The sequence below is a fragment of the Mytilus galloprovincialis genome, chromosome 1, assembly GCF_965363235.1.
Source record: "Mytilus galloprovincialis chromosome 1, xbMytGall1.hap1.1, whole genome shotgun sequence".
Lineage (NCBI taxonomy): Eukaryota > Metazoa > Mollusca > Bivalvia > Mytilida > Mytilidae > Mytilus > Mytilus galloprovincialis.
This window is the reverse complement of record NC_134838.1, coordinates 126,825,217-126,886,164: the sequence shown is the minus strand read 5'-3', so window position 1 is coordinate 126,886,164 and position 60,948 is coordinate 126,825,217. Positions and strand designations below refer to the sequence as shown.

At 34.0% G+C, this 60,948-nt stretch overlaps 4 protein-coding genes and 1 long non-coding RNA gene across 7 annotated transcripts; 3 read left to right on the top strand and 2 right to left on the bottom strand.

The window, feature by feature from the left end:
- Window positions 1-488: 488 nt before the first annotated feature.
- Window positions 489-8,299, top strand: LOC143058171 (uncharacterized). 2 transcript variants are annotated; one of them, XM_076231638.1, is made up of 4 exons: window positions 489-625; window positions 1,069-1,595; window positions 4,113-4,264; window positions 7,430-8,299. In XM_076231638.1, the coding sequence occupies exons 1-4, from the start codon at window positions 582-584 to the stop codon at window positions 7,760-7,762; spliced, it is 1,056 nt and encodes a 351-aa protein (XP_076087753.1). In that variant the 5' UTR covers window positions 489-581; the 3' UTR covers window positions 7,763-8,299. The 2 variants fall into 2 exon arrangements, with proteins under 2 accessions (XP_076087753.1, XP_076087758.1); XM_076231643.1 differs by having other exon boundaries at window positions 495-621.
- Window positions 8,300-10,727: 2,428 nt separating this feature from the next.
- LOC143058113 (uncharacterized) lies at window positions 10,728-20,984 on the bottom strand. Its single transcript, XM_076231578.1, has 4 exons — window positions 20,896-20,984; window positions 15,351-17,582; window positions 13,004-13,155; window positions 10,728-11,500 (listed from the first exon to the last, which is right to left on the bottom strand). Exons 1-4 carry the CDS (start codon window positions 20,915-20,917, stop codon window positions 11,285-11,287), a joined length of 2,622 nt encoding a protein of 873 aa, XP_076087693.1. The 5' UTR covers window positions 20,918-20,984; the 3' UTR covers window positions 10,728-11,284.
- Window positions 20,869-30,827, top strand: LOC143058124 (uncharacterized). Of its 2 annotated transcripts, XM_076231588.1 has the most exons (5): window positions 20,869-21,007; window positions 22,777-22,856; window positions 24,936-25,611; window positions 27,196-27,350; window positions 29,640-30,827. In XM_076231588.1, exons 3-5 carry the CDS (start codon window positions 24,951-24,953, stop codon window positions 29,856-29,858), a joined length of 1,035 nt encoding a protein of 344 aa, XP_076087703.1. In that variant the 5' UTR covers window positions 20,869-21,007; window positions 22,777-22,856; window positions 24,936-24,950; the 3' UTR covers window positions 29,859-30,827. The 2 variants fall into 2 exon arrangements, with proteins under 2 accessions (XP_076087703.1, XP_076087711.1); XM_076231596.1 differs by lacking the exon at window positions 22,777-22,856.
- Window positions 30,828-33,432: 2,605 nt separating this feature from the next.
- Window positions 33,433-45,474, top strand: LOC143058102 (protein irg-1-like). The gene is made up of 4 exons (XM_076231568.1): window positions 33,433-33,589; window positions 37,873-38,218; window positions 38,566-38,717; window positions 45,117-45,474. The coding sequence occupies exons 2-4, from the start codon at window positions 37,873-37,875 to the stop codon at window positions 45,339-45,341; spliced, it is 723 nt and encodes a 240-aa protein (XP_076087683.1). The 5' UTR covers window positions 33,433-33,589; the 3' UTR covers window positions 45,342-45,474.
- Window positions 45,475-48,784: 3,310 nt separating this feature from the next.
- LOC143058094 (uncharacterized) lies at window positions 48,785-50,829 on the bottom strand. Its single transcript, XR_012972938.1, has 2 exons — window positions 50,712-50,829; window positions 48,785-50,588 (listed from the first exon to the last, which is right to left on the bottom strand). It is a non-coding gene; the product is annotated as an uncharacterized LOC143058094 (long non-coding RNA).
- Window positions 50,830-60,948: the final 10,119 nt, after the last annotated feature.

Sequence of the window (60,948 nt, the reverse complement as noted above, 5' to 3'; positions counted from 1 at the left end):
AAGTAAACCATTAAATAGTATTTATGTCCGCAACAATTTCAAACTATTATGGAAGACAAAATAATCAACGACAACCAATGAATTACAAGCTCTTTGCATTGGATAGGCACATTCAAAATAGGTTGAATTGAGGTTCAACATGTTTGTATGCGCTGTACCCTCTTAATCGTAGACCGGAATATAGCTGTACAATAATGAAACAACTGTACCCTATAGCGACAACGGCTTGCCCGCCTCATAATTTATTACTTTTGAAATTCATTTGTCATTTGTCTTTAAATTTATTGACCTAGTTTAATACGCTCACAAACAAAATGTAATGAACTTTTTAAAGTTTCTTTTATCCTTTTATACATTTCGCGGTATATAATTGAATTTCTATAAATATCTTTCATATTCATGAATATTAAAAAAAAAATAGTTCAAGAACTATTTATAGTAAATGATATTGAGTAAAGAGGTTTAACCAAGCTGATATTCATATTCATTTGTAGTTTCGTTTTCGGTTGACAACAGTTGTGAAGTAATGACAGTAGTATAAAAGAATGGTGTCATAAAATCAATATATACATTTTCGAGAAATGCGAATGCTCTTGGTACAACGTATGATTTTCTGCACATGTTTGTAAGTTTTTCACTGAATTCAAATGAGGAGATTGACAAGGATCATGGTAATGAGAGGACTTGAAGCCAGGGGAAATGGGGGAGGAGTGCGAGTGAAATAGGGATATTCTGGGGAAATTTTTAGAACGATTCTCGTCTGGTAGTTGGGGAAGGGAAGTATAATTGGGAGTAGAGGGGAAGGGAGTTGGGGTAAAGAAGTAGTATCGGGGATCTCATATCCCCTCTGAAACTCAAGGTTACCTTAAATTTAAATTCTATTTATACTCGAATGCAATTAATTTATCTTTTAAACTATCATGAATGTAAGAAGAAAATTTGTGGACAGTCACAACAACGACTTTTAACATTTTCTGGAAACCAAACCTGTTTATTTGAAAAAAAGATTACGTGAAGTCATAAAGAGACATCGAGATTATTTACGAATACAAAATTATACTTTTCCAGAGCAAAGAAAAACAGGATGAGTGGAAACGCTAATAATCGTCGGTATCAGGGCGAAGGAGCGGGCCAAGCTTCAGGGAATTCTTCCCGTCACGTGACAAACAGAGGAACAAATAACAGACAAAGACGAGCTAACAGACCCAGCAAATTTGAAGATGTTTCTTTTAATCAAAGAGACGAATACGAGTATGGAAACACTAGTTATCCGTATCAGGACGAAGGAGCACATCAAGGATATGGGACTTCTTCCGCAAGTGAAGAATATAATTACACGCCATACTGGAGATCAAATGACAGATATTGGCAATCTAACAAAACCAGAAAATACAACGAGTTTCGTCCAAATCAAAGAGGTGTACATGGGAATGCAAACAAAAGTAAAAACTCTTCTCTACGACAAAAAGCAATGCAGGAATTTGAATTCTTTTGGGGATCAGACTTTCCTTACAGTCAGTTTTACCCATGTAAATTTACTGTCGATGACATAACTTTCAATTGTACTGAACAGTTTATGATGTACAGCAAAGCAAGTAAGTCATGCAACAGTAATTAGTGTAGTATTGGGTGAATTTGTCTTGAAAACAGGTATTTGTTTTTATTTTGGGTTTTCAATTAATTGTTGAACATTGATTTAAAAGAAAATTTGATGTAATATCACATTTGGAACTATTTAACACCGAGAATGTAATACTATTCGTGGTCTCGTGGTAAGTACGGATATACATTTATCTTACTATCTATTTATATTTCTTGGAATATCAGACACGTTTAGACCATGAGTATTTAGTATATGGCGTTAGTGGGAGTGTTTTATTTTGATATTGGGGTAGTAGCAGTGTTGCGTGCCTTTTAAGAATACTACCATATGGTAAATTATGTAAATGTCCAAAAAAGAGAATATTTAAATGTAAAAAGAAAAGGCGCAAGCCAGGGCCGACCTTGCAAGGGCTGTATATAACGTTGAAGAAATCTGAAACACATGCAAGTTAACAAGGTGTGGTTATTGTTAGTAGGTTCTTAAGGACGTTTGCTTGTCATGTTTTGGAATTTTGTCAGATTTTCAAAATCCTATGGATTTATCCATTTGAATGCCTTATAAACTTTTACCCATGGACCCATTTTTCTTTTTGGGGAAGACGGCTTCAAGCCGTCAATCCCCAATGGGGTTGACCAGAGTGACATTCCCTCACATCATTCATTTTGTTTTTATAGTGTGGAAAACCCCCCAACATATCTTACTAAGAATGATGAGACGGGGAGACACAAATGAATAAATTGACTTTAAACACTTTTTTACACATTTCCCTTCTGTTTCTCTCGAAATTATCGTATATCGAGCTCTCCTTTATACTATTTACGTTTCTTTTACAATCCGGAAAAATCAGTATGACGAGATATTCTAAATATGTCCAATCTACATTATATTTTATAGTGACGTCATTGTTGGAATGCCACACTACGCATAAGCAGGGATATCCTTCACTGGTTATTTACACCATTCTCAAAGATTGTGCACTTATTAAAAAATAGTATTTGTTGAATTTAAACATAATGATGTTTGCTGTAGATGATTTAAACATCAACATGCAATACTTTAATTTGTAGGTCAACAACTTTCAAAGTAAACAGGAAGTCCGAGGGGCTACATGAGATCGGGGAGAGAAACGATCTTTTCCGTTTTTTCTGTAAAACTCTGTTTTGAGAATCTTCCTCCAATTCAGGAGCACCTCAATTTATGAGCTAATTATCCACTAAAATAAACACTTAAAATGTGACATTTAGTATATGATGAGTAGTCTTTCATTAAAACTATATTTTGTGTACCAACATAATCATTGTAATAGTTACAAAAAAATTACAAATGTTGCATTTTGTAGTTTAAACCTATTTATTCATGAAATTTTACAAATATTTCAAAATGTAGGATTTGGAAACAATCTTCACACAGTTTAAATCAATCATATTGTTATTTTTATTAGTACCTGTATTCCTGTGATGAGAGATATAACTGGGAACTTTATCAATGAAAAATTAAAACTGAATAGATTTTTCAGTCCTAACTTTCTTAAGAAAAAAATTAAAAATTTTAAGAGTACTGTCACAAAAAATGGAAAATGGCCCTAGCCTACAGTTCAGTCGTACACTAATAAGATTTCAAAAATAATTGTAGTTGTTGTTAAATGACAGAATTCAACTAGTTGAATTTTAGATAATTTAAAACTATCAACTTTAATTGAATGTTTAGATTTAAAAGATGCAGATCTCTTCCATTGGTCTAAATTGAATCCTAAACTAAAGAAACGAAATTACATTAAACAACAATTGATTCCAATAGTGTCAACCTTCCACATGTTCTAGCTGTTCTTTTTTTCATTCTTTATATGAAGACTATCAAAAGATAACCCCCCCCCAAAAAAAATGAAATAGAAACAAGGGCCGACTTTCCCCTCAGAGCTATTCAGCTCTTTGATTTATAAATCTTTTACATGTATAATTATAAGCCATTTGTAAAAGTCTTATGAAATCTTATTTTTCAATAGCTTTTGAGAACTTAAACTGGTCAATGATAAAGCTATGAAAAAGTCAAGAGAGAACATTTTCCCGCCAATCCTTACTACTAAGGACACTGCTGTAATAAATATAAGACTAAAGTGTAGCCAGGCAACGAAATTTTTCAATATTAATTCCTTGTTATTTCAGTATAGATTATCGTAAGATATTTGCAGCAAGACACACTGTGGTCCCTTTAGGCGAGTAAGCGCAGCGAATGAGATAGAAAGCTTCACATTGTGTCGAGCTGCTGATATTTTACGACATCTATACGAAGAAAACCCGACTATCTGTTTACCGTTCGAATACTAGTCTTTTCACCTTCCTTAGAAGTTTTACCTCCTATACTTCAAATGCGTTGTTTTTCTTTCATAACCAGTGATGTTCAAATAACAGACTAAGTGGTCATGACCATGTTGTGAATACACACATTTTGAATGTTTGCAGAAAAGCCCTCATGGAAGTATTTCACATTTTCTTTTTCTTCTCATTTTCAGTGTTGTTTAAGGACAAAGAGGTTGCAGAAAATGTACTTAAGGAAACGGATCCTCTTAGACATAAAAAATTAGGGCGACAGGTTAAATATTTCAACCAAAAAACCTGGGATGCACATTGTTCGGCAATCGTTGAGCGAGGAAATAAAGCAAAGGTAATTAGTCGTCTGCTACTTAACGTATAAAACGTCTTTAGTGACATATAGTTTGCAGTTGGTAAACGTCTGTAATAAAATATTTCATTGATATTCAGAACAATAGCAAACTTGTTTTAAAGCGGAAGAATAATTTCCTCCTCCTCCTTTTGTTAGTACGTCGATTGTTGTATGTTTAACGTCCAGTGGCATATATTACATGCATATCCAGGACACTAACACATTTATACAATAGGTATGTTATGCATGGTATGTCGACCAAGAAAAATGGTTGTGGAATGCGATAGGAAAATTATGGTATTTAAGATAGGGACACAAAACGCGTTTAACGTCCTCATTCCATCCGGTCGTGACTGCGTATTTATAAATCCCGCTTAGCAAGACGGACACCCTCTTTTACAGCAGCAGTAAAAAAAGTTCAGAGATAACCATGTTTCTATACCATCTACGTGATTCTAAATTTCAAGGAGTGAACAATATTTCATCCGGATAAATTTCAGGGGTACTCAAATACACATGCTATAACGGAACTTGTGTAGGAGTTAATATTACCTCATTACAAGCGTTTACATATGTTGAACCTCAAACTAGATTCGTTGATAAAAGATATGTGGAAAAGATTTAAATATTTTTTTCTATGTTCCGATCCCTCCCACAGAAAGAGGGAAAAACCAACTCGCTCGCGCAATCAATCAATATCAATACAAAATTAAAATGAGATGCATATCTTCATTTGGTTAAATGTAATTCTGTATATATATATTTGTTATATTCTCTGTTATTATAAAAACGTTTGTAGATGTAGATAAAAAAAAATCTATAGAAAAGGTTTAGTTAAATATATTATATATACTGACAAACAGCATGTTTTATTTCTTTCGAAAGAAAATGAATATATTAATTGAATGTTTACCATAAATGAAACTTTTGTGCACCTTTTTAGCTCACCTGGCCCAGAGGGCCAAGTGAGATTTCCTCATCACTTGGCGTCCGTCGTCCGTCGTCGTCGTCGTCGTCGTCGTCGTTAACTTTTACAAAAATCTTCTCCTCTGAAACTACTGGGCCAAATTTAACTAAACTTGGCCACAATCATCATTTGAGTATCTAGTTTTAAAAAGGTGCCCGATGACCCGGCCAATCGCTAAAAATATAACATAGGGGTAAAATGTAGATTTTGGCTTATAACTCTAAAACCAAAGCATTTAGAGCAAATCTGACAAGGAGTTCACTTGTTTGTCAAGTTAATAACTATCTACCCTGAAATTTTCAGATGAATTGGACAACTGGTTGTTGGGTTGCTGCTCCCAAATTGGTAATTTTTAAGGAAATTTTGCCGTTTTTATACGACCGCAAAAATTTTAATTTTTTGGTCGTATATTGCTATCACGTTGGCGTCGTCGTCCTGCGTCGTCGTCGTCGTCGTCGTCGTCCGAATACTTTTAGTTTTCGCACTCTAACTTTAGTAAAAGTGAATAGAAATCAATGAAATTTTAACACAAGGTTTATGACCACAAAAGGAAGGTTGGGATTGATTTTGGGAGTTTTGGTCCCAACATTTTAGGAATTAGGGGCCAAAAAGGGCCCAAATAAGCATTTTCTTGGTTTTCGCACTATAACTTTAGTTTAAGTGAATAGAAATCTATGAAATTTTGACACAAGGTTTATGACCACAAAAGGACGGTTGGGATTGATTTTGGGAGTTTTGGTTCCAACAGTTTAGGAATTAAGGGCCAAAAAAGGGCCCAAATAAGCATTATTCTTGGTTTTCGCACAATAACTTTAGTATAAGTAAATAGAAATCAATGAAATTTAAACACAAGGTTTATGACCACAAAAGGAAGGTTGGGATTGATTTTGGGAGTTTTGGTACCAACAGTTTAGGAATAAGGGGCCCAAAGGGTCCAAAATTGAACTTTATGTGATTTCATCAAAAATTGAATCCTTGGGGTTCTTTGATATGCTGAATTTAAAAATGTACTTATATTTTTAATTATTGGCCTAGTTTTCAAGTTGGTCCAAATGGGGGTCCAAAATTAAACTTTGTTTGATTTCATCAAAAAATGAATAAATGGGTTCTTTGATATGCCAAATCTAACTGTGTATGTAGATTCTTAATTTTTGGTCCAGTTTTCAAATTGGTCTACATTAAGGTCCAAAGGGTCCAAAATTAAACTAAGTTTGATTTTAACAAAAAATAAATTCTTGGGCTTATTTGATATGCTTTATCTAAACATGTACTTTGATTTTTGATTATGGGCCCAGTTTTCAAGTTGGTCCAAATCAGGATTCCATATCAAGTATTGTGCAATAGCAAGAAATTTTCAATTGCACAGTATTGCACAATAACTCCATTAGAAATTTGAATTGATATCAGTTTTGGAAAAAGGGAAACAGGGATGTGAAAAAAAAATTTAAATTTTTCTCATTTCAGATTTCATAAATAAAAAGAAAATTTCTTCAAACATTTTTTTGAGAGGATTAATATTCAACAGCATAGTGAATTGCTCAAAGGCAAAAAAAAATTTTTAAGTTCATTAGACCACATTCATTCTGTGTCAGAAACCTATGCTGTGTCAACTATTTAATTTTAGATTTAAATAAGTTTGAAGAAGAAATCTTTAATTGATTTGTAAAATCTTGACATTTGTTTTGTGTAAAAAAACCCATGTAATGTCAAAAATTTGATCACAATCCAAATTCAGAGCTGTATCACGCTTGAATGTTTTGTCCATACTTGTCCCAACTGTTCAGGGTTCGACCTCTGCGGTCGTATAAAGCTGCGCCCTGCGGAGCACCTGGTTGGTTATTATTTTGAATACTGTTCTAGATAGAGATAAACTTTAAACAGCAATAATGTAAAGTAAGATCTAAAAAAAAGTCAACATAACCAAAATGGTCAGTTGACCCTGAACGAGTTATTGCCCTTTATAGTCAATTTTTAACAATTTTCATTAATTTTGTAAATGTTTGTAAATTTTTACAAAATAATTTCCTCTGTATCTAAAAGGCCAAGTTTATTATAGACAGAGAAAATTGTAAGTAGCAAGAATGTTCAGTTAAGTAAGATCTACAAACACAGTTTTTGTCATGAATCCACATGTGTCCTTCATAGACCAAGGTGAGCGACACAGGCTCTTTAAAGCCTCTAGTTTGTTTGTGTTTCAGTTCTCTCAGAATGCAGAACTTAAGGCAAAAATTGTTGAGACTCATCCTAAAACTATTGTGGAGACCAGTCCACATGACAAGATATGGGGTATTGGACTTCATAAAAATGACCCCTTGGCTTGGGACAGGTCAACATGGAAAGGACTGAATTTACTTGGACAAGCTTTGACGAAAGTGAGAGATGAGATAATAAAGGAAGAGAACGAGGGAGTGAGAGATGAGATTAAAGAGGAAGAGAAAGAGGGAGCGAGAGATGAGATTAAAGAGGAAGAAAACGAGGGAGCGAGAGATGAGAGAATAGAAAAAGAGAACGAGGGAGCGAGCGAGAGATGAGATAATAGTCGAGAACAAGCGAGCCAGAGATGAGATAATAGACGAGAACGAGGGAAAGAGAGATGAGATAATAGAGGAAGAGAGCGAGGGAGCTAGATCTTAACTCATCATATTTTTTAAATTGTTCTATGTGAACTTGAGGGATCTTACACTGACAAGATATTGATGCATTAAAGGATTAAAATGGCCTCCTTTTTAGATTAATTCATACATTTTTGTATAAATCAAAATTATCAGTCGAAAAGGTGTTTTACAATGATCACCAGTTCAGTTGATTCCTAAATTACCAATAAACATATTCTACATAGTGTGGTATAAGTTATAACGCCAGGCTATGCGTAGGAACGATTTTGACTCTTTTCAGTATGTTCTTTTTAACCGGACCCGATTGTGTGGTGTTACATCAAACAAAGTCTACCCGGAAGACAAAGTAACATAACTTAAAGCACTTGTTGATTGTTTCTAGGTCCTCATCGTGAATGTGTATATAAAATGTACTTGTATAATTCATAATAAAATATTGTTTACGCCAAAGTCTACCCGAATTGTTTCAGTTTGATAAGAAATCTGCTCCGGTTCTAGGAGCCGTCTTAAACTTACATTGAGGGGATAGCTTTTTTTTCTCCGTGGTGAAGCACACGTTTACCAGTATACAAATCCATCTATATACTTTAATGTTAATGTTTAATTATGTCTATAAGTTAAACAGTTTCAAAGACAAGTGTGTGTTGAAGGCCTCGCTGTGACTTTGAGATGAAGAAGAGCAATTAAATTGATTTTTTTTGCGTTTTTTTGCTGTGCATGTACTGATTTAATGTCATGGATGAATACCCCCATATCTATTTTTTCTAATCTATTAAACGGCCCTATTAAACATGATGCACAGTGTAGAGAAATGAACCTAATCACACAACTTTAACCTTGATCACTGATCCTTAAAATGAGGTCGAGGTCAATTGAAACCAGTCTGACGGACTTTTAAACTTTGCATGGAACCTGTAGACCAAATATAGAATGAAATTCAAAACAGTGTGGCTATGGCCATTGATTGACACATTAAATTCATCCATTGACTGGGACAATTTACATGAACGTTTGTCTAAAACGACCACTGTTCACGACGTACCTACGATAGACATTTAAACTGTGGGGTCACCAAAGGTTTCTTAACGTTTCAATTATAAAATAATTCAAAAAATTAATCAGAAATAACCTTTATGTTTTGATTTATATAATTGATATAAATCAAAACATCGTGTTATTTCTGATTAGTTTTTCGAATTACTTTATTAAGGTGTTGAGAACCTTTGGTGACCCCATAGTTTAAGTGTCTTTAAAAAGTACATAGTGAACAGTGGTTGTTACATACAAACGTTCACCTAAATTGTCCCAGTCAATGGATGAACTTAATGTGTCAATCAATGGCCACAGCCACACTGTTTTGAATTTCATTCTAGTTATACATTACTCATAACAAGTGAGAAACTCGCATGACAGCAGCTGAAACATGAAAATGAAATAAAGGGCAATGGACATACATGTATAACTGACGAAAAAGTCGTAACATAAGGATTATGCAAATAACATATGAAGCAACCAGGTCTTCTTCCTTCTGGAAATTTCACCGTTATACAAATAGCTTACTCCATCACCGCCGGATAGACATCTTCACTAGCCAAAGGTTACGATTTAGTCTCCTCCTTTTCAGGAGAGGAAGGGATTGGAACGTAACCCTTGGCTTGCGCAGATGTCGTATAGTAAAACATCAGTATCGCATACTGTGGCAGGCCAGACAAAATGAAAAATACAATACGTCAATATTGTCTGTTAACCTCCTAGACACAAAAATGACAAACAGCAACCAATGATTTACAAGATCGGCACTTGGGACAATCACATACAAAATGTGGTTTGGTTAAAAATATAAAATAAAGAGAATAGGTATGATTGTAATTGGAAACCTATCCACAAGAGAACAAATGACGTAGATGATAGCAACTATATTCCTGACTTAAAATTATAGGATTTATTTAATTCAATAAAATTTAAATTAAACTAGATATCATTGAGATGGGAGCCATCTCTGTGGGCCCCGCTGTGAATAATGTGCATTAAAAAATTGTATCTTTACCATAGGACATGGGTTTGTCAACTGAAATCAAAGTTTTTGACCTTGACCTTTGACCTATGAAGTTGTAAATAAATTATGACACACCCTTTGGTGTTGGTTTATAAATATGTCAAGTATAAACTTTGAAATGATAAAGGTTCTCAAGATATAGAGCGGACACGATCTTTACCATAGGACATGGGGTTGTCAACTGAAACCAAAGTTTTTGACCTTGACCTTTGACCTAGGAAGTTGCACATAAATTATGACACACCCTTTGGTGTTGGTTTATATAAATGTCAAGTATAAACTTTGAAATGATAACGGTTCTCAAGATATAGAGCGGACACAATCTTTACCATAGGACATGGGGTTGTCAACTGAAACCAAAGTTTTTGACCTTGACCTTTGACCTAGGAAGTTTTACATACATCATGACACACCCTCTGGTGTTGGTTAAAATGGATGTCAAGTATAAACTTTGAAATCTTAACGGTTCTCAAGATATAGAGCGGACACGATCTTCACCACAGGACACAGGGTTGTCAACTGAAATCAAAGTTTTTGACCTTGACCTTTGACCTAGGAAGTTTTACATACATCATGACACACCCTCTGGTGTTGGTTAAAATGGATGTCAAGTATAAACTTTGAAATCATAACGGTTCTCAAGATATAGAGCGGACACAAAGTTAAAGTGTTACGGACGGACGGACAGACGGACGGACGGACGGACAGACGGACAGACGGACGGACGGACAGACGGACAGACGGACGGACGGACAGACTGATCACTATAGGGCGACCCGCCTTAGTCGGCGGGGCCCTAATTACTGAAGAAACAAACACAACAAATGTGATCAAGATGTTTTAATGATAAAGAAAACAAATACATAGACATGTGACACCTTGGTAAACAACTTAGCATAGACTCTTATCTAAGGATTTGTAAAACATATTTTTTTTTAATAATTTGTAAAAGAAATGTAACAATAGTCAATATTTATAGAAATGGTAAGTAAACAACAACGTTTAGACTATATCTATTTTTTTTTTAAACGAAACAGATTATTATTCAAGGATTTGTAAAAAAAAAAACCCCAAAAAACCAACATGTAACAATATATTCAATAGCAATGTTTGTACACAGACAATTTTAACAGATTTTACCAGTCTTTGAACATATAATAATCTATAATGACAGCAGATACTTTCATACTAAATACACAAAATAATTTATGATGATTTGATCCTTAATCTGTCAAGTAAACATCGAATCTTTACTGATTATCAAAGATATAGACAATAACTTTGTTTCAACAAAAAGACAATTCCATAATCTACATAGGTTTCATATGCTGTAACAAGTCTTTTAATTTTCCATTAAACTTCTTTTCCATGTATAAACGATCTTATTTAATAAGTCCTTTTTGCCTCATTAGCGTTTCCCTTACATCCATTAGAGTATAGCCTAGAAGGTTCCTTCCTCTCCATGACCTGACATTCCAAGCCTTTTCATTACTAGCACCAAGTCCTATACCCCACAAACAATCACGTGGACTAGCTTCCGCCATTATTTTGGGATGTGTATCAAAAAGGCTTTTTTCCAGAAGATAATTCTGAGAGAACTGAAATATAAAATTTTATGGAAATGATGTCATTAATTCATTTACAATGTTTTGTCAATCAGTAACACTAACACTCACTATTACTCGTTATATACTATACAACACAGTTTTGAACTTTCATTATAAGATAAGATAAGATAAGATAAGAATTTTATTAATCTAATCAAGAACCCATAAAGGGCATCATTTTACAACACAATATGATTGGAAAAAGCAAAACAGAAAACTAATACCATACTATAACATTATGGACAGGATCAGATCCTAACACAACATGTGTTTTATATACCTATTATATTAAATCTTATAACAACAAAATATTATATTATTTCATATATTTTGTTTACATCTGGATCTTATTTCTAAACCTTTAATAATGTAATTTCCTAGGCACATGAGAGTTGGTAAATGCTCATTTGTGAACAGCCAGAAATATTTCTTATCATTAGGTAGTTCTTTAAAATTAGTACAAAAAGTGATAACTTTATCAAATAATAGTTTCCTCTGTTCATCATATAATGGACAATTTATATGTAAGTATATGTTTTCAGTCTTATTCGATAGAGAGACGGAAGATACTAGAGGGACATTCAAATTCAAAGTCGAAAAAACAAACTGACAACACTATGGCTAAAAAGGAACAAAACCAACAGACAAACACACAATAGTACACAAAACACAACATAGAAAACTAAAGACTAAGCAACACAAACCCCTCCAAAAACTTGGGTGCTCTCAGGTGCTCCGGAAGGGAAAGCAGATCCTGCTCCACATGTGTCACACGTCGTGTTATTTCAACCCCATCCATATTACTAGTATTTGATTTAGCAACTGAAATCAGTTTTTGTTCTTAACAAATGATGGTCTAATTCTAGTAAAATTTTACCTTAACCACTAAGGTATTGACAACAAAATGACAAAGAAGCTTCTTCTCATAATATAGGACCATTTATAAAAGAAAGGTTGCAATCCCATATGCCAATTTTGATTTAACAACCCCAATATAACTTGATAATAAATGGATCTATATTCATTTATTATATATGACCATCTATTCCAGTAAGGTTGCAGTCAAATATGTTGTATTTGATTTTGTATTCGGAAAACAGTTTTCAGCAAACATCTATATCTTTTTTCAGTACCCATGATCTGATGTTTTACATGGTGACCTCAAAATCAATAGGGCTTCTTCCTTCCACTTATCAATGTGACCATATATCCAATTAAAGCTGAAATACGATTTAATCTATTGTTGAATGCTGTTTAAATAACATCGATAATACATTTTAATTTCTTGTCATACCATGAATGCCACTAGCGTGGGTGCATATGTCTTCCTTTCTTAAGAACCCGAATTCAACTAATTTTCGATGGTGTTTAGTTTTCTGTATTTTGTTTCTGTTGATTAGTGTTGGTCTTTTTTTCTATTTATCTAGACAGTGATATGTAGTTTAGTTACCCCTTTTTTGTTTTTTTTACTTTGTACAAACATGAAACACTCACTTTTGCCATATTTCCATTTGTTACCACCTCTATACATTTATTTCCCCATTTTTCTGCATCAAAATTTCTCACTTTTCTGCCAAGACGTTTCATTTTCAAAGGTTTCGTTTCTTCCATGATCTGCTTTGCTATTTCGTTGTCACCAAACAGCACTGAAAATAAAAAATATAGTCCACTTGAGTTATACTTACTTATCTCTGGTACAAATAAACTATTTCAAAAATTTAGATCTATATCTACACAGAATACGAACTTTGACAATCAATTTCATTTCATTTTGCTCCAATAAGAAAGAATGTTGCCCAATTGAGTTTGGAATTTTTTGTTAAATTTTGAAAAAAAAACCCCAAATATTGAATAAGAGAACAAACAGCCTCCAAATGATTTCAAAGTGTTCATGTACATCTTGCAATCATTCTAAACACCGAACACATTTCACCTGTAGAATGGAAGATGGACATCCAATCACAGGCACTTGTCTCAGAATCCTGTCAAACGAACATGTACACCGTACAACTGTTCTAGATATCCAATCACAGGCACTTGTCTCAGAAGCTGTCAGACGAGCATGTACACCGTACAACTATTCTAGATATCCAATCACAGGCACTTGTCTCAGAATCCTGACAGACGAGCATGTAAACCGTACAACTATTCTAGATATCCAATCACAGGCACTTGTCTTAGAAGCATGTCAGACGAGCATGTACACCGTACATCTATTCTAGATATCAAATCACAGGCACTTGTCTCAGAAGCCTGTCAGACGAACATGTACACCGTTCAACTATTCTAGATATCCAATCACCAGCACTTGTTTCAGAAGCCTGTCAGACGAACATGTACACCGTACAACTATTCCAGATATCCAATCACATGCACTTGTTTCAGAAGCCTGTCAAACGAACATGTACACCGTACAACTATTCTAGATATCCAATCACCAGCACTTGTCTCAGAATCCTGTCAAACGAACATGTACGCCGTACAACTATTCTAGATATCCAATCACCAGCACTTGTCTCAGAAGCCTGTCAGACGAGCATGTACACCGTACAACTATTCTAGATATCAAATCACAGGCACTTGTCTCAGAAGCCTGTCAGACGAACATGTACACCGTACAACTATTCTAGATATCCAATCACAGGCACTTGTCTCAGAAGCCTGTCAGACGAACATGTACACCGTACAACTATTCTAGATATCCAATCACAGGCACTTGTCTCAGAAGCCTGTCAGACGAACATGTACACCGTACAACTAATCTAGATATCCAATCACCAGCACTTGTCTCAGAAGCCTGTCAGACGAGCATGTACACCGTACAACTATTCTAGATATCCAATCACAGGCACTTGTCTCAGAAGCCTGTCAGACGAACATGTAAACCGTACAACTATTCTAGATATCCAATCACCAGCACTTGTTTCAGAAGCCTGTCAGACGAACATGTACACCGTTCAACTATTCTAGATATCCAATCACCAGCACTTGTCTCAGAATCCTGTCAGACGAACATGTACACCGTACAACTATTCTAGATATCCAATATAGCTAACCTAAATTACTAACAACATCCGACTAACAGACTGGCCTAATCACGATTGCTTAATGTCGATCAATGCAACAAATCATGAGAAATGTCTAGGTCAAATGAACCCTGACGGAGGGACAATAAAATTTCCCTTAAGATAATATACTAGTAAACCAATAGTCTAATACTCATTAACTGAAACAATCACCTGAAAAAGGTCTAGATTTAAGTTGTTGTCAGATGCATCATAAAAATAACACGAGACTTATGCCCCTTCCCTTTCATGAATGTGACCTACCGAATTAGACTATTTACCGGATTTTTTATCTCATAAACAACACGACGGGTGCCACATGTGGAGCAGGATCTGCTTACCATTCCGGAGCACCTGAGATCACCCCTAGTTTTTGGTGGGGTTTGTGTTGTTTATTCTTTACTTTTCTATGTTGTGTCATGTGTACTATTGTTTGTCTGTTTGTCCTTTTCATTTTTAGCCATGGCGTTGTCAGTTTTATTTTCGATTTATGAGTTTGACTGTCCCTCTGGTATCTTTCGTCCCTCTTTTATGCCATGTACCACAGACTATTTGGTATCTGTATGAAAACTGATTGTTCAGATCTTCTACTTTCTAAAATAAGAAGCTTTATACAGAGATCTAACGCTACTACCAATATGTTACTTGTATTTTATGATATATCATAAGTGAGAGGCACATGTTATTTTATAATGCTATGTAAATAAATGTTTCGATGATAAAGATTGAGTTTTGCACAGATACCGTCACACTAAAATAAGAAAATGTCCACAAACCTGCTTTCTGGTGCATCATATACTGTTCAGCACATCTATATATGATATTCTGGACTTTGAAGTTTGCAGAATGGAACTGACTGAATGGTGACACCATACCAAAGAAATAGACGAAATCATATCTGGTTGTTATAAGTGTACCAGTACCCACTAAATACCGTATTCTTTCTGCCGAATCCTTGATTCTATTTTCTCCCTTCATACTTTCTATAAGTATACCAATGTTCTTTGTGTGTCTCTCTTTTAAATCAGTATTGCTGGACTCAAATGTTTCTTCGAACAACTTCCTTTCGGATTTCTTAGGAGATTTTAATTTTTCTTTTTTCACATGTTGTTCGGATTTCTTAGGAGATTTTGATTTTTCTTTTTTCACATGTTGTTCGGATTTCTTAGGAGATATTGATTTTTCTTTTTTCACATGTAGTTCGGATTTCTTAGGAGATATTGATTTTTCTTTTTTCTCATGTAGTTCTGTGGTTTTTGGCGTGCTTTCGAATTCAAGCGAATGCCGTGCCTTTTTCTCACTGGGATAATCTTTATCAATAGATGGACTTGTATCAAGGTGTTCACTGTGACGCTTCCGTGACTGCATAGTCAACTTGTCTTCTTTTCTGTATGTTTTGTCTTTACTGGAACCTTCTGCTCCGCTGTAACTTCTACGTGAGTGTGTACTACTATCATCATAACGTTTACTACTTGATGCATAATAATCATTTTTAGAGGAATGACTGAATTTTTTGGGTGTCCCTCCACTTTCCTTTCTATCTCTATTTGTAAAATCGTATCCTTTCTCCGTTTTCTTATCTGAACGGTTGCTCGTTCTCTCGGGTATATCTTTATATGAATGACTTTCTTTTGATGGCGAAGTTTCTGAATCACTACTATAAAAACTTCTGTGGGAACGCTCTGAGTGTATATCGGGGTCTCTTTGTGTATAAGTTGCATTTGTTTCAGGTATACTGTCATTGTGTGATTCTCTAGCCTTCTTTTCTGAGTCTCTACGGGGATATAGTGAATTATCTTCTGATTCAGTGCTGTCCTTGTGTGAATGTTTGAACTTCTTTTCTGAGTCTCTACGGGGATAAAATTTTTTGGGTGTCCCTCCACTTTCCTTTCTATCTCTATTTGTAAAATTGTATCCTTTCTCCGTTTTCTTATCTGAACGGTTGCTCGTTCTCTCGGGTATATCTTTATATGAATGACTTTCTTTTGATGGCGAAGTTTCTGAATCACTACTATAAAAACTTCTGTGGGAACGCTCTGAGTGTATATCGGGGTCTCTTTGTGTATAAGTTGCATTTGTTTCAGGTATACTGTCATTGTGTGATTCTCTAGCCTTCTTTTCTGAGTCTCTACGGGGATATAGTGAATTATCTTCTGATTCAGTGCTGTCCTTGTGTGAATGTTTGAACTTCTTTTCTGAGTCTCTACGGGGATATGGTGAATTATCTTCTGATTCAGTACTATCCTTGTGTGAATGTTTGGACTTCTTTTCTGAGTCTCTACGCGGATATGATGAATTATCTTCTGATTCAGTACTGTCCTTGTGTTTTGACTTCTTTTCCTTATCAAGTCGTTGTTGATTTGACTCATTTTCATGTTCAATGCCAACTCTGTGGGAATTTCTTTCCTTACTGTCCGAGTTCTTTGACCTCTTGTCAGATTCACTTGAGTGTTTGTGTGAATGTTTATCTTTATGTGAATGTTTATCTTTATGTTTATCTTTATGTGAATGTTTATCCTTATGTGAATGTTTTGACTTTTTTTCCTTTTTATGTTTCTTGAGTTTCTTTGATAATTCTTTATGACCTACAGAGAAATCATTTGTTGAAGTCTTTCTATTCTCTTCATTTGTTAGATCTTTTTCCTTTGGTCCATATTCTACATAATTCGTCATTAGGTTTTTGTCTTTGACAGTGCTGCATTCGTCTATTTTCATTCGCTTTGAAGGTATTTCTGTACTCTCTGTATCAATTGGATTTTTGTATTTGGAATTTCTTTCATTTTCACTTTTCTCTTTTCCCCTCTTGTCTGAGTCTTTCACATCAGGGGTTGATAAATCATTCTTTGAATATTTCTCCATTGATTTGTCTGTTTCTTCTCCACTGTGAACTTGAGATTTTTCTCGATTTATTTGAGTACTGTCTTTCTTTGTCAAATAATGATCCATTTTTCTTTGTTGTTTGCTTTCTGTTCTCTGACTTTCTTTAATGACATCATCTTCATTCGAGTCTGAAAAAAATTATTAATAAACTGTTATCACAAAACTATGTCTCGCCTTTTTGTAATTTTGATAATGCAAATGTTGAAATTAAAATAGCAATACTTTAACATGTAAGTTGTGCAAATATTCAAAGTCAATGAACTATAATTGAAGGTACAACAATCTCCATGGAAATGAGATGTGCCAATTTTAATACACACGCAGATATATCGAGTACTATCATTGACTTATCAGTCGTTCCATGAAAACAAACCTAAACCCAAACATTAAATTGGTAAACTATGTAAAAGTTTCAATGTCAATGAACCATGATGTGGGAATGATGCTTTATAATCTCAATAGAAACAAGACTTGCAAATGCCAATAAATTTGCATATCAAATATCATTGACTTAACATTCTAGGCTTTTAACAACAGTTCATCTTAAGGGAGTTCGCTTCTCAGTTTCAAAGTAATTAACTTTTCAAAAAACTAGTTTATATAGATAGGGGATTTATAAAGGAATCCAAAGAGCAAAACAAAATATATAGGTCACCGTGCTTGTTTTCGATATATTAGCCATTGAAATTTTGGCGGGAACATATTCTCTCTTGACTCTTCATAGCTTTACTATTGACAAGTTGAAGTTCTCAAAAACTGTTAAAAAGTGATTAAAATTTTATATTCAGATTTTTACAGATGGCTTATCATTATACATGTAAAAGATTTACAAAAAGAAAAATGGTGGTCACCGGGCAATTTTTTTCAAGGTATTCAAATGGATAACACCAGAGGATTCCGAAAATCTGACAAAAAATCTAAAACACAAGCCAGCTTCCTTAAACTGATCTAATCACAAACTAAAACATATAAACTAAGCAAATGTTTCAAAGTCAATAGACCATGATCGAGGGGGCGGGGCCAAATAATCTCCATGGAAACTAGATGTGCTAATGCTTATACAACTAAATGCCAATTAACATTGGCCTACCACTAATGATTCACCTTGAACTGACCTAATCACAAACTAATGCATGAATGAATGAATGAATCTTTATTTCCTCCATGTATATGAAGATTTTGCATACAAAAAGAAATAAGTAATTTTTTACACAATAAACAAAATATCATACATTTTGAGATAAATACCCAATTAAAAAAACATATTTAGATAAACACACAATACACATATATTCTAGTATACACAACAAAACACAATTTTTTTCAATCAAAGTCTATTCAAAATTCAAAATTAAACCTGTTTTCAAATAATACATGTCTGAATTTTTTAAACATGGGGTAAACATGTTTTGCTATGTAATACATCATTCTAGACCAATCTATAGGATCGAGATCGTATACTGTATCATCAACAGCTCCTAATAGTACTTCAACAAGGTCATCGTCGTCTAAATTGAAAATGTCCACGAACTTTTGAATGGGAAATGCATAACATTTCTTTCCGTTAATAGAACATGACACTATAATTAAATGTTTATCAAAAGACTGTTTGATACATAGAGCACATGTAGCTTTCTTAATGGCTGTCGATCCTAAAGCTACAAGTACTACTGAACAGTTCGATTTTGCATCGGGATATAAAACTGTCAACCGAATTAATCTATGTTCACAGAGGGTAGGATGAATTTGGGAATACCGTTTGAGTTCATTTCTATTTTCTAAATTACTTTTCCATGTGTTCACTTCATAAATTTAAATAGACTAACGGACAATTTTCGACCACAGCACTTTTTCTGGTATGTAATCCTCATTTACATAGGTTTCAAGGAAAGAAAAAAAGGTCGTATTTAGCAAAATGTACACTTTTCAAAGTCAATAGACCATGACTGAGGAGGCAGGACCAAATGATCTCCATGGAAATGCCGGAGATATGCTAATGCTTATACAACTGCATACCAAAACTCATTGACCTACCACTTATCGTTCACCATTAACTAGACCTAATCACAAACTAATACATTGTCAGTGACTCCGCTGCCGCAGTCGCCGCAATCACCATCGACGAAGAAGAAACAGCATACCTATGTCTCGCTTTTTGACTTCGTCAAGGCGAGACAAAAACTAGACAAACGATGCCCCTGCACTCCCCTCTGAAGTAACTGTATTACAACAAAGTCAATTGTCTGGGAGACATAAATGATGGCCCCCACAGATGCAAAGTGTTATTGTAAAATACACTAAGTTAAGCATGGGAGCACACAGGTCAATGGTTCAATGAAGAAGGAGTTTTCCGAAAACGCTATACACCTCTTATGCAAGTATATACTCCAAAAATGACAAAGTTCAACTATCTCCAAAATGAGTAAAAAATCACCAAAATCATCAAAATCCTGGCCACATGCACACCTTCAATATATTTGCACAAAATTTCACTAAACACTAAAGTGAAAACTTCCTAGCATTCAAACTGTAGGAGAAGTTATCTTATACCCATTGTATAAGTATTCAAAACGTGTAGGCAAACAATTAAGTTATTTCTAGTAAGATTTTAGTTGTTGTAGTTTTGTCAGAAATGTCTTTGTATTATTTAATTTTGTGTCTTTTAAATTGGCCACAATAACAAAGGATTTTCCTACCAGTGAGTAAAATAAGGTTATGTTCTGTATAATTGAAAATGAGGTAACAATCTACCTGAGACCAAATGACCTGAATGTACTCAAATACTTGCCTTAAAATGCCTATCATTGATTTAAGTTTAAACAATATTTTACTTTCCTAAGGTCATTAATGACAAATTTCCAACAGAAAGATAGGGATTCGGAAACATAAAAACTTATAAATATATATATAAATCTGTCCCACTTTCATTTTTCTAAACTGAGTTTCATTGGCCCATTTGGTTGTGTATAAAAAAAAACACATAGAGCGTCCCCATGAATTTGAGGTTAACAGGAGCAAAAAAAAATTATATAAATACCCAATTTCCTTGTTTTGTCACTGAAAAGAGTGAACTCGAAACACAAACTTAGTTTGGCCTTTTCAACCTTTTTCATGTTCATTTCGAATTTTTGAACACTTTTTGTAATGTGGGACTCAATGTTCCCCCTAAAATCAGAGATAAAAATAAATTTACAAAATATTACTTGGACGTTTTAAATATGTGTGCAGAAACAAATTTCAATGGGTATTTCCACAACAAATATTAATTATGCATTACGGATTTTATAAGTCGATCCGTAACTGTTTTTTTCATTGAACTCCGATCCGCAGGAATGTGAAATAATGAAACGAAACAGTTTGTTCAGTTTGTTTTGTTTTGAATAACAATTTATTAGTGATACATATTACAGTATTCTATTACTATCGTTAATTTTATTGTACCTCTTTGCCTCTTCGTTCCCATAGTTTGCTAACGCCTGCACTTTCAGAAAGTCGCCTTGTGAAATACTAAAACGGAAGTAAACAAATCAAGCTCATTTCATAAAGGGAAAAGGTAGGTACACTTATTGTTAGATTTTGATTATTATAAAATTTGACTTAAATAATTATAAAAAAATATGTTAAGGAAAGAGTGTAAGTTGGACATATTTGTAAATTGACAATAACAATTTGAATTCTACTTTCGGTTTCACTTTCATTTTCAGCAGGCCACAATACAAAAATGTGTTTAACTTATTCAGAAAAATCGATCTGTGGTATTGTTTTCTTAATTATTTTATATGAAGTGTATAATACACGCAATCAATTTGCAATGATTCTAAAAGTGTCCATACAAATTACAATGTAAGGTAGGAATGTTGAGTCAAACACCAGTATGTTTTTGTTTGGCCTTAATACACATGCCGTCTAGAGCTGTAATAAATGGATAACCTACAAAGGTATGGGTTTTACCAAGACTATTCAGTAATTAGACCGACAAAATGACACAACAACCCCTGCTGAGGACACACACCTTGGATATTTACCACCAAAGTATGATTATAATTATTTGTATGATCCCTTGTACAATGTTGTATAGCCGGATAGAGACAAGATCACAACTATGGATTTTCTAAGAGCTGGACAGCAGATATTTAAATAATCTAAATAATGAAAAACAATATAAGTCGCATATACAATGGTTAATTTAGTATATATAGGCAAACAATCTAGATTTTAATGGTACTTAAAATATGCTTAGGAAGGTTTTGGCAGCTGAAGTGGAACCATATTATTTGACTTTACAAAAAGGACAATTGTCACTGATCACTTTATGTCGAGCCTGCGACAGCAAGACAAAGCGATCCTAGGAGACTAGATTCCGTCGTCGGCATCGACAGCAGACATATAGCATGTATAGGTTCAGTCTGTGCATGGTTAACGGCTTTCTAACATCAATGTTAAACTTTATCACACATTTATAATAGAATTTAGGAACTTTATGATCAACATTTAGAAAATATTCCTTTTCATTGAAAAATGGACTCACTTTTGTTTACAGTTTAGATTCGGTCTAAGGTTTAATTTAAAGTTTTTCAGTCATTAATATAACTACATGGCCAAAAGTATTCGTCACCTGCTATATATTCATATAAAAATACATTTTTTTCAAAAAAATATTTTGAGGGCATTTATGGTTGGATTTTGATCAACAAGGCCTTCAAAGATGTAGAATTGTCTAAAGAATGTTTGTTTATTTTGTAATAGTTTTATCTTCAGGTGTTTTTGTTTTCTCTCGATGTGAACTCATACAATTGTTTTTTGTAATTTAATTTGGTTGAATATATAGCGAATTTCTGAACAGAAAAAAATATTTGTGTTTATCTTGTGAAAAAATGAAATTGATCCACAAAATAAATATATCCAAATAAACAAATAAACCTGTGACAATTCTGCTTCTATTGATACCAAGTTGCTTAAAATCAAACCAAAAATGACCCCAAAATATTTTTTTGAAAAAATGTAGTTTTATATACAATATATAGCGAAAAATCTCAAGTGACGAATACTTATGGCCACACTCTGTATGTCCAACTTTCATGGAATTTTACTATGGACCGACACTTTTTTTTATCACCACAAGACTTATTCTAAAGCATTTGAACAGTCTAGAATAAAAACAAATGTGACTTGATTAATTTCTAAACATTCATGGATTATTATGAAACTTGAACAGAAGCAAACAGACGAAAACTTTTGATTAGTTTTAAAATACTGTATTTTACTAATAAATTAACTCAGCTTTTACGGTCAAGATGACACTTTTACCTTTTACATTGACAGCAGCTAACCAGGTCAGCAGCTATCGCAGTTGAGACACAAAATTCCGTGGAACCATCAACGAACTTTTCATGATAGTTTAGGTTAGAAAATTAAGATTTTGAAAATGACGCAGTTATGTTGAGGCTTAACCTTGTATGCCAGTGAAAGCTCCTACTTTTATTGACCGAGTTTTAAGGTTAATTGCAACCATTTGAAGGTTTACACATGACAATGAAAATAGACTTGTTTTCTGTGTGCAATAGACCTGTCTTAATTGAAACAGTGGACACATGTATTTAACTAAATGTACATGACACAATAACAAATGAAATACAGATTTTGTCGAGTCTGCGACTTTAGTTACAGAAAGCTCGACATAGGGATAGTGATCCGGCGGCGGCGGTGTTAACTAACTTCTTAAAAGTATTATATTTTAGAGGATGGAAGACCTGGAGGCCTGTATAAAGATGCCTTATGTCACTAAGTTTCCGTCTGTCGCATGTCCATTGTCCTTAGCCTCATTTTCACGGTTCAGTGACTACTTGAAAAAAGTTAAAGATATTTTGTAATGTTAATTTCTCTTATTATGAGTAGTAGGATAACTATATTTGGTATGTGCGTACCTTGCAAGGTCCTCATGCCCCTTAGTTAGTTTTCACTTGACCCCGACCTCGTTTCATGGATCAGTGAACAAGTTAAAGTTTTGGTGGTCAAGTGCATATATCAGATACTATAAGCAATAGGTCTTGTATGTTTGGTGTATGGAAGGATTGTAAGGTGTACATGTCCAACTGGCAGCAGTCATCTGAACTTGACCTCATTTTCATGGTTCAGTGGTTATATATTTTTTTAATCTGTTTTTCGTATACTGTATTCAATAAGTCTACTACATTTGGTATATGGAATGATTGTAAGGTGTACATGTCCATCTTGCAGGTGTCATTTGACCTTAACAGCATATTCGTGGTTCAGTGGTCAAAGTTAAGTTTTGGAGGTCTGGTAATGTTTTCTAATACTATATATGCAATAGGTTAACTATAGTTGGTGTATAGAAATATTTTATGATGTACACGACAGTTTCGCAGGTTTTGTTTGACCTTGACCTCATTTTCATGGTTCATTGCTCAGTCTTAAGTTTTTGTGTTTTGGTTTGTTTTTCTTTAACTATAAGCAATAGGTCAACTATATTTGTTGTATGGAAGGACTGTTAGCTGTATATGTATGTCTGGCAGTTAACATCTGACCGCGACCTAATTTTCATGATTCATTGATCAATGTTTAGTTTTCTTGGTTTAGTCTATTTCTAAGAAACTATAAGCAATAGGTCAACTATATTTAGTGTACTGGATGATTGTAAGGTGTATATGTATTTCTCCTTAGGTTTATCTGACCTTGACCTCATTTTCTTGGATCATGTTTAGTTTATGTGATAGTTGTAGGAAAGGTAAAATATTTAGGATTATTGACATCAACATAATATCAATGGTTATTGAAGAAGGCGAGACATTTCAGCGCGTGCACTCTTGTTGAATTAAGACATACAAATGTAGTTCATATTTCATGTCTCCATCTCAATATTTGATGTGATGTATTAAGTTTAAGGGTAGAAAATAAAATAAAGTAGAGCTTATTGATAGAGAAGACCTGTTTTTAATCCTAATTTTCTATCCTTTACTTGCATCTGTAGAATATTATCCATCATAATGTTGCAATGATTACACAAACTACCAACAGAAATTGGAAGTATTCAATATATAGAAAGAACCTTCTATATTTATATCTGATACTTACGTTTTCAACAGAAATACTGAAATTAAAAATGATAATGAAAGGTACCAATTTGATAGCACCAGTCTACAAAAATGTTATCATAAGGATTTTTGTTGTGAAGCAGTGAAGCAACGTTGTTGGGATTGTATGAACATTTCCAAATTTTATATAAGATTTTATAAGTCATTTTAAACGAGGAATTTGGCTTGGTATAAACTGTATTAAAAATATATTACCGATGTACGCAACATTTCATTTATTCATGCAGTCCTCTTTAATTAACAGATCTTAATTTAAAGTTGTCTATTTACAATACATGAAAAGTAAAACAGGGAACTAAAATCGCCTGAGGTAAGAAACCCACTACAAGATAAATTTTACGCTGAGAGAAATGATTTCATATTTTGTAGAACACTTATTTACATATGGCAGAATCTTCAGACACTTCCAATGGACGGTTAAACTTGTATCCTAATATTTCTGATTTGTCTGTTACCGCAAATGCAGACTATGTACCAGTAGTAGAAGCGGAGCTAGCCAACAACGATAAATATACACCTCCGTACAGTTTTAAAAGTGAGACAGGCGGGACATGGAATTCGCAATCCACATCTTTTTCTACCCAAGACGCATTCGAATACACAAATGATACGTCTTCGTCAAATAATTCTACTAAAGACGACAATAAAATGGAGAACACAAAAAACCAAGAAAGACGACGCAACAACAGACTCCAGAGTGGAGCAGGAAGCGATAAATACCATAATGCTCATAGGTTCCCTGGTGGACATAACAAAGCAAATGCAGAAAGACCAAAACCTAAACCATGTGACAAACCATGTGACAACATAAACAGTGGATCTACTGGTAACAGTTCATCAGATTACAAATCTCGAGACCATGGAGCTGGAGGACAATCGAGCGAACATGCTCGACAAGGGAGAGACAGAATACAAAAAGAGACTGAGAATTATTTATTCTTCTGGCGAAAAGAATCACCATTCAGTCAGTGGCATCCAGCTAAGTTTACTATTGATGGTCTCACTTTCAATTGTGCTGAACAGTATATGATGTATAATAAAGCAAGTATGTACAAAATATAAATTAGTCTTACATGCATGATTTTTTTATTAGTTGTTAGTGGGTTTGAACTGGCTGTCAGATAATTGCGAGTACTCTCAGATCTGTTCATTGTGTCTTTTTTGTCGGGATGTATAAGTACACGGCCACGTCCACTTGTATTTTCGTCCATCTGACGAGTTAAGCCTTTTTCAACTGATTTTTATAGTTCGTTCTTATGTTGTACTGCTATACCGCTGTCCCAGGTTGGGGGAGGGTTGGGATCCTGCTAACATGTTTAACCCCGCCACATTATTTATGTATGTGTCTGTCCCAAGTCAGGAGCCTGTAATTCAGTGGTTGTCGTTTGTTTGTGTGTTGCATATTTGTTTTTCGTTCATTTTTTTATATGAATAAGGCCGTTGGTTTTCTCGTTTGAATTGTTTTACATTGTCTTATCGGGGCCTTTTATAGCTGACTATGCGGTATGGGCTTTGCTCATTGTTGAAGGCCGTACGGTGACCTATAGTTGTTAATGTCTGTGTCATTTTGGTCTCTTGTGGACAGTTGTCTCATTGGCAATCATACCACATCTTCATTTTTATATTTCATACAAAAAAACAAAAAACTGAAATCACTCTTTATTGATAAGAGATTTTATACGGTGCATTTATTAATTATGCGATCCATTTATACTCCATGTATGTTGTTTCTGCCACTATTGATGGGCTTCAAGTTGGCTAGGGTATTCAAAATTCAAGTTGCGAATTCTTTTTACTAACGTATTATTACGGTATTAAAAGTTTTTTTTTATTATTAATGTTGATACCTAATTTCATGAAACAAAACGAATGTAAAAATGGTTTAATTCGCAGTCTATTCCATTTACTTTTTAATTACAGCACTTTTAAGGATTAAATAAAAAAAAAATGAAAGTTTGTAACTTTTGCAGGTTTTAAGAATCGCAGGTAAGAAGGGAATATTTGATATGAACGATTATACTGTGTCAGCTATACCAACTGTCGCTTACTAGACAGACACCTAGTTTTCTCAGGTGCTTGAGTAAATTTTTTTTTAAATTTTGTTTTATTGTCTAACTATTTGTGCTCGTTAGATACATGTTTTTAAAGACTTACTTTTGCCATATTGCCTTTCTTTACTATCTCTTCACGTTTTTCCTCCCATGCTTACGGCTCGTGAAATTTAACATTCTCTCGACTGGTATTTTTCGCAAATACCCCTCCTTAACATGATATATCTGTTCAAAATTCTTCCGTTTAGAATAGAACATTTCCTCAAATTTCTAGCTGATATTTAGTTTAATTAGGTTGTGAAGTTAAGTCCCTAATACCAAGTTTGGAGACTTCTTGTTCCTCGCGCCTACAATATATTGTGATGCAGTAAATTCTTGACGAAATGTTTAAAAGTTGGTTTCAAAAGGAGTTTACAGTCAATTGGGATGCATATACTTAATTGAATATCTATATTTTAAGTAAAAATACGCACACACATTGTATATAGGTATATAATTTCATGTTAATAAAGTACTTTTTTTTTTTTAACTTAGATTATTTTGTCTGAAAGAAGTATCTTATCTTAATTTCATTTTAGAATTTTCTAAAAATGAAGCAAAACTAGATGAAGTTATATTGTCACTGGACGATCCTGGTGATATGAAGAGCTATGGAAGAAGCATCCGTGATCTTGATTACGAAGCATGGGAGGAAAAACGTGAAGAGATAGTAAAGAAAGGCAATATGGCAAAAGTAAGTCTTTAAAAACATGTATCTAACGAGCACAAATAGTTAGACAATACAACAAAAGTAAGTCTTATTCTTCAATTTGAATTAGAACAAAAATTAAGCTTAGATCTATAGTGTGAACAAATAGCAAATCATTAAAGATAAGATAAATATACTTATATATAATGAGCACAAATAGCATGCTAATGTAGCAGATAAGGCAAAAATTCAGATTATATGGATCAATACTATAGCAAGGTAATATAGCATTACGTATAAGTCAAAAGTGGGAATAAGTGACAAGGTTGTTTAACTAAAGCTTGTCATAACTTGAAGTGTGAACAAATAGCAAGGTAAAAAAACCAAAGCACTTGTTCACACTTTTGACTAGCTTTAGCTATATCATACTTTTTCACATCACGAGTTCTGCCTAGCTTTAACAATATCACATTGCTACTTCTTTACACTACGAGTTCTGACTAGCTTAAGCTGTATCACATAGCTACTTCTTTACACAGAGAGAGAGTTCTGACTAGCTTTACATATATCACATTGCTACTTCTTTAAACTACGAGTTCTGACTAGCTTAAGTTGTATCACATTGCTTCTTCTTTACACAGAGAGAGAGTTCTGACTAGCTTTACATATATCACATTGCTACTTCTTTAAACTACGAGTTCTGACTAGCTTTAGCCATATAACCTTGCTACTTATTACACTTAGAGTTCTAACTAGCTTTAAGTATATCACATTGCTACTTCTTCAAACTACGAGTTCTGACTAGCTTTAGTTATACCACCTAGCTACTTGTTCACACTACGAGTTCAGACTAGCATTAGTTATGTAAGATGTTACTTGTTCACACTACGAGTTCTGCTTTACTTTAGTTATACCATCTTGCTACTTGTTCACACTACGAGTTCTGACTAACTTTAGCTATATCACATTGCTACTTGTTCACACTACGAGTTCAGACTAGCATTAGTAATATAAGATGCTACTTGTTCACACTACGAGTTCTGACTTACTTTAGTTATACCCCCTTGCTACTTGTTCACACTACGAGTTCTGACTTACTTTAGTTATACCACCTTGCTACTTGTTTACACTACGAGTTCACACTAGCATTAGTTATATAAGATGCTATTTGTTCACACTACGAGTTCAGACTAGCATTAGTTATATAAGATGCTACTTGTTCACACTACGAGTTCTGACTTACTTTAGTTATACCCTCTTTCTACTTGTTCACACTACGAGTTCTGACTTACTTTAGTTATACCACCTTGCTACTTGTTCACACTACGAGTTCTGACTTACTTTAGTTATACCATCTTGCTACTTGTTTACACTACGAGTTCAGACTAGCATTAGTTATATAACATGCTACTTGTTCACACTACGAGTTCTGACTTACTTTAGTTATACCCCCTTGCTACTTGTTCACCTTACGAGTTCTGACTTACTTTAGTTATACCCCCTTGCTACTTGTTCACACTACGAGTTCTGACTTACTTTAGTTATACCACCTAGCTACTTGTTCACACTACGAGTTCAGACTAGCATTAGTTATGTAAGATGCTACTTGTTCACACTACGAGTTCTGACTTACTTTAGTTATACCCCCTTGCTACTTGTTCACACTACGAGTTCTGACTTACTTTAGTTATACCCTCTTGCTACTTGTTCACACTACGAGTTCTGACTTACTTTAGTTATACCACCTAGCTACTTGTTCACAATACGAGTTCAAACTAGAATTAGTTATATAAGATGCTACTTGTTTACACTACGAGTTCTGACTTACTTTAGCCATATAACCTTGCTACTTGTTCACAATACGAGTTCTGACTAACTTTAGCCTTATTACCCTGCCACTTGTTCGCACTACGAGGTCTGACTAACTTTAACCATATAACCTGTTTACAGAATAGTAAATCACAAATGTCTCTTATATACTTTCCATACAACTCACTGGTCACTCAATTTTGACACAGATGTTTGTCATGACACCTATAACAAATGTTTATGACACTAGAAAAATAATTCATTTCATATACTAGTACTTACTTTTAATTCTTTCTGTGCTATATTAATATTGCCAATTTCGCATATTTGTTTTCATTCTTATAAAGAGTACTTTGAATTTGTATTCATATGTTTTCTGTTATCATATCATTGCTGATATTTATTTTTACTCATTAATTTGATTTATACATGTAGAATTTATTGAATGAGGATAAATAAGCAAAATGCATCTTTACAAACAGAATTATTTGATGTAATCAATATTCAACTTGATTTTAATTTCAGTTTTCCCAAAATGAAAAATTGAAAGAGGAACTGGTAAACACGTATCCAAAGCTTTTAGTAGAAGCAAGTCCACATGATCCGGTTTGGGGAATAGGTTTGGCAGCAGACGACCCTAAAATATTCGATGTGAACAACTGGAGAGGATTCAATCTATTAGGGAAAATTATAACAGAAGTCAGAGATGAACTCTTAAAGGATTTTCTGAAGCCATCAATATAGAACTTTTTGTTGATTTTGAAAAAGAACTTTTACTTTTTTTTTAAATAGAGCTTATCTGTGATCACCATCATTAAGTACTTTGTAAAATGCTGTTTAATCTATAGGTTTATTCTTTAGACATTAATCATTATTTTTAAATGTAAATATATTCCTTATATTTCTTTTTTTTTTCTTAAATATTTTAAACAAGAATATGTGTCCATAGAACATCATGACCCCGGGCCCTGCTTGCACTATCTATAGTGTCCATGTTAAGTATACCGGTAAATCTGGTTCAAACTTTTTATTTGGCATTAAATAAAAAGAGTTGGCCTCACAATGAACACTTGTATTAAGTTTCAGAGTGATGTGACCACATCTTTGGGGCACTACTTTAACAAAAACTTTAACATGAAAATGTTTTAATTTCACACACTATCATCAAATTTATGGGTCCAATGTAACGTGAAATCGCGGTCATACGGCTGATTACAATGTATATATTCGATAAAAAATCACATCATTTATGTGTCCAATGTAACGTGAAATCGCGGTCATACTGGTTACAATGTATATAATTCACATCATAATGAACCGGTGAACTAAATTTCACGATGAGACCACTTCAAGGAAAACGACCACAATCAGAACTTTAAGCTGGCATGGTATGGATCAACGGACGAATTGACGGACCGACGCACAGACAAAAAACACATTGCACAACCCCTTTACTATTACAAGTTGGGCATAGAAAGATACAGAGTGACAATCATAGAAATAGCATGAGTAAATTTTGCGTGATAATTTGAGTATCATTTTATTAGATTGTTCTATTTATGTAAATTTTTAATTTGAAATATGGGAAGATTTACAGGTACTTCTGTGAGAAAATATTTTTTTATTACTGAATAAGATTGTTAATCCAATACAACTTGTTAACTTGTAAACTTGTTAATGATATATATGCATTGAAATAGATACAAAAAATATGTTGTTTTGTTCTGCATACGAGAAATGTTGCTGAAAGCTAAACGAAGAAGTGTCAACAATATACATTTCGTGTATAAAGCTTAAGGATGAGAAAAGAAGAGCTCCACAGCCCTTGTTTTGTCAATATAACGGAACTATACACAACTGTCATACAAGTGGGAGGTTTATCTAGCTGTAAAACCAGGTTTGATTCACCATTTCTCCAGGAAATCCATGTAACAAGACAGGAATATGACAGTTGTCTTCAGTTTGTTGATATAGTCGAGGTTTTGTCAGGTTTTATGTACTTCCCTAGTTTGGTGTATTTACCACGTGGTATTTACCTTCCGGACGTTGAAGGTTCATAACTTGGAAACATGAGTTGAAGTTTTTTTCATGGAAAAAAAACCCGGATAAAGCTATGAAGAAGATGATCCCATTTTTCCATATCTCAAAAACCTTTGTTAATAAGCAAAATGATTATAACTTGAGGCCAACGGTGAAGGTCGTATGTATCTGCCATTGTTAAACAGGAGACGAACTCATTGTATACTAAGGTAAAATGTCAATCTCAAATGAAGGTCACAGTTATATGCATGTAGGCACCATGTCGATCTAGTATGGCAGGGGTCATCGTATTCCTATCACATTAACATGTTCTGATCCTGATTTATGTTTGAAACTAAACGGTAGGTACCAATTGGTATTCATCTTCATAGTATGTTGTCCGAAATTGCTTCGATGTATGACGGCCATTGTTACGACATCCTGTGGTCGCAGAACATCGTGGCTTTCACTCACATATCCTTAGTCTATGCAAAAAAATATGAGAAATCCTTCTAATATAAAAAAAAAGAAGATGTGGTATGGTTGCCAATGAGACAACTCTCCACAAGAGACCAACTGACACAGATATTAACAACTATAGGTCATCATACGGCCTTCAACAATAAACAAAGCCCATGCTACATAGTCAGCTATAAAAGACCCCGAAATGACGAACGTAAAACAATTCAAACGAGAAAACTTGCTGAAAAGAACAAAAATTGAACGAAAAACAAGTTATAACACATCAACAAACGACGATTACTGGCTCCTGACTTGGTACAGGCACATACATACAGAATATGGCGGGGTTAAACCTGTTAGCGGGATCCCAACCCTCCCCTAACTTGGGACAGGGGTGTTACAGTAAAACTTCAGAACGAACTATACAAATCAGTTGAAAAAAGGCACTCATCTGATCGATACAAATAGAAAAACATATAACAGAAACACAGAGTGGACGTGGCCAGGTACTTGTATATCCCAACAACGAAAAGACACCAAGTACTTATAGTACTTATATGAAGGGGGGGCAATAGGGGGTCCATTAACATGTTAACAACACCTCGATTTTGACAAAAAAAGTTTAAAAAAAATGCAAAAATGCTGATAACAGTTAACAAAGTGGGTTGAAAACAGTTAACAGCTTAAATTGATCTCAGATAACAGTTAACAACACCTTGAAAAGGGCCATAACAGGTTAACACAAAAAGGTATTGCCCCCCCCCCCCCCTTTATATGACATTACTCGCAGTTACATTGTACTGACAGCTAGTTCAAAGCCACTCACAACTAATAACAAAAATCATGCATTTAAGACTTAATTATCAATCAGTGCACATCCAACATCCAATGAATTAAAACTAAATTCCTCCATTCAGGGAGACAAGGCTTTTGTAATGTCTATATAGTATCTATCAACAGTTTGTTTCTTATGCGGTTATGATTTTTCGGCAGTTATATTGGTTTGTGAATTTGTTTCGGAAGTCGCTGGACTCGGTAAGAGCTGGTAGACAAAGGCGTTATTGAAAAGGATGTATGAGGGTGTGTGGAACTGTTATAAAATAAATTGTAATGATTTCAGATAATTGTATTTGAAGGTAAAATATCCCTGTGATAAAATAATATATAAATGTACGAATGAATTAAAATATTGTATAATAACTCGTGAGGTTATGTAAAAAAAATCTCCAGTATAAACATTGGAGTTAAATATTGGAATTAAATCTGGTTGACTTTTCGACAAAATCTGTTGAAGGAAAATAATGCATGCAATAAATGTTTCAAATATTCATCGAAGAATGCATTTCGTGACGACAAGCTCCTTTCTTCGCATTATGTGGGGGTGGGGGTGTTACTTTAAAAAATCTATAAATGAACTATATAATATCGTTTGTCAAAAATTATACACATATTGGATACTGACACAATTCCACATGATATGTTTCTAATGATGACATGTGATCTAATTCATTATTAAAAAAAAAAATCAGCTACACTTTCTACCATTTTTAAAGCAACTCTTTTAAATACATCCCCTAAAAATCTAAAAAAAAATAATAAAAAAAATACCACCCAACCCAAAAATAAAAACAAACAAAAAGACAAAATAAAAAACAAAAGAACACAAAAACAAAAGCAAAGCAAAGCAAAGCAAAGCTGTGCATATCTTGGAAAATAAAAGATATTTCGCATAATTCTTAATGTCAACGGTCGTCCTTCTTTTTAATTCACTTTTGTAGTTACACATACTTGTAATCGACAGTAAAATATCATACATTTACTCATATCTGATAATCGAGATCTGATTATCGGAACCTGATAGTTTCACACGACGTGTTGTTTTTAGCTTCCATCATGAGACGTTCTTGAAGTCATAAAATCGGTTCCACTCCCCTTTCTAAAACTCCCCTTCACAGCATCGTGCATGAGAACGAAAGGACAAAACTACTACAAAGGTAAGACCGAATTTAATTTAAAATTGAAAGGTCATACATCATTATGACATTGTAAAGATTGATTTAAAAATAAAACATTCCTTCCAGATTATTTCCAGCGGTCAAACACCAGTTTTAAAGCACCTATTACAAATCTCAAAAATGTCATTCATCATTACTGAAGACTGAAGTTGACATGTGTATATTGACCACGTGTTATTTTGTATGCTCAAAACTGATCTCTCCAGGGGGAGGGGAAGCACAGGCATTTTAAGTACCGGGGGGGGGGGGGTGGGTTGCTACCTCAATACTTAATTGATGGGTGTTGCCGCTGGGGTTCTGTTACCCCACCCTAAGTTATCATATAATTTAGATTTTAAAAATGAATACCTATGTAATGCGTAAGTAAAATGTAACTTTTGCCAGCGACACGTCCTGTCACCTTGTATGTAGGAAGTTCCCTCCCCCTGGGGAGATGTATCTTGTAGCAGGTCTTCAGTTTCATTTGTATGAACCATGACATAGGTTATTATGGCACAGGAACAACGACAGCGGACAAGATTCGTTGTGGTCGGAGATTGTTGATCATTGTTGGTACTACTACTTTAAGACTCTGCACGTTTAAAACCTCTATATTTAAAGAGAGAAAAAAAGATGAAAAGAAGAAGACTATTTCTTGGCACTTAGATTTTTTCAGAGTATTTCAGAAGAACCATTAGAGACCATTAGAATTTATGACATTCATGCTTCATTTCATCATGATTTAAAGACTGTTTATAATAAAATAGATATTAATTTATGCAGTCAGCAGTGTATAAAAAAGCTTTGCAACCACGCTTATTTTATTGCTGTATATTGAGATTTTCAGCGGGGTCCTTTGTTAAAAGAAACATGCAAGTGTCTACCCGCTTTGTTTTGTTTGAAGTTCGTCATGAAGAAGACCAAACTACAAAATTATACCGTGGACAAGATCAAAATTAACGGTTGTTGGTAATGTCCAAATAATTATGACACCTAGGAACCAGGATATATATAAAAAGATCGATACACTTCAGCAGTTTGATTACAATAATGGAAGCACTTGAATGTTTATGATATATGTTATGTAGCATTTGTTTATGCCCACCTACGATAGTAGAGGGGCATTATGTTTTCTAGTCTGTGCGTCCGTTCGTCCGTCGTTCCGTTCGTTCGTTCGTTCGTTCGTTCGTTCGTCCCACTTCAGGTTAAAGTTTTTGGTCAAGTTAGTTTTTGATGAAGTTAAGCTTAATCTACTTAAACTTAGTACACATATATGAACTTTCTAAAGGAGTAGGTCCGGTAAGTACCGATTTTGGCCTCAAATTTCAGGTTCGTCTAACGAAAGATTTTTGAAACTTTTTAAACACTTTAGTAGATATAGGTGTGGTGTGAGTGCCATGAGACAACTCTCCATCCAAATAACAATTTAAAAAAAGTAAACCATTATAGGTCAATGTACGGCATTCAACACGGAGCCTTGGCTCACACCGAACAACAAGCTATAAAGGGCCCCAAAATTTCTAGTGTAAAACCATGCAAACGGGAAAATGTCTATTTCAATTGATGTGAAAGATTTAAATTGATTTAGTTATTAAAAACGCTCCGATTCAAGCTTAAATATGAAAAATCTATCAAATATGCCAAATAACGTCACTTTTCAGATGTTTTTTGCCAAAAATGAAAGTGGCCGCATCCGTGTTCATCCTCAACATTTATATATGTTATGTATTATCATCAAATACAACTTGCATTTCAATATTATGAATGAACACAAATGCGGTCACTTTCATTTAAGACGGAAACCGTCTAAAATTTAACTAAAATGCTTAAATTGTGAAGATTTCAGTAATTTAGCATGACTTAATGATGCTAGTATCCGATATATGTGCATTGTATTGTCAAAATCAGCCCATATTTATGTAGCAGAAATATTCTACTTTCCAAATGTCAAATTAGCGTTTTTATCCAAATTTCACGGTCCACTGAACATAGAAAATGATAGTGCAAGTGCGGCATCCGTGTACTATGGACACATTCTTGTTTTGTATTAACATTATACCGTAAAGTTGTCTTTAAATTATTATAAACGAATTATGTCATCAATGAAATATATTAACTTAGACAATAATCAATCAGCCGTGACAAAAGCAGAGATTTAGCGTTGTGATCATAGCACTGGCACGTGTCTCAGAATTTGTTTTCCTTATAGGACACAATGAATATTACACAAGGTCGCGAATTCCGTTATATACCGATTTCTCGGTAGTCAACCCCTATAAAACTTGTTATGCCGTAAATCTTAATTGATTTATCTAAACAATGGTGTATAAAACGAGTACCTTAATTATGTCAAACGTAATTATTGTGTCTAAAGTCGAGAAATCGGCATATAACTCAAATCGTCCATAATTCTTTACTCGTGAACGCGTCTTTCTTTTTCATTGCTCCGCCCGGACTCTGTACCATGATATGTCAATTACTGACAATCAACAGAAGCCGGTACCAGTGTATTGTACTTTCTGAATTTTATTGTAAAATGTTAGAGGCGGATTTAGGGGGGGGGGGCAGGGGGCCCCCCTTTTTGTGAAATAATTTAGTTGCTTTTATAGAGAATCATTGAAGCGTGACTGGAGTGGGCCCACTCTTAGGTCAGTCAGTGGGCCCCCACTTATGTAAATTTCTGGATCCGCCACTGAATGTAAACGGATAGTAGCTACGATTTTCATTAATTTTTTTTTAATCTACATTCCGGATTTGTACAAATAGTTTAGTAAGTATGATTAACACTATTTCAACGTTTAAAACCTGAATTATTTTTTGTCTTCTAGACAATAATTCGATGTTAAGCCAACCCTTATTCATATGACCTATGTTGACCTTAACTCCATAGTTCCCAATGCGCAATCGCACATTGTGCCTCGAAGGGAAAACTGTCGAACGGAGGAATGTTATCGCGGAAATGGAATATGAATTTACAGTTTTTGCGAGAAAAGAAACAAAAATGAGGTTCAGACAAGTTATTGTAAATTGAAAATAAAAAAAACGTCGATGAGATCGGTCATTAAAATTACTTAAAACACCTGTCACACAGGCAAAGTAAAACAGAAGTAGCCGACGGTTTACGTAATGTATACATTTCTAAAATGTTCCAGATCACATGAAAATAAATCGCGTCGGACGTGTTCATTATTGTCCAAAATGTGTTTATAAATTAGCGGTAAGTGATCTCCCACCTTAGAAGAAATTAGAAATCAAATTCCTACAATTTAATATTATTCTTCAAGTGTATCCTTCACGAAGGCCCCGATTCAACACACGAACACGTGTATACATCTATTTATATCTTGGTTATCTCACTCGCTGTGTCGACAAAGTTCGGAAAGTAAACCCGATGCGCAACACGATATGAATTATCAATTTTAAACACTTCTGTAGTTTATGAAAACATTCTAGCGATCTTATTGCTTATTTTTAGTACATATCTTTTATTTTAGCAGCTTTAAAATTTTGACAAAATCGTAGCTACTATAAAGACGTATATCAAGAATCCGAAAACATGACATCTGAAGTAATATTAAAAACGGAGTCGCCTTGCAATTAAAATATTGATGGTAAAAGAGCAAATCAATCTGGACTATTGGTCAATGGCAATCAATCAAACAATTCAATATATCATGTACACTGTAACACCAGCAAGAGACCACGAATTTTGACTTGGATATACAAATATGGTCTAGTGGACGTTTCCATAAAGGGCCGAAGTGAAAGTCATTTCAGTAGGTGTATGGGATGCATGATAAATGTTTTACTTTCCATTTTGTCTATGACACATGTGTTATAGTAGTCTCAGATTTTGTAAATAGTTAAGTCCTGTCGGAGAGGGGCAAATTGAGTCCCCCTCTTTTTTCGTGTCTTTAAAGAAATCCTTGCAACAATTTTTTGAGGGTCGGTCAGAAGACCATTGCTATAAAACATTTCTCCTCTATTCTAAAACACTACCATTTTACCTGACGACTTTCTTATTTCCCGGCCTTTATCTATGTTTAAAAAATTGATTATACGTTGCTCTCATCTCCCTCTTGGATATGCATGTTACATGTCGAAAAATTGTTTTCAATAAGGGATAGCTACGGCCTATCAGTTAATTGTTTCAAGTGTGAATAGTGTCAATCACCCTACACAGAACATAAGACGTAATGTCTCCTCTCAGACTAAACGGTTAGTCGTTCTTTCAATCTAAAATCTATATATAATTTATTAGTATAAAATACTTCAATTTGCAGATGACAGCATATACAGACAAACGACGTAATAACAGACTCCAGACTGGTGGATATAACGCGTATATGTTTCCTGGTTGTTATGGTAACTGGGGTTACTCTAATATGAACTGGGGATACAGAGACTGGGACCGATGGAGTTCTTCACCAACTTACAATAAACGTACAGGAAGTGGACACAAATCAGTCATGAACAAACCACGTGGGGACTTTGGGCACAAAGAAACAGATAGCTTTGTGTATTTCTTTAGACAAAGTTCGCCATTTAGTCAATGGTATCCATCAGAGTTCTCAGTTGATGGTCGCAAATTTAATTGTGCAGAACAATACATGATGTTTAGAAAAGCCAGTAAGTATGTGAATTTTCGTCCTTGGTTTATAACAATTGAATGTATTCTATTAATTTTTCCTGCAGCTATCCCATTTATATTCTTATTTTCCTATGAATATTGATATACTTTATGCTTCTTATAGGCCATGTTATTACTAGTAGAAGGTAAACGAATGATTGTATTTGATACCAATATGTGAACTGTCTGACATGATTTGGCTCAAGCTGAATGAATGGTTCAAAATTTTTAAACATATGCTGTTGCTCTGGTTGCTTCCTTGACAAAGTCATTTCTGAAAAAAAAACCGATTGATTGGCTTCTGAAAAAAAAGAAAAATGATGAACAATATAAACTTTTGTTTTAGAAATACTGAAATGTGACTGGATATCTGAAGCAATAATGTCAGAAAAGAATCCTGCAGAACAGAAAAGACTTGGAAGGTTAATTCCAAAGTTTGATCAGAAGTTATGGGATTCTGTACGTGAGGAAATTGTGAAGAGCGCCACCATGGCCAAGGTGAGTAATTCTACAAGTTGTGGGATTCTGTAATTGAAAAATAGTAAAGAGCGCCACTATGTCTAAGGTAAGTTATTCCAAAAGCTGTGAGGTTCTGCACATGAGGAAATGATAAAGAGCGCCTCCATGGCCACGATGAATTATTCCAGAAGTTGTGGGTCTCTGTACATGAAGACCTATAGTAAAGAACGCCACAATCATGCATGGCCAATGTAAGTTATTTAAGGAGTTGTGGGGTTCTGTACCTGCACACCTGTTGCATTCTGCATAAAAGGAAACTGAAAAGAACACCAACAAAGTCACGGTAAGTTATTCCAGAAGTTGTTGGCTTCTGTACGTGATGAAATGGTATAGAGCGCCAACATGGCCTGGGCTTCTGTACTGCAGACCTATAGTAAAGAGCGCCACTTTGTAGGGAAAATTATTCCTGAGGTTGTGGGATTCTACGTGCGCAGACCTATAGTTATGTGCGCCACCATGTGTAAGGTAAATTAATTCGAGGTTGTAGATTTTGCACGTGATGAAATAATGAAGAATGCCACCTTTGCTAAGGTATTTTGTTGGATTCTACATTTGAGGAAATAGTTAAGAGCGGCCACCACGGCCAAGATAAAGTATTCTAGATATATTGGAATTCCCTTCATGGAAAGAAAATAAAAGATGTCACCATTTGTAAGGCAATTTATTTCAGAAATGTTTAGAATACTGTACGTGAAGATGTATAGAGAGGGTAGTCAGACATTATAAGATTCCCTACGTTTTAATACGTCCGTTTACAGGACGTATTATGGTTTACCTATGTCCATCCGTCGTCAACATGATTCACAATAAATCAAAATCGCTTTAATCAATTATCATGAAACTGGGGAATTGTTTATATCTATTGACGTAAGCTTCCTTAAAAAAAATCATATTTTAGATTTCACGTGTCCGAGTTACGGGATTATTTTCATTAAAAAAGGGGAGGGGGGAGGGGGGGGGGGGGCGATTTTCCAGTTTTCGATGACATAGAAGTTGTGGAACTTTATTCGTTGAAATAGTGACGAGTGTATCGTAGGCTCATGGTGCAGCTGTTTATTCTTTTATTCTTTTATACATAATGCATAAATCAGGCCATTTGAATTGTTTTACATTTGTCATTTCGATTCCATCATCTTCAGACTCTAAATAGTTGTTGCAAGTGGCACTATCACCACACAGGTGGTTGAGAAGTTAAGTGCATTTGGAAATTGAACGCTTGAGTGCGGTACTAATCGAATAGGTCCGAGTACACAGTTATCGTCCTTTGATTTTCGTTGTCCACGAATATAGTCCTTAGTGTGGACAGTGTGTTACTTGCCAATTTTTGTTATACCCCTTCCAAATTTATTTCTCCATGTTTTATGCCTCATATAGCAAGTTGGGGGGTGAAATGACACTGTAAAAAAATTTGGGTCATAAATATTAATGTAAAGTAGTGATTAGGTCCAGCTGAAAAAGGTCAGAAATTAGCACTTCGGAAGCTGTCAAAAGATTTCAAGACCACCTTAACACGAAATTGTCCATATTTTGAGTTAGAGCTGATGAAGTTTTCTATAATTTTGATATAATTTGTCCCAAAAGTAGTACAACACACTGTAAAAATATTATTGAGAAAGCGCAGGTGGGATTTTTTAAATTTTCATTTATTGTCTAAAAGAAATGCACTACGAAATAACTGTGTACTCGGACCTAAGAGGTGAAATCAAGAAATATAGAATCTGTACTTTGGCAACTTCCCTGAATGATTTGATGGTGTCAATTTGTCAATTAGCATAAAACTAAAGGATTTAAACTTTTATTTGATAGAATTTCTGCAAAAATGACCAATTTTGGCATTATATGGTCAAAATAAGCATTTCATAGCTTTTTCAATTTTGATGCATAAGTGGCATTCTGACTTTCTATCTGACATGTTTTCATGTGTCAATTTTTGTGTTTCTATGCTTTAATCCAGTTTTATTACTCATGTGTGAACTCTGAATTTACAGAAAAGAAGATTATCTCAGACAATATGAGCAAAATGTGTTGTATAAATGACCCTCGCCTAACGCCCTGTTTGGATCAAGTTAAATGTGAGGAGCATGGCACATAAAAGTTGAAGTCCATAATAAAGACCTCACTAAATTTGTATAAAAAGCACTTAACAATGTCTTTTGTACCTGTTTCATTTCACATAATATCTTTCTTTACTTCTGTAGTAAAGCATGGGGTTCAAATATAAGCCTGTTGAGACTAAAATTGCATGCAAGTTTTTCACTAAAAAGTGAAAAATCTTTGTATCAGACCATACTGTCTGCTAAAAAAGTTGAATGTAAGAGCCTTTTTGTGCTCAGATTTATTGTATCATGTCACCTGAGTATAGAAATGATAGAAAAGACACAAATTTTTATTTCCTATAGCTTCAATATGCATTTTTTAATGTAAATATGTGCTACGGCCTAAATTGACCCTAAATTATTTTTAGTCTTACTTGGCCTAAGACCCTTTTAAACTAATATGATATGTTATTTGTAAGTTTTCTTTCCATTTAAAGTACATTAAATACATATGTAAGGATTATTTATATTCAAAAAGCTTCACAAATTTAAAATTGCTGGAAAATATTACATCTTCATGTAAGGCCCCCCTTCATTGGAAAACCTCCATTTTTAGGCACAGGCTCATATAAATTTGACTTTTGAATAATTATGCTAAGTCTGATATATCAAATGAGTACTCTATTGCTTTAAATACATGATATATTATATATTAAGGCATTTTAAAAGTATTTTTTTGCAATATTTAAATTTTAAAAGCCCCAAATGTTGATAGTTGAAATTTCTCAATTTTAACGTCTAAATTTAACACGCAAAGTTGAATATAGAATTAATCATATTGTCTATAATATATATCCTATTGCTATGAAACTTTGTAAGCAGTCTTATAATATATTACGCTTTAGTCATACCAAGTTTTATTAAGATTGGTCAACTTATTCTATCCTAAGAGGTGAAATCAAGAAATATAGAATCTGTACTTTGGCAACTTCCCTGAATGATTTGATGGTGTCAATTTGTCAATTAGCATAAAACTAAAGGATTTAAACTTTTATTTGATAGAATTTCTGCAAAAATGACCAATTTTGGCATTATATGGTCAAAATAAGCATTTCATAGCTTTTTCAATTTTGATGCATAAGTGGCATTCTGACTTTCTATCTGACATGTTTTCATGTGTCAATTTTTGTGTTTCTATGCTTTAATCCAGTTTTATTACTCATGTGTGAACTCTGAATTTACAGAAAAGAAGATTATCTCAGACAATATGAGCAAAATGTGTTGTATAAATGACCCTCGCCTAACGCCCTGTTTGGATCAAGTTAAATGTGAGGAGCATGGCACATAAAAGTTGAAGTCCATAATAAAGACCTCACTAAATTTGTATAAAAAGCACTTAACAATGTCTTTTGTACCTGTTTCATTTCACATAATATCTTTCTTTACTTCTGTAGTAAAGCATGGGGTTCAAATATAAGCCTGTTGAGACTAAAATTGCATGCAAGTTTTTCACTAAAAAGTGAAAAATCTTTGTATCAGACCATACTGTCTGCTAAAAAAGTTGAATGTAAGAGCCTTTTTGTGCTCAGATTTATTGTATCATGTCACCTGAGTATAGAAATGATAGAAAAGACACAAATTTTTATTTCCTATAGCTTCAATATGCATTTTTTAATGTAAATATGTGCTACGGCCTAAATTGACCCTAAATTATTTTTAGTCTTACTTGGCCTAAGACCCTTTTAAACTAATATGATATGTTATTTGTAAGTTTTCTTTCCATTTAAAGTACATTAAATACATATGTAAGGATTATTTATATTCAAAAAGCTTCACAAATTTAAAATTGCTGGAAAATATTACATCTTCATGTAAGGCCCCCCTTCATTGGAAAACCTCCATTTTTAGGCACAGGCTCATATAAATTTGACTTTTGAATAATTATGCTAAGTCTGATATATCAAATGAGTACTCTATTGCTTTAAATACATGATATATTATATATTAAGGCATTTTAAAAGTATTTTTTTGCAATATTTAAATTTTAAAAGCCCCAAATGTTGATAGTTGAAATTTCTCAATTTTAACGTCTAAATTTAACACGCAAAGTTGAATATAGAATTAATCATATTGTCTATAATATATATCCTATTGCTATGAAACTTTGTAAGCAGTCTTATAATATATTACGCTTTAGTCATACCAAGTTTTATTAAGATTGGTCAACTTATTCTATCCTATTAGGTCCGAGTACACAGTTATCGTCCTTTGATTTTCGTTGTCCACGAATATAGTCCTTAGTGTGGACAGTGTGTTACTTGCCAATTTTTGTTATACCCCTTCCAAATTTATTTCTCCATGTTTTATGCCTCATATAGCAAGTTGGGGGGTGAAATGACACTGTAAAAAAATTTGGGTCATAAATATTAATGTAAAGTAGTGATTAGGTCCAGCTGAAAAAGGTCAGAAATTAGCACTTCGGAAGCTGTCAAAAGATTTCAAGACCACCTTAACACGAAATTGTCCATATTTTGAGTTAGAGCTGATGAAGTTTTCTATAATTTTGATATAATTTGTCCCAAAAGTAGTACAACACACTGTAAAAATATTATTGAGAAAGCGCAGGTGGGATTTTTTTAATTTTCATTTATTGTCTAAAAGAAATGCACTACGAAATAACTGTGTACTCGGACCAATAGCTCTGGACACAATTGTACAATTTGTTTTCTTGATTTTGAATGATGTGTCAGCTTTCTGACGATCTGCTGAAATAATATCTGTGTGATGTCTTCTAACATGGCTCCTGTTTAGCTCACCTGGTCCAAAGCCACAGTGTAATCTGTATCCATCGTCTGTCGTCGTCCGTTGATTTTAAAATAATCTCTGAAACTACTCGGACAAATGGAATAAAAGTTGGCCACCATCACAATTGGGTTCTCAAATTGGAAATTTACATCATATTATCCCTCCTTTTAACCAACCTGGTCGACATTGCTGAAAATAGAACACAGAAGTAAATGCAAGTGTTGTCTAACATCTTAAAAGCTGTTATAGATAATGGAAATCTGACATAAAAGATATGCTAAGGATGTCAAGATCTACAACAAAATTAATAAATCAGATGGGGAATAAACTGGCTAATCCATGTCTTGTATACAGATGACTTTTGATCTGAAGTTTTCATCCGACATATGTCCGTCTCTATTGTCGTTGTCAGAATATAAAAACTTATCACTGTAACCATGAAAGAAATACTTTTAAGAGTTTTTTTCTGCATTTTTATGTCGCTAGTTGTAGTGGTAATACGAAAACAACTCCAGAGTCAGGCTTGTTTTCTTCTAAGATGTAGTAAGTATTATGCATTCGTATTGATTTAATTGATCATAGGTCCATCACGCCGGTGTTAGCACCACATTTTTTTTATTTGGTATCTACCATCAGTCTGTCTTCAATCTGTTTAAGCTTTCTAAAAATCTTGTCTAAATACTTAGCTTGTTTACAGTTCAAAGGTGTGTAATATACATGGTAATTTACACCACATGATTCCGAAAAGAATATTCTTAGCTTTTGGATGGCGCAAGTGTTTGTACATTATGTATGACACTTATATCATTTAGCTGGTAAGGAAGTTTTGATTGAGGAAGCTTTTTAATTTTTTAAGTGTAAACGACAACTGCAGTTAAAAAATGCATGGAAAACTTCCTTCTCATGATGAAAAATATTTGACTGAACTCAATGACCTAAAAGTAAACTCGAGGTGACATATAAACAGTATATAGGCAAACAAACTGCAAAAGGGTTAATTTCCTAATTAGAATCATTCAAAACAACTTGCTAGCATGTAGATGTTTAGCTCACCTGGCCAAAAGAATCAAGTGAGCGTTTCTCACAGCGTCGTCCGGAAACTTACAAAAAGCTTCTACCAAACTACTGAGCTTTTAAATTAGGGTATATAGTTTTAAAAATGTGTCCGATGAGCGAGTTTCGACTATTGTTTGAAAACAGCAATGAATAGAAAAATGTTCCATTGGTGAGATCTACTTACTGTCCATTTATTACAATTTAACTGGTCATAAACGGAAAAATTAACCTGATATCGAGTGATTGCTGAGCGTAGGAGCCCCACACTCGTCTTTTTAAGTCTTTGTTTAGACCTGACTGGGGTCGAACCAACGAACATCACTAAAAAAGCACACTCACATGGGAACATTGAAGTAGCTGTGTTTTAGATGACTTTAGAATATTTCAAGGAAGCAACACAAACAAAATTGAATACTGTAGTACTAGCATACCAATTTGTAATAATTTCATAAATATGAATTGTACTTAATTATTTTTACAGTATTCCCAGAACAAGGAGTTAAAAGAACACCTGATTAAGACATACCCAAAGACTTTGGTATTGGCCAGTAGAAATGATAAGATTTGGGGAATAGGACTTCGATCAGATGACCCAGAGGCTCTAAACCAGGAAACATGGAAAGGAAAAAATCTACTGGGGAAAATACTGACAGAAGTGAGAGACGAGTTGTTAAAGGAAGCAGGATTCTTAGAAAGAATAGATTAACTCATCGATATGAACGTTTTTAGAAAGAATAGATTAAGTCATCCTCATGAACATCTTTTTCATTATTTTTTCAGTGAACTAATTTTGTAACATTCAAAGTTTATGAGATAATAAACTTGGACATATTTTGAAATAGGTATTTGAATTTAATCTATTTTGTATTTGAAATATAAAAATGTTTGAACAGTCAATACAACAGTATTTGATTTGTCTTGAAGCTTTCAGGTGAAAGTGTGAGTTAAATAGTATAAATGCAGTGTTAAAAGTTATTGAAATAATCACTGAACATCTACGCATGCTCCTTTAGTCAATGATGGTTTGTGTGTAAGAATTATCGTGATTATTTTGCTTCAAAGTAGTAATAGTGATCCGATGCAAATTCACTGCAATCTTGTTTGTATCACATGACCTTGTTCAGAACTTTTTCAGTGATAATATTTAAGATCTAGATATAGGAAGATGAGGTGTGAGTGCCAATGAGACAACTCTCCATCAACAAAGTACGATCACTTGGTAGGAGGACCGTATGATTTCAGTACACCACATCTATTTTATTTGATAATCAATCTTTCTCACAGTACAGCATCTGCTAAAATATAAACATTATGATGCTTGCATTTAAAAAAGTATGCACTGTACTTATAATCATATTTTGTATATCATGATAAACACACTTAAACTCGTCATGCGCAAAACCAATGTATTTTTATGCCCTAGCTAGAGTCATTATGTTTTACGTGTTTGTGTGTCCGTTCGTTTGTCTGTCCGTTCTTCCCTCTGTATGTTTCGCTTCAGACTAAAATTTAGTCATGGTAATTTTTGATGAAGTTGAAGTCTGAACTTGAAACTGAGTTCAAATGTTCCCTTTTGTATGACCTTTTTAATTTGAATACGAAATTAAAGTTTTGACCCCCAATTTCACGGTCCACTGAACATTGAAAATTATTTTGTCGAGCCTGCGATTTAAGTCGCAGAAAGGTCGACATAGGAATTTTGATTTGGCGGTGTTAACTAACTTCTTAAAAGCTTTATATTTAAGGAGGTGAAGGCCTTGATGATTCATACTTTGTATATATATATATAGAAGCCTTGTGTTACAAAGTCTCCATCTGTCATATTTCGATTGTCCTTGACTTCATTATTTATGGAACAGTGACTACTTTTTCTAATTTTTGTAATGTTAATTTGTCTTATTATGATTGGATAACTATATTTGGTATGTGCATACCTTGGAAGGTCCTTATGCCCATCAGGCAGTTTTCACTTGACCTCGACCTCATTTCGTGGATCAGTGAACAAGGTTAAGGTTTGTTGCTCAAGTCAATATCTCAGATACTTTAAGCAATAGGACTTGTATACTTGGTGTATGGAAGGATTGTAGGTAGTACATGTCCAACTGGCAGGTGTCATCTAACCATGACCTCATTTTCATCGTTCAGTGGTTATAGTTTTTGTGTTTTGGTCTGTTGTTCTTATACTGTATGCAATAGGTTTACACTATTTGATGTATGGAAGGATTGTAAGGTGTACATGTCCAACTGACAGGTGTCATCTAACCATGACCTTATTTTCATCGTTCAGTGGTTATAGTTTTTGTGTTTTGGTCTGTTGTTCTTATACTGTATGCAATAGGTTTACACTATTTGATGTATGGAAGGATTGTAAGGTGTACATGTCCAACTGGCAGGTGTCGTCTAACCATGACCTAATTTTCATCGTTCAGTGGTTATAGTTTTTGTGTTTTGGTCTGTTGTTCTTGGGTTTACACTATTTGATGTATTGAATGATTGTAAGGTGTACATGTATTGATAGGTGTCATCTGATTTATCTCATTTTAATAGTTCAGTGGTCAAAGTTGAGGAGTTTTTTTCTTTCTTTCCAGTACTATATGCAATAGATCAATTATAATCATATTCAAAACAGTGTAGCTGTGGCCATTAATTGACGACCTTAAATTATCCCATTGACCTGGGCAGATTATGTGAACGTTTGTCTATAACGACCACTGCTCACTACTTACTTATTATAGAATTTAAGCTGTTGGTCACCAAAGGTTCTTAACGCCTTTAATATTAAAATAATTCGAAAAATTAATCAGGAATAACTATGTTTTGATTTATATTACTGATACAAATCAAAACATCGTGTTATTCCTGATAAGTTTTTCTAATTACTTTATTTGGGTGTTGAGAACCTTTTGTGACCCCACAGTTTAAGTGTCTTTAACAAGTACATAGTGAGCAGCGGTCGTTACAGACAAACGTTCACATAATCTGCCCCTGTCAATGGGATAAATTAAGGTCGTCAATCAATGGCCACAGCTACAGTTTTGAATATGATTCTATGTTTTGTGTATGGAAATAATTTATGATGTACATGTCAGTCTCCGAGGTTTTATTTGAAATTGACGTTATTTTTACGGGTCATTGCTGTGTGTTAAGTTTTTGTGTTTTGACAAGTTTTTACTAACTTTAAGCACGAGGTCAAATGTATTTGTTGTATGGTATAGTTGTAAGTTGTACATGTCTGTCTGGCATGGGTCATCTGACCTTGACTTCATTTTTAGGGTTAATTGATCAATGTTAAGTTTTCTTGGATAAATCTGTTTCTTATAAACTATAAGCAATAGTTCAACTATATTAAGTGCATGAAAGTTTGTGTGTACATGTTGAGTTTGCGTGATAATTGTAATTTGTAAAGCTTTATATTTAGGACCATCAACATAATATCAATAGTTATTAAAGGAGGCGAAACATTTCAGCGTGTTGATTAAGCATAACGTTTTTTATCCCCCCCAAACATACGACGATATTTAGTGATAATTTAAATGTTCTCAATCAACTAATAGAAGTTCTTGTGTAAGTTGTTTCTTGCACAAATGTTGGAATGTCAACGTACATTTTCGATTCCTGCTTCACCCAGTTTTTTAAACCAAACGCTACCGTATTTTCATCTCCACTCTGGAGAGAGTTCAAGTGCCACCTTTGGTCAAGAATAATGTATTTGGAATGAGCGTGACTTTGATCAACCAATATTTGGGGCAACATTGTTATCACTATTGTTGGCTTAATCTGTCAAGGGTAGAGAGGAAGGGAGCGAAGATAATGTGACGTAGTAATCAGAGACAATTAACCCGCGAGCTGATACATAAGTGTATTCTTTTCTAGCGTTTTTCTTCCATTCAAAATACAACAGCTCTCATCGGTAAAAAAATCACAAAGACATTTCCATTACTATTACATTGAAAGTTTAAGGTTCTTGCAAGAAAATTGGCAACAACCGTACCGGATCCGCCAAAATACCCATACAAACACACATCAGAGGGGTTTCCTTCAGGTATATTTTACACTTCAGTCACGAAGTCATCTAAGAACTTATCAATATTAACTACATAGGTTGAATTTTAGGTTAAAGATATACACAAATCGAATTGAACCGTAATATATGAAAATTTCTTACCTTTATATAAATGTAATCCCTAAAATTGACAACATACAGAAAATACAGACTAGATATAAATTGTGGCAGGCAGTACGATTTCTATAGAGAATTTATCTTTAACTGGAAGAATTCAATAAGTAACACATGATTAAAATGTTGAAAATAATGTAAAATGCCTGAATAAAAATCTCTAACGTCAATTATACTGAAAAAGTAAAGCGTAAAATAGTTCAAGCTATACGACATGCTTGTATTTCAGTTGTATTTTTACCAAAAAAAATCCTTTTTCTGACTTATAAATTACATAATAAACTATAGTTTTAGGTTTTCAATGCGCTCCAACTTCGTTATTGGTGTTGCCTTGCAGCTGTTTCAATTCAAGAGTGACAAATGACTCTTGTTTAGACAAACCGTGCGTCTTGCATAATTAAATGATAATCCTTGTATCTTTGAGTATTGTTTAAGTTTTGTCATGATGTAGTTGATTGCAAACTAAGCAGCTAGTTAATAGTTATCAAACTAACATTTCAAAATATTGAAAGACTTGCACATTTCATTTGTCACATTTGATAATGTTGTAAAGCTTTATATGGTTGCCATCGATTTCAACAGCAAGTTTCCTCAAATCAGGATTGTAGGAAATGTAACGAGGACGCTTAATTCTATTGTCTTCGTCTAACATAGAGTAAACTAATCCATCTACAGCATTCATCTGGATTATCTTGTTTTCTGTACTGCTGGCAACAAACAGAATATTGTTGTGGAACACAATTCCTCTAGGACTTCCGACTTTCACTGTCCAGATCAGACCACCTTTAAAATCGACACAGTGAACCGACTCCTTTACTATATCGACTACAAATATGACCTGTTTTGTATAATCTAAGGCAAGGCGTATTGTATTGCCAGTGAATTGTCCAAAGTGTCTGGTATTACCCGGTATGACACACATTTCTCTAATGTTTTGATCATAAATACGAATTGTGCCATCTTCTCCCTCACCGTGTTCAACAGCAAAGTGGTCTTTATTATAACCAATACTGTAAGGTTTTTCTTTCACTTTAATCGTTTTGTGAGTACGTATCTTATTATGTTCGACTTTATATATTTTTATTTCCTTTTTATCAGCAATAGTGACTACTACAAAATCGTTAGCAGAAGCAGCCATTCCTCTTGGATCCTCTTTTATATCCTTTGCCATTTCAAATTTCAATTCACTGCTATATAATTTCAAACTCCGATTTTTATAATCGGCAACAATAATTCTGCCATCGGAAAGAATTACTATTCCACGAACTCTTGTTACTTCTTTGTCTCCTGGAGCGGAACTCATGAACTCATGTGCAAACATACCCGAGTGTGGACCTTTCTCAACTTGAACCTGTGCATGCACTAGTTCCTTTGGTCGTGAAACTATAGAAGTTCTTTCAGAGTAAGCACCAAAGGAAGTTAAAGATGCTGTTTCGTCTCTCGCGAGTTGTTTCGCGGTTATTGCATAATGTTCTTTGGTTGCTTTAAGCCTTGCATGTTTCTGTGTACAGTTTTCACAAAGTAACTGTTTACAGTCTAGACAAAGAACTACTGCCTGCTCTCCGCATTCATTGCCACACTGGACATCAGTTGAAGCGTGAGTTATATCTGTATCAAGATGTGATGCATCTAATAAGACGTGGGAACGTGTCGCTTTACATTTCATATGATAAGCGGTGCACTCAGGGCAATAAAGCTGCTCACAATTGACGCAAAATGATTCTACCTTTTCATCCTTTTCGCAGCCATCACAAGCTGTTGATGCAGCTTCCATTCCTACAGTAAAAATAAAAAATGATTTAATAAATTTTGATAAAACAAAGTTTGAGCATTGAATTTCATTAATATTTTGATTAAAGTCTATGGTAATGTTGATAATTGATTCCCGAATAAACTTACCGCTTATAGGTACTACTGGACTTACATGTAGGTTGCAACACAGAGAGTTGTTTACTTTTACGTTTAACAATATGGCGTCACCTGTATAAATTTCTTGTATTGAAATTGATGTTCGTTTTTCACAGGTAAAATTTAAAAATAAAACTGGAAAATCTGTTTTTCCTTGTAACAAACATTTACGTTAAATCATATTTACTATCAATATATTGATCATTTTCGGTTTTGTAACCCGAATACCAGCGCATGGTCGAAGGTAAATTATACATACAGTGAGTACAACGAGTCTTTATATTTACACTAATAGATATTAAGAGTTAATAATATGATTTCAACTTTTGGGAATTTTGGGTCCTGAATGCTCTTCGACTTTCTACTTGTTTGGCTTTATAACTATTTGGATCTGAGCGTCACTGATGAGTCTTTATGTAGATGAAACGCGCGTTTGGCGTACTAAATTATAATCCTGGTACCTTTGATAACTATTTACACCACTGGGTCGATGCCACTGCTGGTGGACGTTTCGTACCCGAGGGTATCATCAGCCCAGTAGTCAGCACTTCGGTGTTGATATGAATATCAATTTTATGGTCATTTTTCATAATTTCCTGTTACAAAACTTTGAATTGTAAAAACTAAGGATGTTCTTTTCCCAGGAATAGATTACCATAGCCGTATTTTGCACAACTTTTTGGAATTTTGAGTCCTCAATGCTCTTCAACTTTCTTCTTGTTTGGCTGTACAACTATTTGGATCTGAGCGTAACTGATGAGTCTTTATGTAGACGAAACGCGCGTCTGGCGTACTAAATTAAAATCCTGGTACATTTGATAACTATTCACACAATTTTGCTTTCTTAACATCAGTATCATGTTCAAATTAGTCTTTTACGTCAGAATAGCTGAAACATTTCAAATTTGGCTTAACTCTGACAATTTACCCATTTATGATTCGATCTGATGAGTTATGTCATTTTTAACTGATTGTAATAGTTTGTTCATATGGTGTGCTTTAAAAGCTCTGGAACATGTAAGATGAGGATTGAGCGTTCAAAAACATGGTTAATCCCGCAACATAGTGTATGTGCCTAGTCCAAGTTAGGAACCTGTAGTTTAGTGGTTGTCAATCATTTTGTTTTCGTAAATAGTATATTTTTTTTTATAAATTATGCTGTTAGTTTTCCCAATTGAATTGTTTCATATTTTTATGTCGGTGCGATTTATAGTCGACTTTACGGTATGTGTTTTTCTCATTGTTGAAGGCCGTACGGTTGCCCATAATTATTTACACCCATGTGATTTGCATTTTTTAACACATCTCCTTATTTTTATAGTGTGATGAATTATGTCTGATTAATTCTTTCTTTAATATTCTGTTCCTCTGCGAAATTTTGATTTCCTCTGTAAAACAATTCTTCCCATATTCTGCATTGCTTTCAAATTTGAAGAGTCAATTTTGATAATTCAAACAATAAGAAAGATGTCTGTTAAAATGACGACATTAGGCTCAGCCTTTTTCTATGCGAAAAAATCATAAACACTACGAGTGGATACAATTGTAAATATATTCAACACAGTCGATCAACTACTCGACCGCATTACCAAAATTAAAATAAACATGAAAAAAAATTGATTCAGTTGAGCTGGTTTAGTTAATATGAAACCTCGATAAGCTACATCAAAACTCAATATATAGAATACAAAAAAATATAGACATTTTATATTGTAAAAAAAAACACATAAAAAAGACCACTTTATAAAAAGAAAGAATGCGATACAAAAAGGTTATAAAAAAACCCAGAGAAAACAAGCAAAAAAATGGTAAAAAAAAAGGAACAAGAATGTGTCCAGAGTACACGGATGCCCCACTCGCACTATCATTTTCCATGTTCAATGGACCGCAAAATTGGATAAAAAATATCATTAGGCATTAAAATTAGAAAGATCATATCATAAGGAACATGTGTACTAAGTTTCAAGTTGATTGGACTTCAACTTCATCAAAAACTACCTTGACCAAAAACTTTAACCTGAAACATGCACTTTCATTTTCTATGTTCAGTGGACCGTGAAATTGGGGTCAAAAGTTTAATTTGGCTTTAAAATTAGAAAGATCATATCATAAGGAACATGTGTACTAAGTTTCAAGTTGATTGGACTTCAACTTCATCAAAACTACCTTGACCAAAAACTTTAACCTGAAGCGGGACAGACGGACGGACGAACGAACGGACGGACGAACGGACGCACACACCAGAAAACATAATGCCCCTCTACTATCGTAGGTGGGGCATAAAAAGCTATACAAAATATAAAAATCCTAAAAACACAAACAAACAAACACAAGATAACACAAATTTAAACAACACAAACACCATAGCTTAATTATGAGCAGCAACCATATATGGTTATATTGACTTTTGAAAAAGAAAAACCTGATATTTACTGAAAGTTTTAGACTTTAGATGGACCCGTCTATTATTTGTAGGTCTGTACGGTCATATAGGTCGTCGGGCCTTCAATATTATTACACACTTTGGTTTTAAATATTGCATGGGGTTTGCATATTCTTAGTGAAGATTAATGCAAACAACTGTTATATCAGGTTACACGATCCATGCTCTAAGAAGATCATTCATGTGCGATCAAGCACCAAAATGCATACACTATTTGTAAAGGATGATTGTTAGGTTAAAATTGTTAGTGGGAGGTTCATCATATTTTAAACTGACAATATTTTCATTTACTGGAATGTTTTTGATTTGGTAAACCTCAGATTCTGAGAAAGGTAAACTTTTAAAATATCGTTTTCTCTTGTAACCCTATGTATTTTAAAATAGATGAATGCATATAATATATTTATTGATACATATACATTTAAAATTTAACGAAACACAAAAGGTATGTTATAACTGATTTAAAAAGGTAAGCAGATAGGTACACTTCTCTTTTATTTAATATATTATTTAAAATAACGGATATAACCAGTAAGATGTTTCGATTAATTAATTTTTATTTAAACATATAAACTCATCATAGATACAAGGACTAAATTTTGTGTATACACCAGACGCTATTATTGCTGTTACATAGAATAATTGAGTCGATCTATTATTTAATTGTGATATTCAGATATAATTTAATGGTACGTTATATCATGTTTTTCTTATTGCTAATACCTAATGGTATGTAAAAGTTAGTTCAAATCACGTTAGACATACGAGGCTTTGAACGACAGAACTGTGAAAAGGTCATGTTGTTTCATTCAATTCAAATATATTTGGAAGTAATGTTTAATTTCCCCATTTTGATGATATGTCTTCATTATTTCTTTTAGATTTTGATATCGTTAGTTAGCTTTGAGTTTCATCGTCTTGTTTTTTATTTACAATGTTGACGATCAGCGTCATTATGCTTCTAATAAACATGCTGCTTTTAAAAAGCTGCAAATCGTCCAATAGAAATAGTAAGTTACCTAAACCATTCTAGTCCCTGAACTAATTTTTGTTTTTTGTTTATCATTTAGATATGGCAACAGTTTCAAAAGTCTGCGATGGATGTGATGAAGTTGTACCACAGAAAACTGAAGTCTACTCGCATACATATCCTGGTAGATGCATCACACGACATAACCGACTTAAATCTAAGCTCAGTGAATGCCAATTGTGGTAATGACTGTGGTGAACCAGCAGTAAGTCTGTGTATCGACTGCAAACAGTTACTTTGTACCAACTGTACGAACAAACATTCGTCACTTAAAGCAACGAAACATCATATCGCAATCGCGGCTAAACAAATACCAATAGATGAAACCATATCAGTAGTTTCCGATCGTCAAAGTGTTAGCAGTAATCGCAGGTCACTTGCATTTACTCAACATCGTGATGACTCATTTCAAGCACAAGTACAAGATAACGGGCCATTTAGAGGACAATTTGGGAATGAATTAATGAGCTCTGCTCCGGCTGATAAAGAAGTTACGCGAGTCCGAGGAATAGCAATTCTGTCTGACGGTAAAATTGTCGTTGCTGATTACAAAAATCGAAGTTTGAAGCTATTCAAACGTGATCTAAAATTTGAAATGGCAAGAGAACTGAAAGACGACCCTAGAGGTATTGCAAGCACACCAAATGATTTAATAGCGGTTACTATTGCTGATAAAAAGGAGATAAGAATTTTCAGAATTGATAATAAGATACGTACTTATAAAACATTCAAAGTAAAAGAAAAACCATACAGTATTGCATATCATAAGGAACATTTTGCCGTAGAGAGTGGAGAAGGGGAAGATGGTGCCATTCGTATTTATGAATTGGGTGGAAAGGAGTTGTTTGTCATTCCCGGAAATACAAGAAGCTTTGGGCAATTCACTGGCAATACAATACGTCTCGCATTAGACTTTGTGAAAAAGACCGTATTCGTTGTAGATATTGTAAATGAATCCATTCACAGTGTTGATTTTAAGGGGAATTTATGTTGGTCAGTGAAGGTCAGGAGTCCACGGGGCATCGTTATGTTCAATAATTTTTTGTTCGTGGCAAGCAGTGAAGTCAACAGAATATATCAGATGAATACAACTGATGGATTGATTTACCATCTCCTTGACGAGGACAGCAGAGTTAAAAGACCGAGATATATTGCCTACCAACCAGAATTGAAAATTCTTGCAGCGGAAATCGATGGCAACCATGTTAAACTTTATAACATCGAAAAGTTAGGTACGAAATAACCAAAAAATATTTTTGAATATTGTTACAGCGATTCTAAAATTAACTTATTTTAAATTGCTAAATAGTATCAAAAGTACCAGGATTATAATTTTATACGCCAGACGCGCGTTTCGTCTACATAAGACTCACCAGTGACGCTCAGATCAAAATAGTTAAAAAGCCAAACAAATACAAAGTTGAAGAGCATTGAGGACCCAAAATTCCAAAAAGTTGTGCCAAATACGGCTAAGGTAATCTACTCCTGGGGTAAGAAAATCCTTAGTTTTTTGAATAATTCAAAGTTTTGTAAACAGAAAATTTATAAAAATGACCATATAATTGATATTCATGTCAACACCGAAGTGCTGACTACTGGGCTGGTGATACCCTCGGGGACGAAACGTCCACCAGCAGTGGCATCGACCCAGTGGTGTAAATAGTATCAAAAGTACCAGGATTATAATTTTATACGCCAGACGCGCGTTTCGTCTACATAAGACTCACCAGTGACGCTCAGATCAAAATAGTTAAAAAGCCAAACAAATACAAAGTTGAAGAGCATTGAGGACCCAAAATTCCAAAAAGTTGTGCCAAATACGGCTAAGGTAATCTACTCCTGGGGTAAGAAAATCCTTAGTTTTTTGAATAATTCAAAGTTTTGTAAACAGAAAATTTATAAAAATGACCATATAATTGATATTCATGTCAACACCGAAGTGCTGACTACTGGGCTGGTGATACCCTCGGGGACGAAACGTCCACCAGCAGTGGCATCGACCCAGTGGTGTAAATAGTATCAAAAGTACCAGGATTATAATTTTATACGCCAGACGCGCGTTTCGTCTACATAAGACTCACCAGTGACGCTCAGATCAAAATAGTTAAAAAGCCAAACAAATACAAAGTTGAAGAGCATTGAGGACCCAAAATTCCAAAAAGTTGTGCCAAATACGGCTAAGGTAATCTACTCCTGAGGTAAGAAAATCCTTAGTTTTTTGAATAATTCAAAGTTTTGTAAACAGAAAATTTATAAAAATGACCATATAATTGATATTCATGTCAACACCGAAGTGCTGACTACTGGGCTGGTGATACCCTCGGGGACGAAACGTCCACCAGCAGTGGCATCGACCCAGTGGTGTAAATAGTATCAAAAGTACCAGGATTATAATTTTATACGCCAGACGCGCGTTTCGTCTACATAAGACTCACCAGTGACGCTCAGATCAAAATAGTTAAAAAGCCAAACAAATACAAAGTTGAAGAGCATTGAGGACCCAAAATTCCAAAAAGTTGTGCCAAATACGGCTAAGGTAATCTACTCCTGGGGTAAGAAAATCCTTAGTTTTTTGAATAATTCAAAGTTTTGTAAACAGAAAATTTATAAAAATGACCATATAATTGATATTCATGTCAACACCGAAGTGCTGACTACTGGGCTGGTGATACCCTCGGGGACGAAACGTCCACCAGCAGTGGCATCGACCCAGTGGTGTAAATAGTATCAAAAGTACCAGGATTATAATTTTATACGCCAGACGCGCGTTTCGTCTACATAAGACTCACCAGTGACGCTCAGATCAAAATAGTTAAAAAGCCAAACAAATACAAAGTTGAAGAGCATTGAGGACCCAAAATTCCAAAAAGTTGTGCCAAATACGGCTAAGGTAATCTACTCCTGGGGTAAGAAAATCCTTAGTTTTTTGAATAATTCAAAGTTTTGTAAACAGAAAATTTATAAAAATGACCATATAATTGATATTCATGTCAACACCGAAGTGCTGACTACTGGGCTGGTGATACCCTCGGGGACGAAACGTCCACCAGCAGTGGCATCGACCCAGTGGTGTAAATAGTATCAAAAGTACCAGGATTATAATTTTATACGCCAGACGCGCGTTTCGTCTACATAAGACTCACCAGTGACGCTCAGATCAAAATAGTTAAAAAGCCAAACAAATACAAAGTTGAAGAGCATTGAGGACCCAAAATTCCAAAAAGTTGTGCCAAATACGGCTAAGGTAATCTACTCCTGGGGTAAGAAAATCCTTAGTTTTTTGAATAATTCAAAGTTTTGTAAACAGAAAATTTATAAAAATGACCATATAATTGATATTCATGTCAACACCGAAGTGCTGACTACTGGGCTGGTGATACCCTCGGGGACGAAACGTCCACCAGCAGTGGCATCGACCCAGTGGTGTAAATAGTATCAAAAGTACCAGGATTATAATTTTATACGCCAGACGCGCGTTTCGTCTACATAAGACTCACCAGTGACGCTCAGATCAAAATAGTTAAAAAGCCAAACAAATACAAAGTTGAAGAGCATTGAGGACCCAAAATTCCAAAAAGTTGTGCCAAATACGGCTAAGGTAATCTACTCCTGAGGTAAGAAAATCCTTAGTTTTTTGAATAATTCAAAGTTTTGTAAACAGAAAATTTATAAAAATGACCATATAATTGATATTCATGTCAACACCGAAGTGTTATAAATAGATTCAAAAACCTTAAACCAGGTTTTTTTAAGAAAAGAAGACAAAGGTATTATTAATACTAAGAACATATGAATTAAATTTATGAACAACATTGCCATTGAGCTATTTGGCAGTTTCATCCAAACATTGCAGTTGGTTTATAGTCAATTTTGATAACTGTTTTTGGTAATAAAAACCAAAGACTCGTCAAACTGAAGATACTGCGACTTAAAAGTCGACCAAGCTTCCAATTACAAATCATTATATTAATTTCTGCTTTTATTGAGCACGATGAATATATTTTGTTAATTTTAAAGCTACCTGGTCACATTGTATTGACTTACTTTTATCAAATGCGTTTCCATTCACCTTCCGAAGTAAAGGTTTTTTAGAAAAATGGAGAAAAAAAACAACTTATGAGAGAATATAAAAGTTTATGAATGCTACATTAAGTGTTAATATAATCTCTGATAATTTCCTTCATCAACAAATCGGTTGCACTGTTCTAATATATACCTAATGTTTATAACCATTAACACTATCGTGGAATATTTGAGGTCAAAATAATGCTCAAGACTTTAAAAATCCTTAATAATAGGATTGCTGTTCGTTGTTAGCCAATGCTCTCTGTTGATGACCGTACCTTGACCTACAATGGTATACTTTAAAAAAAATGTATCTTGGATGGAGAGTTGTCTCATTGGCACCCATACCACATTTACCTATATCTTTTTAATATGCACTGTACCTACGACTGATTATTTCAAATCTGTAAAAGGTCATAGAATAATCAAATGATAAAAAGCTCAATAGAGATAAACAACAGCCTGCTTTATGCTTTAACATTAAATAAACATCGTTTATCAAAACAGTTAAAAAAACACATCTACATGACTAGAGTTCTTCCTGACTTGGACACATTTTAATATGTGACAAATTAAACATATTTTAGCTTTATAGCTTTAAAATATAAATAAATATTTAATTAATTATAGTAAGTCAAAAGTATCGAAACAATTCAATGATGTAATACACTGGTTCAGGGATTTAGTTAAGGATTGTTATTGTTATTGATTGATTGTAGACAAATCGTATATCTTAACTGAAATATGTTTATGAAAGATTTAAACTGGCTAAATTTGTGTGTTTGTTTGGATGTTGCTAATGGTGAACATTATATATAAATAATATAACGCTACATTTTATACATCACATAGATGTGGTACAAATAGTTGTTTCTGTGTATGACATGAATATTAATGATCTATAAATGATTACATAACATCGTAAATATCATCAAGTACAATTATAGTTGTAGGTGGTTCAGTCCTGTCAATACATTATCCTTATCTTTAAAATAAATCATTTATATGAATTTTACAATTTGAGCTAAATGTGTAAAATAGACTGAATTAGTGTTAACTCGTTGTAGGAATAAGAAATTGTTGCAAGTGCATATAACAATGATCATTTCTCGAAAATCGGTTATTCTCCGAAATGTATCATGTGTATTCGAGAATACTACTTGCTCTAATATTCTACTGATGGGAAGGGTTGTAGTTATCGGATTATATCCAGCTATTTTCGATGGATAACGACAGTTATCATATAAATATTTTTATGATAATTTTAGCAGTGCTATAAATTTTAGAAGTCAATTATTCTAAGATTCTACGATAGCACTGACAAATGCCGAAAGATAGATATTAAGACAACACATGTTTACCTTTGTGAACAGTAATGTAAACACAGGGTAAATATGTAATATATGTGTGTTTAGCCTATAAGACATTTTACAATATCAGAAGAAGTGATGCTTAAACAACATATTTATCTAAACCGTAGGTTATAAGAACGTAGAACCCTACAACACTTCATTTACATAATTTCTGCCAATCTTATGTTTCCCTCGGTTTTAGTTTGTAACCCGGATTTGTTTTCTCTCAATTTATGAAATTCGAACACCGGTATACTACTGTTGCTTTTTTTTAGTAAGGTATATAGCATTGTGTTTGGTTCATATATTGATTGCAATATGCATCTGTATACAGTGGTAGTCTTGCTTGTTAAATTCTCCATACTGTATTTAATAAAATTGAGAATGGAAATGGGGAATGTGTCAAAGAGACAACAACCCGACCAAATAAAAAACAACAGCAGAGGGTCACCAACAGGTCTTCAATGTAGCGAGAAATTCCCGCACCCGGAGGCGTCCTTCAGCTGGCCCCTAAACAAATATATACTAGTCCAGTGATAATGAACGCCATACTAATTTCCAAATTGTACACAAGAAATTAAAATTAAAATAATACAAGACTAACAAAGGCCAGAGGCTCCTGACTTGGGACAGGCGCAAAAATGCGGCGGCGTTAAACATGTTTGTGAGATCTCAACCCTCCCCCTATACCTCTAACCAATGTAGTAAAGTAAACGCATAACAATACGCACATTAAAATTCAGTTCAAGAGAAATCCGAGTCTGATGTCAGGAGATGTAACCAAAGAAAATAAACAAAATGACAATAATACATAAATAACAACAGACTACTAGCAGTTAACTGACATGCCAGCTCCAGACTTCAATTAAACTGACTGAAAGATTATGATTTCATCATATGAACATCAGACACAATCCTTCCCGTTAGGGGTTTAGTATCATACCATCATAACATATATGAGAAGAACATAACCCGTGTCATGCCAACAACTGTTTTTAGAATAAATATGTTTAGTTCCGATGCAAAGACCTTATCAGTGACTCAATATTAACGCCAAAATATGCAATCTTTAATGACTTGACAACAGTATCGTAATTATATCCCTTCTTAATAAGTCTATTCAAAGGTTTTGTAAGTTTCTGAGGTGAATACTGACACCTTTGTGCTTTATAAAGAATATTACCATAAACAATTGGATGTGAAATACCTGAACGTATTAGAAGTCTGCATGTTGAGCTATATTTACGAATGATGTCTTTATACCGATGATAAAATTTAGTAAATGTTTTGACTAGTTTGTGATATCGAAAACCCTGGTGTAATAATTTTTCAGTAATA

Bases quoted from the DNA above. Each gene is read 5' to 3' on its own strand.
- LOC143058171 (XM_076231638.1), top strand. From the start codon at position 582: ATGCGAATGCTCTTGGTACAACGTATGATTTTCTGCACATGTTT. The intron at 626-1,068 runs GTAAGTTTTTCA...ATACTTTTCCAG, and splicing joins ATGATTTTCTGCACATGTTT to AGCAAAGAAAAACAGGATGA. The intron at 4,265-7,429 runs GTAATTAGTCGT...TTTGTGTTTCAG, and splicing joins AGCGAGGAAATAAAGCAAAG to TTCTCTCAGAATGCAGAACT.
- LOC143058113 (XM_076231578.1), bottom strand. From the start codon at position 20,917: ATGGGAACGAAGAGGCAAAGAG. The intron at 17,583-20,895 runs GTACAATAAAAT...AATTTTTTTCAG, and splicing joins GGGAACGAAGAGGCAAAGAG to ACTCGAATGAAGATGATGTC. The intron at 11,501-13,003 runs GTGAGTGTTTCA...TTTATATTTCAG, and splicing joins CAAATGGAAATATGGCAAAA to TTCTCTCAGAATTATCTTCT.
- LOC143058124 (XM_076231596.1), top strand. From the start codon at position 24,951: ATGGCAGAATCTTCAGACACTTCCAATGGACGGTTAAACTTGTATCCT. The intron at 25,612-27,195 runs GTATGTACAAAA...ATTTCATTTTAG, and splicing joins TATGATGTATAATAAAGCAA to AATTTTCTAAAAATGAAGCA. The intron at 27,351-29,639 runs GTAAGTCTTTAA...TTTTAATTTCAG, and splicing joins AGAAAGGCAATATGGCAAAA to TTTTCCCAAAATGAAAAATT.
- LOC143058102 (XM_076231568.1), top strand. From the start codon at position 37,873: ATGACAGCATATACAGACAAACGACGTAATAACAGACTCCAGACTGGT. The intron at 38,219-38,565 runs GTAAGTATGTGA...CTTTTGTTTTAG, and splicing joins CATGATGTTTAGAAAAGCCA to AAATACTGAAATGTGACTGG. The intron at 38,718-45,116 runs GTGAGTAATTCT...TTATTTTTACAG, and splicing joins AGAGCGCCACCATGGCCAAG to TATTCCCAGAACAAGGAGTT.